Source organism: Salvelinus alpinus, chromosome 2 (genome assembly GCF_045679555.1).
Source record: "Salvelinus alpinus chromosome 2, SLU_Salpinus.1, whole genome shotgun sequence".
In the NCBI taxonomy this organism is placed as follows: Eukaryota; Metazoa; Chordata; class Actinopteri; order Salmoniformes; family Salmonidae; genus Salvelinus; species Salvelinus alpinus.
This window is the reverse complement of record NC_092087.1, coordinates 81,869,601-81,941,689: the sequence shown is the minus strand read 5'-3', so window position 1 is coordinate 81,941,689 and position 72,089 is coordinate 81,869,601. Positions and strand designations below refer to the sequence as shown.

Genomic DNA, 72,089 nt, shown 5'->3' with positions numbered 1-72,089 from the left:
TCACCTTACCCAATTCACCTAACCCAATTCACCTAACCCTATTCACCTAACCCTATTCACCTAACCCTATTCACCTAACCCTATTCACCTAACCCTATTCACCTAACCCTATTCACCTTACCCAATTCACCTAACCCAATTCACCTAACCCTATTCACCTAACCCTATTCACCTAACCCAATTCACCTAACCCAATTCACCTAACCCAATTCACCTAACCCTATTCACCTAACCCTATTCACCTAACCCTATTCACCTAACCCTATTCACCTAACCCTATTCACCTAACCCTATTCACCTTACCCAATTCACCTAACCCAATTCACCTAACCCAATTCACCTAACCCTATTCACCTAACCCTATTCACCTAACCCAATTCACCTAACCCTATTCACCTAACCCAATTCACCTAACCCAATTCACCTAACCCTATTCACCTAACCCTATTCACCTAACCCAATTCACCTAACCCAATTCACCTAACCCTATTCACCTAACCCTATTCACATAACCCAATTCATCTAACCCAATTCACCTAACCCAATTCACCTAACCCTATTCACCTAACCCTATTCACCTAACCCTATTCACCTAACCCAATTCACCTAACCCAATTCACCTAACCCTATTCACCTAACCCTATTCACCTAACCCAATTCACCTAACCCTATTCACCTAACCCAATTCACCTAACCCTATTCACCTAACCCTATTCACCTAACCCAATTCACCTAACCCAATTCACCTAACCCAATTCACCTAACCCTATTCACCTAACCCTATTCACCTAACCCAATTCACCTAACCCTATTCACCTAACCCAATTCACCTAACCCAATTCACCTAACCCTATTCACCTAACCCAATTCACCTAACCCTATTCACCTAACCCTATTCACCTAACCCTATTCACCTAACCCTATTCACCTAACCCAATTCACCTAACCCAATTCACCTAACCCTATTCACCTAACCCAATTCACCTAACCCAATTCACCTAACCCAATTCACCTAACCCAATTCACTTAACCCAATTCACCTAACCCTATTCACCTAACCCTATTCACCTAACCCTATTCACCTAACCCTATTCACCTAACCCTATTCACCTAACCCAATTCACGTAACCCTGTTCACTTAACCCTATTCACCTAACCCTATTCACCTAACCCTATTCACCTAACCCAATTCACCTAACCCTATTCACCTAACCCTATTCACCTAACCCAATTCACCTAACCCTATTCACCTAACCCTATTCACCTAACCCAATTCACCTAACCCAATTCACCTAACCCTATTCACCTAACCCTATTCACCTAACCCAATTCACCTAACCCATATTCACCTAACCCAATTCACCTAACCCAATTCACCTAACCCTTCACCTAACCCTATTCACCTAACCCTATTCACCTAACCCAATTCACCTAACCCAATTCACCTAACCCTATTCACCTAACCCTATTCACATAACCCAATTCATCTAACCCAATTCACCTAACCCAATTCACCTAACCCTATTCACCTAACCCTATTCACCTAACCCTCTTCACCTAACCCAATTCACCTAACCCAATTCACCTAACCCTATTCACCTAACCCTATTCACCTAACCCTATTCACCTAACCCAATTCACCTAACCCAATTCACCTAACCCTATTCACCTAACCCTATTCACCTAACCCAATTCACCTAACCCTATTCACCTAACCCAATTCACCTAACCCTATTCACCTAACCCTATTCACATAACCCAATTCATCTAACCCAATTCACCTAACCCTATTCACGTAACCCTATTCACCTAACCCAATTCACGTAACCCAATTCACCTAACCCAATTCACCTAACCCTATTCACCTAACCCAATTCACCTAACCTGCTAGGTAAATTCACCAAATCTTTGTCGTTTTAGTTCTCCTAACATTTGTCGTTTTAGTTCTCCTAACATTTGTCGTTAGTTCTCTTAACCGCGAACATAAATTCTCCCCATAATTCTCCTTTGTTGTTACTGTGCAACAAGCGACCTGGTCTCAGATAAAGATGTGCAATACTATACATCCTCCAAGACGTAGGATAAATTACAACATCCAATTCGTATGCTATTGTACGACTGGGTAAGACGTATGATACTATACGTCCTCTAAATCGTACGATTTGGTATGACTGCTATTCCATTCATAATGTAACCTAACATATCATACTAAATGGAGTGTCACAGATTTACCTACAGCATAATACAAATTGCCCTGAGACCCCATTGGACATGCAAGGTTGAAGATCATTAGACTGAGGATCATGGTCAAACACACCCATACACATTCACAAGCATAGACACACACACACACTCACAAACACTGGTCTGGTAGCATGCATTCTTTTAGGCACTACATGTGTATTGAATTCTATTACTCAGTCACTACAAACACTTCTAATTCATCATTCCTCCGTGAACACTTTCAGAAATGCAAACGTGAGAAAAAAAGACTGCATCCAACTGCTGCATCCAGCTACATGCTTTCCATTTCCTGTCAAGAGATATTTGTTGATGTTGTAAATAGAACAGGAGTTAACTAGGCCTATCTCAGCCTACATCTGCCGGTCTGGACACCAAAGTGCCCGTCTGAATGCTGAGGCTGGTGATCATGCTTCATTGAAGTCCTCACAAAGGAAGGTTGAGTTAAAAGTCAAAGCCGCGCAGCGACCCATCAAACAGACCCACAGTCCTCTGCTCTATACCGCCCATAAACCATCTTCCTCTGACAACACAGAGGACAAAAGAGAAGGCAGGTGAAAAAGAGAAAGACTCACGATAAACATCTATACATCCTCCTCTTCTCTTTGTCCTCCTCCATCTCCCTGACTTGAAAAGAAAGAGAAAAAGGATGGAGAAAGTAGAGATAGAATCTTAAGAGCACAACCTTGAAAGAGCAGGATCTTGTCAATGTGGATTCAAGTCCATTTCTTGCATACCTCAGATAATGTGTTGCTATTTATGACTATTTCATAGTATTGATACAGTGAATCACATACCAATGCAAAAGAGGCAGGGCCTCAGTTTAAACATACAGTTAATAGGAAAGAAGATGAATTGATATAAAGGTACTGCCCATTCATTCATCCACTTCCACATCGAGGCTCTTCTCTTAACCTCTGACCTTTAACTGGCGACACCTGACCTTTGGCTTTGTCCACCAGTCAGGTGCCAGCTTGCCCTCCGTACAGAGACGAGATTCCACCGAGGCGCTTTCACACATGGGGGGCGAGCGAGAGGGGAGAGAGGAGGGAGGAAGGGGGAAGGGGCATCATACCTCAACAAAGAGAAGGGACACCAATCACTGCCCTGTCAGCCCCCCCCCCCCCCCACACACACACAAAAGCTTGCAGGCATACAAGCTAACAGCCTCCTCTCCTCTGTGCCCTGCAGGCTCTCTCTCTCTCTCTTTCTCTCTCTTTCTTTCTCTCTCTCTCTCTCTCTCTCTTTCTTTCTTTCTTTCTCGCTTCCTCTCTCTCTCTCTCTCTGTCCACCTCTCTATGTCTCTCTCTCCTCCTCTATGTCTCTCTCTCCTCCTCTCTGTCTCTCTCTCTCTTCTCTCTCCCTCCACTCTCTCTCTCTTCTCTCTCCCTCCCTCCTCTCTCTCTCTCCGTCCCTCCCCTCTCTCTATCTCGCTCTCTCTCTCACTCACTCTCTCTCCACCTCTCTCTCTCCTCCTCTCATTCTCCCTCCTCCTCTCTCCTCTCCTCTCCCTGTCCTAAAGCCCATACAGCCCTCAGGCTTTCCTACAGTTCTGATGTCTCTGTGTCTTAATCTCCATAGGCTTATTAGGGAGACATGAAAGACACTACAGCTCCACACACACACTCACACACACACAGCTTAGAGGAGACATGAAAGAGAGACACTTTGCTCTTCACTTCACTTCTGTCCTGCTGTTTGATCCCGTATACTGAGCTCCAAAATCCTCTTCATCGACAGGAGGGGGGAGAAAGGGGGAGGAGAAGGGATGGGGGGGGGGGGTAGGAAGGAGAAAGGAGGGGAGAAAGGGGGATGGGGGGAGTAGGGAGGAGAAGGGGGAAGGAGGGGGGAGAAAGGGGGAGGAGAAAGGGGGATGAGGGGGGAGTAGGGAGGAGAAGGAGGGAGGACGGGGGAGAAAGGGGGAGAACAAAATAAAAGACGTAGGAACAAAGGGAAGAGAGTAGCTTGGCCAATATGAAAGTCTGATGCCAAAGTTGAGGTAACTTGACTTGGCTCCTGGTTTAATGTTGTTTTGAATCGGTGATGAGAGAAGAAGGGATAAATGAAAGTAGAGAGAGAATGAAAGGGAGCGAGAAATACAGAAATACCATATACAGAGAGAGAGAGAGAGAGAGAGAGAGAGAGAGAGAGAGAGAGAGAGAGAGAGAGAGAGAGAGAGAGAGAGAGAGAGAGAGAGAGAGAGAGAGAGAGAGAGAGAGAGAGAGAGAGAGAGAGAGAGAGAGAGAGAGAGAGAGAGAGAGAGAGAGAGAGAGAGAGAGCGCAAAGGACAGATAGATAGATAGATAGATAGATAGATAGATAGATAGATAGATAGATAGATAGATAGATAGATAGTGAAAGAGTTAGAGAGTTAGAGTGAGAGAGAGAAACAGGGAGAAATGTAGAGATATGCCTGATATTGAAACCATGTGGCCATGTGAAAAGGAAGAAGTCATCATTTAGGGTAAAGTTCCAGTGCAATATCCAAGAACATATAGGATCTCTGTTGTTCTACGTACAGTATACAGTATACATGTACCTACAGCACCACTGGAAGAAGGGATGAAAGAAAAACAGGACGAGAAGATGAATGAGAGGGGAGGACAGGAGCGGAAAGATATCCCATTGTTTTGATATCTCTGTCTGATGCGTGTCTGAAATTCTTTGGCAATAGCAAATCATCATCCTGCCAATACAGTAAAGGGATTTCTGATGAAAGAGGGAAGAACAGACGAACAAAGAAACCGAGAAGAGGAGGAAATGGAGGCAGCAGATATGGGGCTTCAGTTATTGGACCCCTCAGGTGTGTGCATGTGTGCCTGCATGAGTTCCTGTTTGTGTGTGTGTGTGTGTGTGTGTGTGTGTGTGTGTGTGTGTGTGTGTGTGTGTGTGTGTGTGTGTGTGTGTGTGTGTGTGTGTGTGTGTGTGTGTGTGTGTGTGTGTGTGTGTGTGTGTGTGTGTGTGTGTGTGTGTGTGTGTGTGTGTGTGTGTGTGTGTGTGTGTGTGTGTGTGTGAGAGAGAGAGAGAGAGAGAGAGAGATCAAGAGAGAAAACCGCACGAGAATGAAAAGAGAAAGGAGTCCTGTTCATATCATAAAGACAGTTCAATTTATGACTGGATTTGATGGGATTTCCAGTGGTCTGTGTGACTGGGGCTGATCGGGGGTTATGGTAAAGCTATACTATAGCTGTTGTGCAATGCCTTGATGTCCCGTCATGCACACTGTCCACTGCATGCCGTGCCTGGACCTAAGCTCTGGCCAGATGTTGTTTTGGGATCTAAGCCATCAATACTCTCCATCCTCCGTCCTCCTCCTCCGTCCTCCTCTTCCATCTTCCTCCTCCGTCCTCCTCCTCCGTCCTCCTCTTCCATCCTCCTTCTCCGTCCTCCTCTTCCATCCCCCTCCTCCGTCCTACGTCCTCCTCCTCCGTCCTCCTCTTCCATCCATCTTCATCCCTTCTTTCTCATCTTCTTCACTGAAGTTCAGGGGAGCCCAACGTGCTTTATCAGTAATCCCATATCTCTGCCATTCTATGGCATTACCAAGTAATCAAGTTGTGTATACTGTATGTTGGAAGGGGAGGAGAAGGAGGTTATGTTGTGTGTATAAATATTTACTACACATTTCAGATATGTTGTAGGCTATCTGATCAGGCATTAGGAGCAAATCAAAGTCCTGATTGGTTAAAACCACTTCCTGTACCACAGTGAGTCATCAGCATTATCAAGATGGATCCACTCTACTCAGACAGGGGTCAACGACTACCACCCTCTGTAATTTGTACACAGTCTGCGCTCCCACAGTGTATGTGCGTGTGTGTGTGTTAGTGTGTGTCTAATTTGTAAAAGCAGACCTCTTCCACAGGCCTAACCACCATGCAGTTCCCAGGAAGTTCCTTCCTATCTCTCCATCTCCTCCAGACCAAAGGCCCTGCTTGGCATCCCTCCACTCCAGACCAAAGGCCTGGGTGAAGCCTGGGGCTCATGGCACTCTGGGATCCCAGCCCCTCACCTCTCGGCCCAGCCCATCCCTTTGACCTTCCCCCTGGGGTGGTTGTTAAGCAATGTGGCCTCCAGCTACGGGTCAGGTCTTCACCTCCTCCTGCTCCTCCTCTTTTAACCTCCACCTCTCTTTTCTCTATCTCTTCTCCCATGAGACCACCAACGCTTTCAGCTCGTTTCTTTAGCCTCGGGAAGGTTTTTAAGGGCAGGTCGGCCAATGTCTTCTGTCTCTCTCTCTCTCTCGTCGAGCACTTCACATACCAAGTGTAGACATAAGCCATTAGAGATGTTTGTCTTGTCTCTCAGGTTGAGAGAGAGGTGAAAAGTGTGGAGAGGAGGGAGGGCCAGGGAGGGGGGTAGAACTGCAGAAAACACAGGCCGTGGCAGGATGTTAGGCTAGGTGAAGAGTTTTGTCAACAGGACAAGCTGTAGTAGCATAGACATGTCATTCTTCTTTTTGAGTCCACTTGTCTTGTTCCTTGTAGCTAGCCTCTCTCTGCTTGTCTCGGACAATGGTAACAGTTGTTATATGTTACAACTTGGCGTGGCGACCTCAAAGGGTTGTAGTGACAGATGGGCTATCTGTGTTTAGGCTGAGCATAGTCCATTTCCTCGGATGCTAAAGATGAAAAGTGGAAGCGAGTGACAAAGGGAGTGAAGAAGAGGAGGGATGTGGGGAAAATCTTTCAACAGTATCCCGCCATCTCCTTCCCTCTCCTTCCTTCTCCTTCCCTCCATTGCTATCCTCCTCTCCATCTCTACTATTAAGCCCCTAAAACTCTGACGTCTTGTGGCTGATCACTTAAACATGTGAGTCAGGCCTGGTCTCTTTTTAGAATCAGAGTCAAATGTTTTGTGGTTTGCCAAAGGGTTTCCACCAGGGAACATATTCACATTACAGTGATAAAAATCCACAAATCCGGAGCCTTGATAAGTAAAGTAGCTCCGCGGATATGGTTCCCCCACAGCTATTAAAATCAGCAGAGGCAGTGTGTGTGTGTGTGTGTGTGTGTGTGTGTGTGTGTGTGTGTGTGTGTGTGTGTGTGTGTGTGTGTGTGTGTGTGTGTGTGTGTGTGTGTGTGTGTGTGTGTGTGTGTGTGTGTGTGTGTGTGTGTGTGTGTGTGTGTGTGCTAAAGGGGAACCAGACAAGGACCCAGGAGAGACCCAAAGCTGACCACCCACTCACAAATAACCCAGAAATGGTGTTCTCAAGAACTGGCATTGCAAAAAAGAAAAATGTTGGCTAACATTCCCATTCATTCCCAGTCAATTGGTCTGTTCTGCTCATAATACCCGGAACACACAGTACAGACAGACAGTACCTGGGCTCAATGAGCTGACTCTGTCTGGAGCTAGTTTGGAAAACTCTCCTCGGGATATGCAACATGGTCATCCAACGTGCTGTTATGAAAAAATATAACTGATATCATCCCTCAAAGGAATGTGTGTCCTTACCTTTATCATTGTTCTGGGTCCATCTGACTCCATCTGTTCAGGCCTGGATACCTGGCTGCAATAAATAACTTTGTCACTCATTGTTTCTTTGCATCTACAGGAAGCCTCTTCTGAAGTCACATTCTGATGCTATTGTAAAGCTATTGAGAAGCTCAATGCCTTAGGGCAGGGTTAGGTCAATTTTAATTCAGTCAGTTTGGAAAGTAATTCCAATTCCAAATTGGAAGAAGAAATGACCCCAACCCTGCCCTAGGATTAATGAGCTCAACCCTGCCCTAGGATTCATGACCCCAACCCTGCCCTAGGATTAATGAGCTCAACCCTGCCCTAGGATTCATGAGCTCAACCCTGCCCTAGGATTCATGTGTGTGTGTGTGTGTGTGTGTGTGTGTGTGTGTGTGTGTGTGTGTGTGTGTGTGTGTGTGTGTGTGTGTGTGTGTGTGTGTGTGTGTGTGTGTGTGTGTGTGTGCGTGCGTGCGTGCGTGCGTGCGTGCGTGCGTGCGTGCGTGCGTGCGTGCGTGCGTGCGTGCGTGCGTGCGTGCGTGCGTGCGTGCGTGTGTGTTTAGTGTCAGTTGTTTAATCAGTGATATAGCAGCAGTGTTTAAGGTCTTGGTCAGGTCATGTTACCTGATGGAATGTGGTCGTCTTGACCACACCAGAATGACTCACAGGTGTGGAATCTTACAGCCTTGTGACCCGTAGGTGTTTTGCTAGATAATCAGTCTTTTAGACTCAATCATTTAGCAAAGCCTCTGTCCACTTTGGGTTAATGCCATACACTCACTCTTTCTCCCTCACACCGTTTCTCTCTCTCTCTCTCACACACACACACACACACACACACACACACACACACACACACACACACACACACACACACACACACACACACACACACACACACACACACACACACACACACACACACACACACACACACACACACACTCCCTCTCTCTCTCTTACTGTTCTCTCTCAAAAAACACACAGACTAACTCCCACCATTAGTGCGAAGTCCGTAGTACTTAAATAAATCTTTGAGAAAGGAGAAAGGCAGTCTTTGTGTGGCCATATTGCGTCACCTAATCTGCAGAATCAACAGCGGACGTTTCTTTCAGGCCCCTGCGGTTCTGTGGTGGCGGGCCTGTTTGGGGTGACTGCCACGGGGCTGGCCATAAATGTCTTTGTGGTCCCTCTGGTTCTACTCCCAGCCACTGTGCTGTGAGTGTGTGAGTGTGTGAGTGTGTGAGTGTGTGAGTGTGTGTGTGTGTGTTTATGAATGAGTGATGTCCTATGCACACTTTGACTCAAGCACATAGTCCTAGCAATGGAGCATCCATCTCCATCCATCAGATTCTTACCTATCCTTAGTTCTGTCCCTCACTGTCACAGAGAGAACTAACTTCAACCCACTGAAGTACACACCACTCTACCCTTTGGCCTTGGCTTTGAGTAAATAGCACCACCTATAGGGACAACAATGAAATTACATAATGATGACTGATGTGATTGACTGACGATTGAGAGGTTGATAGAGGGCTAGATTCAATCAAATTAAAGTTTATTTGCCACGTGCGCCAAGTACAACAGGTGTAGACCTTACAGTGAAATGCTTACTTACTAACCAACAGAGCAATTTCTAAGTAAAATAAAACATAAAATAAAACATTTAAAAAGGTATGAGGTGAACAATAGGTAAGTAAAGAAATAAAAACAACAGTAAAAAGACAAAATATCGGTTGTTTTGGCGGTTAGAGCTGTCAAATCCACAAGCGGCCTGTTGCATGACCTTATTGCGGACACTGCCATTGGATGCAACAGAACCACACCAGGCTTTAATCCGACGAATCACACAATCACAAACACTCGCATTACACTAATAGTCAGAACTTCCCCCATCCAAATGAACATGACAACATGCATTAGCCTAACGTCAATGGGCTGACGTTTCAGAGGGATTATTTCTAACATGGACAGAGCCTACACTTTCTACTAACGTTTTCAACTTCCTACTCACTATGGATAATAAGGAAGGGAGTGATTTGTGACACATAGGAGCAGCCGCTCACTGATATGTCAGCTCATACTGCAGTTACACCTCCAACACCGATATGTCAGCTCATACTGCAGTTACACCTTTAACACTGATATGTCAGCTCATACTGCAGTTACACCTCCAACACCGATATGTCAGCTCATACTGCAGTTACACCTCCAACACCGATATGTCAGCTCATACTGCAGTTACACCTTTAACACTGATATGTCAGCTCATACTGCAGTTACACCTCCAACACCGATATGTCAGCTCATACTGCAGTTACACCTCCAACACCGATATGTCAGCTCATACTGCAGTTACACCTTTAACACTGATATGTCAGCTCATACTGCAGTTACACCTCCAACACCGATATGTCAGCTCATACTGCAGTTACACATCCAACACCGATATGTCAGCTCATACTGCAGTTACACATCCAACACTGATATGTCAGCTCATACTGCAGTTACACCTCCAACACCGATATGTCAGCTCATACTGCAGTTACACATCCAACACCGATATGTCAGCTCATACTGCAGTTACACCTCCAACACCGATATGCCAGCTCATACTGCAGTTACACCTCCAACACCGATATGTCAGCTCATACTGCAGTTACACCTCCAACACCGATATGTCAGCTCATACTGCAGTTACACCTCCAACACCGATATGTCAGCTCATACTGCAGTTACACCTCCAACACCGATATGTCAGCTCATACTGCAGTTACACCTCCAACACCGATATGTCAGCTCATACTGCAGTTACACCTCCAACACCGATATGTCAGCACATACTGCAGTTACACCTCCAACACCGATATGTCAGCTCATACTGCAGTTACACCTCCAACACCGATATGTCAGCTCATACTGCAGTTACACCTCCAACACCGATATGTCAGCTCATACTGCAGTTACACCTCCAACACCGATATGTCAGCACATACTGCAGTTACACCTCCAACACCGATATGTCAGCTCATACTGCAGTTACACCTCCAACACCGATATGTCAGCTCATACTGTAGTTACACCTCCAACACTGATATGTCAGCTCATACTGCAGTTACACTTCCAACACCGATATGTCAGCTCATACTGCAGTTACATCTCCAACACAGATATGTCAGCTCATACTGCAGTTACACCTCCAACACCGATATGTCAGCTCATACTGCAGTTACATCTCCAACACCGATATGTCAGCTCATACTGCAGTTACACCTCCAACACCGATATGTCAGCTCATACTGCAGTTACACCTCCAACACCGATATGTCAGCTCATACTGCAGTTACACCTCCAACACTGATATGTCAGCTCATACTGCAGTTACACCTCTAACACCGATATGTCAACTCATACTGCAGTTACACCTCCAACACAGATATGTCAGCTCATACTGCAGTTACACCTCCAACACCGATATGTCAGCTCATACTGCAGTTACATCTCCAACACCGATATGTCAGCTCATACTGCAGTTACACCTCCAACACCGATATGTCAGCTCATACTGCAGTTACACCTCCAACACCGATATGTCAGCTCATACTGCAGTTACACCTCCAACACTGATATGTCAGCTCATACTGCAGTTACACCTCCAACACCGATATGTCAGCTCATACTGCAGTTACACCTCCAACACTGATATGTCAGCTCATACTGTAGTTACACCTCCAACACCGATATGTCAGCTGATACTGCAGTTACACCTCCAACACCGATAGGTCAGCTCATACTGCAGTTACACCTCCAACACCGATATGTCAGCTCATACTGCAGTTACATCTCCAACACCGATATGTCAGCTGATACTGCAGTTACACCTCCAACACCGATATGTCAGCTCATACTGCAGTTACATCTCCAACACCGATATGTCAGCTCATACTGTAGTTACACCTCCAACACCGATATGTCAGCTCATACTGCAGTCACACCTCCAACACCGATATGTCAGCTCATACTGCAGTTACACCTCCAACACCGATATGTCAGCTGATACTGCAGTTACACCTCCAACACCGATATGTCATCTCGTACTGCAGTTACACCTCCAACACCGATATGTCAGCTCGTACTGCAGTTACACCTCCAACACCGATATGTCAGCTCGTACTGCAGTTACACCTCCAACACCGATATGTCAGCTCGTACTGCAGTTACACCTCCAACACCGATATGTCAGCTCATACTGTAGTTACACCTCCAACACCGATATGTCAGCTCGTACTGCAGTTACACCTCCAACACCGATATGTCATCTCGTACTGCAGTTACACCTCCAACACCGATATGTCAGCTCGTACTGCAGTTACACCTCCAACACCGATATGTCAGCTCGTACTGCAGTTACACCTCCAACACCGATATGTCAGCTCGTACTGCAGTTACACCTCCAACACCGATATGTCAGCTCATACTGCAGTCACACCTCCAACACCGATATGTCAGCTCATACTGTAGTTACACCTCCAACACCGATATGTCAGCTCATACTGCAGTTACACCTCCAACACTGATATGTCAGCTCATACTGCAGTTACACCTCTAACACTGATATGTCAGCTCATACTGCAGTTACACCTCCAACACCGATATGTCAGCTCATACTGTAGTTACACCTCCAACACCGATATGTCAGCTCATACTGCAGTTACACCTCCAACACCGATATGTCAGCTCATACTGCAGTTACACCTCCAACACTGATATGTCAGCTCATACTGCAGTTACACCTCTAACACTGATATGTCAGCTCATACTGTAGTTACACCTCCAACACCGATATGTCAGCTCATACTGCAGTTACACCTCTAACACTGATATGTCAGCTCATACTGTAGTTACACCTCCAACACCGATATGTCAGCTCATACTGCAGTTACACCTCCAACACTGATATGTCAGCTCATACTGCAGTTACACCTCCAACACTGATATGTCAGCTCATACTGCAGTTACACCTCCAACACCGATATGTCAGCTCATACTGCAGTTACACCTCCAACACCGATATGTCAGCTCATACTGCAGTTACACCTCCAACACCGATATGTCAGCTCATACTGTAGTTACACCTCCAACACCGATATGTCAGCTCGTACTGCAGTCACACCTCCAACACCGATATGTCAGCTCGTACTGCAGTTACACCTCCAACACCGATATGTCAGCTCGTACTGCAGTTACACCTCCAACACCGATATGTCAGCTCGTACTGCAGTTACACCTCCAACACCGATATGTCAGCTCGTACTGCAGTTACACCTCCAACACCGATATGTCAGCTCATACTGTAGTTACACCTCCAACACCGATATGTCAGCTCATACTGCAGTTACACCTCCAACACCGATATGTCAGCTCATACTGTAGTTACACCTCCAACACTGATATGTCAGCTCATACTGCAGTTACACCTCCAACACCGGTATGTCAGCTCATACTGCAGTCACACCTCCAACACCTCCATAACATCTGCTACGTGGTTGTCGGCCAACGCTGGTTAGCGCTAGCTAACACTCGATCTGATTGAATCCAGGCCTGAGTTGTATCAATACACACAAGGCTTGTGTAATTAAAGGAGAATGAGAGTATGATTGAGTTGTCAAAGCATACACAAGGAGTCAGGGAGTGTCAGTGCTAGGCTAAACAAAGCCCGAAGGCTTCCAGTACCACCATTAGCCTAGCTACGGTCAACCAAGAACACACCACACCAGCCACATTCAAGTCCATTATTCAAAATGGCCAAGTTCATTGAAATGAAAACATCCCCAAACCCCTGATCGAGACCCTTTCAATGTAATGTTTATTTTCACACTCTAGAGTTCCACGATATTCTGTGTTTTTACATTACCATTCAACAGATGATGCCATTTCCTTTCTTATTGTATTTTTGAACTACAGTGGGATGAAAATAAAGGGAATGAAAAAGTCAACATAACAGAGGGATTAAGTTAACAATAGAGATTACACTACATTATTATTAGACTAATCAAACAATGTGCCACCCACATCGGTTTGAATATAATGTCTCAGTCAGTCCCAGAACTATAATATTCTAGTGAAGGAGTGAAGGAGGAGGAGAGGGAAGAGGAGGAGGAGAGAGGAGGAAGAATAAGATGAGTGAAAGATGAGGACGTAATGATGAAGATAAAGAAGAGGAAGACGAAGATGAGAAGGAGAGCTGGGTCCATAGGGTAATCTCTATATGGTAAATCTCCCATGCACGATGGTTACTAAAGTCTTTCATGAGAGACTATCTATGGGGAAGTAACTGTGTTGTGGTGACAGGGGTGGGGCTGAGGGTTCTCTCTAGTACATCAGCCACTGTGTTGTGGTGACAGTGGTGGGGCTGAGGGCTCTCTATAGTACATCAGCCACTGTGTTGTGGTGACAGTGGTGGGGCTGAGGGTTCTCTCTAGTACATCAGCCACTGTGTTGTGGTGACAGTGGTGGGGCTGAGGGTTCTCTATAGTACATCAGCCACTGTGTTGTGGTGACAGTGGTGGGGCTGAGGGTTCTCTATAGTACATCAGCCACTGTGTTGTGGTGACAGGGGTGGGGCTGAGGGTTCTCTATAGTACATCAGCCACTGTGTTGTGGTGACAGGGGTGGGGCTGAGGGTTCTCTATAGTACATCAGCCACTGTGTTGTGGTGACAGTGGTGGGGCTGAGGGTTCTCTATAGTACATCAGCCACTGTGTTGTGGTGACAGTGGTGGGGCAGAGGGTTCTCTCTAGTACATCAGCCACTGTGTTGTGGTGACAGTGGTGGGGCGGAGGGTTCTCTATAGTACATCAGCCACTGTGTTGTGGTGACAGTGGTGAGGCTGAGGGTTCTCTCTAGTACATCAGCCACTGTGTTGTGGTGACAGTGGTGGGGCTGACGGTTCTCCATAGTACCTCAGCCACGGTGTTGTGGTGACAGTGGTGGGGCGGAGGGTTCTCTATAATACATCAGCCACTGTGTTGTGGTGACAGTGGTGGGGCTGAGGGTTCTCTATAGTACATCAGTCACTGTGTTGTGGTGACAGTGGTGGGGCGGAGGGTTCTCTATAGTACATCAGCCACTGTGTTGTGGTGACAGTGGTGGGGCGGAGGGTTCTCTATAGTACATCAGCCACTGTGTTGTGGTGACAGTGGTGGGGCGGAGGGTTCTCTATAGTACATCAGCCACTGTGTTGTGGTGACAGTGGTGGGGCGGAGGGTTCTCTATAGTACATCAGCCACTGTGTTGTGGTGACAGTGGTGGGGCTGAGGGTTCTCTCTAGTACATCAGCCACTGTGTTGTGGTGACAGTGGTGGGGCGGAGGGTTCTCTATAGTACATCAGCCACTGTGTTGTGGTGACAGTGGTGGGGCGGAGGGTTCTCTCTAGTACATCAGCCACTGTGTTGTGGTGACAGTGGTGGGGCTGAGGTTTCTCTATAGTACATCAGTCACTGTGTTGTGGTGACAGTGGTGGGGCGGAGGGTTCTCTCTAGTACATCAGCCACTGTGTTGTGGTGACAGTGGTGGGGCGGAGGGTTCTCTCTAGTACATCAGCCACTGTGTTGTGGTGACAGTGGTGGGGCTGAGGGTTCTCTATAGTACATCAGCCACTGTGTTGTGGTGACAGTGGTGGGGCTGAGGGTTCTCTCTAGTACATCAGCCACTGTGTTGTGGTGACAGTGGTGGGGCTGAGGGTTCTCTATAGTACATCAGCCACGGTGTTGTGGTGACAGTGGTGGGGCGGAGGGTTCTCTATAATACATCAGCCACTGTGTTGTAGTGACAGTGGTGGGGCTGAGGGTTCTCTATAGTACATCAGCCACTGTGTTGTGGTGACAGTGGTGGGGCTGAGGGTTCTCTATAGTACATCAGCCACTGTGTTGTAGTGACAGTGGTGGGGCTGAGGGTTCTCTATAGTACATCAGCCACTGTGTTGTGGTGACAGTGGTGGGGCTGAGGGTTCTCTATAGTACATCAGCCACTGTGTTGTGGTGACAGTGGTGGGGCGGAGGGTTCTCTATAGTACATCAGCCACTGTGTTGTGGTGACAGTGGTGGGGCTGAGGGTTCTCTATAGTACATCAGCCACTGTGTTGTGGTGACAGTGGTGGGGCAGAGGGTTCTCTATAGTACATCAGCCACTGTGTTGTGGTGACAGTGGTGGGGCTGAGGGCTCTCTATAGTACATCAGCCACGGTGTTGTGGTGACAGTGGTGGGGCGGAGGGTTCTCTATAGTACATCAGCCACGGTGTTGTGGTGACAGTGGTGGGGCGGAGGGTTCTCTATAGTACATCAGCCACGGTGTTGTGGTGACAGTGGTGGGGCGGAGGGTTCTCTCTAGTACATCAGCCACTGTGTTGTGGTGACAGTGGTGGGGCTGAGGGTTCTCTATAGTACATCAGTCACTGTGTTGTGGTGACAGTGGTGGGGTTGAGCTGCTGTGAGAGAGAGGAGAGGACACTGATTCTGGAGAACAGGTATGTTTGGGTGAGTACTACAAATACAGAGGTTTCTATCATGTCCTGTAATCTCTCTCTCCTCTGTTGTTTGAGGATTACAAGACAGAATTTAAAACTCTCCCCTATTCACACACACACACCCCTCATCCCTCCCTCCTGCTGCTGTTGTTGAAGGACAGGAGGGACAACAGGAGAGATTGGAGAAGTTTCCACTCCACTTCGCCACTCTCATCCCCCCATTCTCTACTAATATCGCCCTCCTTCCTTCTCCCTCCATCGTGTTGTTTTGACGGAGTGGTGGAGGAGGTCTGTCCCCTGATATCTGAAGAGAAGTTGACTTACAGTAATTTTCAGCAACTCTCCCACTCTTCATGCTTGCACTTGTCTTTGAACATAGCGTACATACCTTACACTGTATGTTATATTCAGAAATCTACCCATATCGTGTATCAATGGCATGGAAAGGAATTCAAGCAGTCAGCTAACACACCGCAAACCATGCAACACAGTTTCTCCCATTCGATACTGTACTACTGCCACACACAGCTGTCTGGGTAGCCCGAGGGCAAAGCCTTAGTATCCAGCAGAAACTATCAGCAGTGTGAAGAAGGGGAGGCGTCACACACACATACACATGTATGGATACATACACACTTATGCGCACACACACACACACACACACACACACACACACACACACACACACACACACACACACACACACACACACACACACACACACACACACACACACACACACACACACACACACACACACACACACACACACACACACACACACACACACACTACACACTGTGTTCTGTCATGGAGATGATAGGGCTGTTGTGGAGACGAACTCTCACTGCTTCTGCCTCTCTGGCTGTCTAACAATGTTTAGTTCTGTTCACTCAGCACAAAGACTGAACAGCTGTGGGGTTGATAGAGAAATACAAGTCCATCCATTACAGACCCATTGAATTGAATGGGAATGGCTGTTCTAGTAATTGTATTTCTATGGCTGGGATTCAAGAAGGAACATGTGGCTAAAGAGGTGTTTGTATGTCTGTGGAGGTCTGTAGAGATCTGAATGTTTTGGTGAATGAAGACGTTTACTCTAAGTGTTTACCGTAAGTTAGAGAGGGAGAAAGGTAGAGGGCTGGAGAGGAGTAAATCCATTACAGATGTAGGATCTTCCTTTGAGCCAGTTTTCTACACCCAAAAAATAATCCTGCAGCAACAGGAAATATCATTATAGTTAATGGACATTTTTGTAGGTGTTGATAAAGTAGAAATTACAAACTTCCGAAGCTTTTTTAAACCTCAAATACAATACAAGTTTGACATTTCCTGCATTGCAAGAAAGTTATTCTGCAGGAGGTGATCAAATTAAGATCCTACATCTGTATACACTTGAAACTCTCTATGTAAGTGCCTCTATGATTCAATAAAGCTGCCGTTCTATTATGAAGGTCCAGCGAAGGTGTCCTCAACACAGGTCACATAAAAGCCTCAACCTTTAAGACCTAAGCCTTCTGAGGTCTGAAGCTGACCATGAGATCTGACCAGAAAAAAACTCTGAGTTACGCTTCAACCAAGGCCCAGAGTTTTTCCTTGTTAGGGGTATATTCATTAGTGCTCACCATAGCTAACCGTACCATAAGGTTCATTAACAGAAAACGTTTTGCAATGAAAACGAGAGTTTCGATTGGAAAAAATCAGATAGGTCCCTCCCTGTTTCGATCCGTTTGCTTTTGTTTGGCTCTGTTTGGTCCCTAGTGAATACACCCCAGTACACGTGCTCACACATGTTACAGTATCACCCTTCATTTAGGCTGCATAGAGTAGTCTGGGTCACCTGGGTTGTCCCATGTAGCTAAGGCCCTGAGGTTATGGATAGCTGGGCTGCCCTCTGTCACAGAGAGAATGATGTATGGCCGTTTATTGCCGTCATTCATTACCCCAAACACAGTCATTACAAGCAACAGTCAACCACAGGGTAGATGGAACATTTAGATCTGAACCCTCCCCGCCGCCGCTTTGACCTCCGCTGGCTGGCTCTTTATGACATCACAGCGGGGTGTAAGCTAATGACAGGCGGAGAGCGGAGGGACGGGGAGAATATGGATCGGAGTGAGAGGCAACCCGGCTGGCCCAGCCCCCAACTCAACTGACTCTGTCCCAATTCCCAAACCCTTGACCCCATGCATTTACCCACAGCAGTTGAACATTGTCAACAGTTTCCCAAACAGAACCAGTTATAGGCCTACATCCAGAAGTACCAGGTTTGGTGACAGAAACACCCTGATTCCAACCTAACAGATAATACACTATATCATATAGATAGCAAGACACAACATGGTGGGGATAGAGTTAAACACAGCCTAACATTCTGCTTGTTGTAGCATTAAAGACACAACATGGTGGGGACAGAGTTAAACACAGCCTAACATTCTGCTTGTTGTAGCATTACAGACACAACATGGTGGGGATAGAGTTAAACACAGCCTAACATTCTGCTTGTTGTAGCATTACAGACACAACATGGTGGGGACAGAGTTAAACACAGCCTAACATTCTGCTTGTTGTAGCATTACAGACACAACATGGTGGGGATAGAGTTAAACACAGCCTAACATTCTGCTTGTTGTAGCATTACAGACACAACATGGTGGGGACAGAGTTAAACACAGCCTAACATTCTGCTTGTTGTAGCATTACAGACACAACATGGTGGGGATAGAGTTAAACACAGCCTAACATTCTGCTTGTTGTAACATTACAGACACAACATGGTGGGGATAGAGTTAAACACAGCCTAACATTCTGCTTGTTGTAGCATTACAGACACAACATGGTGGGGATAGAGTTAAACACAGCCTAACATTCTGCTTGTTGTAGCATTACAGACACAACATGGTGGGGACAGAGTTAAACACAGCCTAACATTCTGCTTGTTGTAGCATTACAGACACAACATGGTGGGGATAGAGTTAAACACAGCCTAACATTCTGCTTGTTGTAGCATTACAGACACAACATGGTGGGGATAGAGTTAAACACAGCCTAACATTCTGCTGGTTGTAGCATTACAGACACAACATGGTGGGGATAGAGTTAAACACAGCCTAACATTCTGCTTGTTGTAGCATTAAAGACACAACATGGTGGGGATAGAGTTAAACACAGCCTAACATTCTGCTGGTTGTAGCATTACAGACACAACATGGTGGGGACAGAGTTAAACACAGCCTAACATTCTGCTGGTTGTAGCATTACAGACACAACATGGTGGGGATAGAGTTAAACACAGCCTAACATTCTGCTTGTTGTACCATTACAGACACAACATGGTGGGGACAGAGTTAAACACAGCCTAACATTCTGCTTGTTGTAGCATTACAGACACAACATGGTGGGGATAGAGTTAAACACGGCCTAACATTCTGCTTGTTGTAGCATTAAAGACACAACATGGTGGGGATAGAGTTAAACACAGCCTAACATTCTGTTTGTTGTAGCATTACAGACACAACATGGTGGGGATAGAGTTAAACACAGCCTAACATTCTGCTTGTTGTAACATTACAGACACAACATGGTGGGGATAGAGTTAAACACAGCCTAACATTCTGCTTGTTGTAGCATTACAGACACAACATGGTGGGGATAGAGTTAAACACAGCCTAACATTCTACTTGTTGTAGCATTACAGACACAACATGGTGGGGATAGAGTTAAACACAGCCTAACATTCTGCTTGTTGTAGCATTACAGACACAACATGGTGGGGATAGAGTTAAACACAGCCTAACATTCTGCTGGTTGTAGCATTACAGACACAACATGGTGGGGACAGAGTTAAACACAGCCTAACATTCTGCTTGTTGTAGCGTTAAAGACACAACATGGTGGGGATAGAGTTAAACACAGCCTGACATTCTGCTTGTTGTAGCATTACAGACACAACATGGTGGGGATAGAGTTAAACACAGCCTAACATTCTGCTTGTTGTAGCATTACAGACACAACATGGTGGGGATAGAGTTAAACACAGCCTGACATTCTGCTTGTTGTAGCATTACAGACACAACATGGTGGGGATAGAGTTAAACACAGCCTAACATTCTGCTTGTTGTAGCATTACAGACACAACATGGTGGGGATAGAGTTAAACACAGCCTGACATTCTGCTTGTTGTAGCATTACAGACACAACATGGTGGGGATAGAGTTAAACACAGCCTAACACTCTGCTTGTTGTAGCATTACAGACACAACATGGTGGGGATAGAGTTAAACACAGCCTAGCATTCTGCTTGTTGTAGCATTACAGACACAACATGGTGGGGACAGAGTTAAACACAGCCTGACATTCTGCTTGTTGTAGCATTACAGACACAACATGGTGGGGACAGAGTTAAACACAGCCTAGCATTCTGCTTGTTGTAGCATTACAGACACAACATGGTGGGGATAGAGTTAAACACAGCCTAACATTCTGCTTGTTGTAGCATTAAAGACACAACATGGTGGGGATAGAGTTAAACACAGCCTAACATTCTGCTTGTTGTAGCATTACAGACACAACATGGTGGGGATAGAGTTAAACACAGCCTAACATTCTGCTTGTTGTAGCATTACAGACACAACATGGTGGGGATAGAGTTAAACACAGCCTAACATTCTGCTTGTTGTAGCATTACAGACACAACATGGTGGGGATAGAGTTAAACACAGCCTAACATTCTGCTTGGTTGTAGCATTACAGACACAACATGGTGGGGATAGAGTTAAACACAGCCTAACATTCTGCTTGTTGTAGCATTACAGACACAACATGGTGGGGATAGAGTTAAACACAGCCTAACATTCTGCTTGTTGTAGCATTACAGACACAACATGGTGGGGATAGAGTTAAACACAGCCTAACATTCTGCTTGTTGTAGCATTACAGACACAACATGGTGGGGATAGAGTTAAACACAGCCTAACATTCTGCTTGTTGTAGCATTACAGACACAACATGGTGGGGATAGAGTTAAACACAGCCTAACATTCTGCTTGTTGTAGCATTACAGACACAACATGGTGGGGATAGAGTTAAACACAGCCTAACATTCTGCTTGTTGTAGCATTACAGACACAACATGGTGGGGATAGAGTTAAACACAGCCTAACATTCTGCTTGTTGTAGCATTACAGACACAACATGGTGGGGACAGAGTTAAACACAGCCTGACATTCTGCTTGTTGTAGCATTACAGACACAACATGGTGGGGACAGAGTTAAACACAGCCTAACATTCTGCTTGTTGTAGCATTACAGACACAACATGGTGGGGATAGAGTTAAACACAGCCTAACATTCTGCTTGTTGTAGCATTACAGACACAACATGGTGGGGATAGAGTTAAACACAGCCTAACATTCTGCTTGTTGTAGCATTACAGACACAACATGGTGGGGACAGAGTTAAACACAGCCTAACATTCTGCTTGTTGTAGCATTACAGACACAACATGGTGGGGATAGAGTTAAACACAGCCTAACATTCTGCTTGTTGTAGCATTACAGACACAACATGGTGGGGATAGAGTTAAACACAGCCTAACATTCTGCTTGTTGTAGCATTACAGACACAACATGGTGGGGATAGAGTTAAACACAGCCTAACATTCTGCTTGTTGTAGCATTACAGACACAACATGGTGGGGATAGAGTTAAACACAGCCTAACATTCTGCTTGTTGTAGCATTACAGACACAACATGGTGGGGATAGAGTTAAACACAGCCTAACATTCTGCTTGTTGTAGCATTACAGACACAACATGGTGGGGATAGAGTTAAACACAGCCTAACATTCTGCTTGTTGTAGCATTACAGACACAACATGGTGGGGATAGAGTTAAACACAGCCTAACATTCTGCTTGTTGTAGCATTACAGACACAACATGGTGGGGATAGAGTTAAACACAGCCTAACATTCTGCTTGCTGTAGCATTACAGACACAACATGGTGGGGACAGAGTTAAACACAGCCTAACATTCTGTTTGTTGTAGCATTACAGACACAACATGGTGGGGACAGAGTTAAACACAGCCTAACATTCTGCTTGTTGTAACATTAAAGACACAACATGGTGGGGATAGAGTTAAACACAGCCTAACATTCTGTTTGTTGTAGCATTACAGACAACATGGTGGGGATAGAGTTAAACACAGCCTAACATTCTGCTTGTTGTAGCATTACAGACACAACATGGTGGGGATAGAGTTAAACACAGCCTAACATTCTGCTTGTTGTAGCATTAAAGACACAACATGGTGGGGACAGAGTTAAACACAGCCTAACATTCTGCTTGTTGTAGCATTAAAGACACAACATGGTGGGGATAGAGTTAAACACAGCCTAACATTCTGTTTGTTGTAGCATTACAGACACAACATGGTGGGGATAGAGTTAAACACAGCCTAACATTCTGCTTGTTGTAGCATTACAGACACAACATGGTGGGGATAGAGTTAAACACAGCCTAACATTCTGTTTGTTGTAGCATTACAGACACAACATGGTGGGGATAGAGTTAAACACAGCCTGACATTCTGCTTGTTGTAGCATTAAAGACACAACATGGTGGGGATAGAGTTAAACACAGCCTAACATTCTGTTTGTTGTAGCATTACAGACACAACATGGTGGGGATAGAGTTAAACACAGCCTAACATTCTGCTGGTTGTAGCATTACAGACACAACATGGTGGGGATAGAGTTAAACACAGCCTAGCATTCTGCTTGTTGTAGCATTACAGACACAACATGGTGGGGATAGAGTTAAACACAGCCTAACATTCTACTTGTTGTAGCATTACAGACACAACATGGTGGGGATAGAGTTAAACACAGCCTAACATTCTGCTTGTTGTAGCATTAAAGACACAACATGGTGGGGACAGAGTTAAACACAGCCTAACATTCTGCTGGTTGTAGCATTAAAGACACAACATGGTGGGGACAGAGTTAAACACAGCCTAACATTCTGCTGGTTGTAGCATTAAAGACACAACATGGTGGGGACAGAGTTAAACACAGCCTAACATTCTGCTGGTTGTAGCATTAAAGACACAACATGGTGGGGACAGAGTTAAACACAGCCTAACATTCTGCTTGTTGTAGCATTAAAGACACAACATGGTGGGGATAGAGTTAAACACAGCCTGACATTCTGCTTGTTGTAGCATTACAGACACAACATGGTGGGGATAGAGTTAAACACAGCCTAACATTCTGCTTGTTGTAACATTACAGACACAACATGGTGGGGACAGAGTTAAACACAGCCTAACATTCTGCTTGTTGTAACATTACAGACACAACATGGTGGGGATAGAGTTAAACACAGCCTGACATTCTGCTTGTTGTAGCATTAAAGACACAACATGGTGGGGATAGAGTTAAACACAGCCTAACATTCTGCTTGTTGTAGCATTACAGACACAACATGGTGGGGATAGAGTTAAACACAGCCTAACATTCTGCTGGTTGTAGCATTACAGACACAACATGGTGGGGACAGAGTTAAACACAGCCTAACATTCTGCTTGTTGTAGCATTACAGACACAACATGGTGGGGATAGAGTTAAACACAGCCTAACATTCTGCTTGTTGTAGCATTACAGACACAACATGGTGGGGACAGAGTTAAACACAGCCTAACATTCTGCTTGTTGTAGCATTAAAGACACAACATGGTGGGGATAGAGTTAAACACAGCCTAACATTCTGCTTGTTGTAGCATTACAGACACAACATGGTGGGGATAGAGTTAAACACAGCCTAACATTCTGCTTGTTGTAGCATTAAAGACACAACATGGTGGGGATAGAGTTAAACACAGCCTAACATTCTGCTTGTTGTAGCATTACAGACACAACATGGTGGGGATAGAGTTAAACACGGCCTAACATTCTGCTTGTTGTAGCATTACAGACACAACATGGTGGGGATAGAGTTAAACACAGCCTAACATTCTGCTTGTTGTAGCATTACAGACACAACATGGTGGGGATAGAGTTAAGAGTTGCTCAATCTGTGCCTGTTGTTCAGTGTGATATTTACAGTAGTGGCCAATGTCAGACGTCTCCTGAAAAAATACATTCCACCAAGACAGGCCCAGCTGGGATGCTATTTTGCAGGTTGCCTTGGAGATGGAGGGGAATGGCAGAGGGAGAGAGAGAGAAAGGGAGGGAAGCGAGGGAGGAAAAAGAAAGAAAGGAAGTTGAACTTTCTTTCATCTCTTGTCACGTCACAAGTGACATCTACTCAACAACCTCTCTCTTTCACTGACATGATAGTGACATATATTCTTCTGAAATCTCTTTCACAGTCCTACTTGTTACTTCTCCTGCCAATGCACAGCACTTTACTGGTCGTGTTAGTGAATAGGAGAAGACAGCCCAAGCTGATTGTTCAAAATAACACAGTGTAAAAAGATCCCTATGCAATGCACACCCAACAACCTTCCACAGAATAAAGGTATTTAAATAATATAATATAAAAAATAAGAATACACACATTTGCTGCCAGTACTCAAACAGTGAGTGAATAGTCTTCTTCTCTTTTCAGGAGACAGCCCAACCCAACCCATGACCTTTCAGTCCTTATCAATATCATGTCAATATCAAACTTGACTGGTCAGTCTGCTCAGTAGTGGTCCATCTTACAACTACACAAAACACGGTCTGACCTGATCTTGACCTCTCACTGCAGATGGGACAATTTAATTATCCCCCTATTATCTGTGGTGAGTGCTATCCAGGATCCTTGAGACGTCCCTACCCTAACCCTTAACCCCTACCGTTATCCTAACCCTAACCCTTAACCCTTACCTAACCCTAACCTTAACCATTTAAATATCAATTTCAATGGGGTAGAGCCATCCCAAGGACTGCAGATATCACAGACCTATTATCTGTCTGTGTCTTCTTTTGTTGACCTTTGACCCCTCACCCCTTCACTCGCCTTATGTCCATTCCGTGCAGTCAAATCCACGGTGAGATTAGATTGGATTAAATGTGTTGGTTGCCATGGTGACGGGCCCCCATCTTGAGTTTTGATGTGAGGCTGCTTCACGTCAAGGTTGTCTGTTATTGGCAGGATCATTTTATAGGTTGTGGGAAAACGTCTGCAGCATTGTCATGTGGATCTGCGGTATTTTAGGTCGTTGTCAATAGCATTGGTTTTGACTGGGATGGATTATTTGTGGCAAAGTATCGCCATCTAGTGTTTGGAATGGGAGGTGACAGTGAGTTGAATACAAGGTAGAGCATTCAGTAAGTTCAGAGCCGTCTGTAGATCATCAGTGGTGAAAAAGTACTCAAATCACATTTTATTTGACACATGTGACGAATACAACAGGTGTAGACCTTACAGTGAAATGCTTACTTACAAGCCCTTAACCAACAACGCATTTTTAAGAAAATACCTAAAAAAGTAAGAGATAAGATTAACAAATAATTAAAGAGCAGCAGTAAATAACAATAGTGGAGCTATATACAGGGGGTACCGGTACAGAGTCAATGTGCGGGGGCACCGGTGTCGAGGTAATTGAGGTAATATGTACATGTAGGTAAAGTTATTAAAGTGACTATGCGTAGATAATAACAGAGTGCAGCAGCAGTGTAAAAGGGGGGGCAATGCAAATAGTCTGGGTAGCCATTTGATTCGATGTACAGGAGTCTTATGGCTTGGGGTAGAAGCTGTTTAGAAGCCTCTTGGGCCTAGACTTGGTGCTCCGGTACCGCTTGCCGTGCGGTAGCAGAGAGAACAGTCCATGACTAGGGTGGCTGGAGTCTTTGACACTTTTTGACAATCTGTAGTGCCTTGTGGTCGGAGGTCGAGCAGTTGCCATACCAGGCAGTGATGCAACCCGTCAGGATGCTCTCGATGGTGCAGCTGTAAAACCTTTTGAGGATCTGAGGACACATGCCAAATCTTTGAGGGCACTATGGTGTTGATCGTTGAGCTGTACTCAATGAATAGCATTCTCACATAGGTGTTCCTGTGGTCCAGGTGTGAAAGGGCAGTGTGGAGTGCAATAGAGATTGCATCATCTGTGGATCTGTTGGGGTTGTATGCAAATTGGAGTGGGTCTAGGGATTCTGGGATAATGATGTTGATGTGAGCCATGACCAGCCTTTCAAAGCATTTCATGGCTACAGACGTGAGTGCTACGGGTAGGTAGTCATTTAGGCAGGTTACTTTAGTGTTCTTGGGCACAGGGACTATGGTGGTCTGCTTGAAACATGTTGGTATTACAAACTTAGACAGGGAAAGGTTGAAAATGCCAGTGAAGACACTTGCCAGTTGGTCAGCGCATGCTTGGAGTACAGGTCCTGGTAATCCGTCTGGCCCCGCAGCCTTGTGAATGTTGACCTGTTTAAAGGTCTTACTCACATCGACTGCGGAGAGCGTGATCACACAGTCATCCGGAACAGCTGATGCTCTCATGCATGTTTCAGTGTTACTTGCCTCGAAGCAAGCATAGAAGTTATTTAGCTCGTCTGGTAGGTTCCTGTCACTGGGCAGCTCTCGGCTGTGCTTCCCTTTGTAGTCTGTAATAGTTTGTAAGCCCTGCCACATCCGACAAGCGTCGGAACCAGTGTAGTACGATTCGACCTTAGTCCTGTTTTGACGCTTTGCCTGTTTGAGTGTTCGTCGGGAGGCATAGCGGGATTTCTTATAAGCTTCCGGGTTAGAGTCCCGCTCCTTGAAAGCTGCAGCTCTACCCTTTAGCTCAGTGTGAATGTTGCCTGTAATCTGGTCATACTTGAGTAGAAGTAAAGATACCTTAATTGAAAATAAAAGTCACCCAGTAAAATACTACTTGAGTAAAAGTCTAAAAGTATTTAGTTTTAAATATGTTGCTAAAATATACTTAAGTATCAAAAGTTAAAGTATAAACCATTTCAAATTCCTTAGATTAAATAAACCAGACGGTACAATTTTCTTGTTTTTTTATTTTATTTACAGATAGCCAGGGGCACACTCCAACACTCTGACATAATTTACAAACAAACCATTTGTGTTTAGTGAGTTCACCAGATCAGAGGCAGTAGGGATGACCAGGCATGTTTTCTTGATAAGTGCAGGAATCGGACCATTTTCCTGTGCTGTTAAGCATTCAACGAGTACCTTTGCCTGTCAGGGAAAATGTATGGAGTAAAAAGTACACTATTTGTAGTGAAGTAAAAGTAATAAGTTAAATATAAATAGCTAAGTAAAGATATCCCCCCAAAATACTTAAGTAGTACTTTAAAGTACTTTTACTTAAATAATTTACACCACTGGATAACTGGTGGGAGGCTGGTGGGAGGAGCTATAGGAGGACACTCTCATTGTACTGTCCGGAATGTAAAAAATGGAACGTGGTCAAACATGTGGTTTCTGTATGCCTGATCTGTTAGATACAGTTCTATTTATTCCATTCCAGACATTACATGAGCCTGTCCTCCTATAGAGGACGTGCAGAGACTTAGGGAGGAGTTGGGGAGGATGGTGGATGAAATGGTTACCAATCAGAAACACAAGCATAGACAGATGTGTCGGGAGAAGGGAGAAGAAGAGTGGGAGCTTCAGAACTTCAGGGAACAGTTAGAAAGACTGAAAAACAACATGAAAAAGACAGAGAAGAGAGGGAACAGGAACGAGAAGGAAGGAAAGGAGTTTGTGAAGGGGACAGGAAAGGGGGATGAGGAAAAGAGATTCCAGAGGGAAGCACGGAGGGAGGGTTTGACATGGGTCAACAGTTTAAGGGAATGATGCAGAAGTTGGGGAATATGGGGAATATCAGGACAAAGAGGAGAGGAGCTTGGAGGAAAGGAAAATGTGATATAAAGGGTGCTGGAAATGATCTATAGATTCTAACTATTGGCTACATTAATTTAATACTTTATTTTTTATGGATGACATTCTATGATGCATTTTAAACAAATCAATGAATGTTGATGATATTGTGTGTGTCAGGTTGTTGCATGATTAACTGTTGATATTTGTTACTAATTCATCATAGCACTAGAGAATAAACAAATAACTTTACCACGTATCATTTATGCATTATTCATATGCTTACCATGCTGAACTTATGACAAAACAATACTGCATATCCATAATAACTTATAAATAAAGATGCAAATAATCATAGAAACAGAAATTGTAGCTACTCTCAGTGCTTGCCTTGCCCCTCTGACCTGTACATTTTTATTTGACCATTATTTAAAACTAGGCAAATCAGTAAGTAAGAACTAGGCAAGTCAGCAAGTAAGAACAAATTCTTATTTACAATGACGGCCTACACGGCCGGATGTGATGCAGCCTTGATTCGAACCAGGTACTGCAGTGACGCCTCTTGCACTGAGATGCAGTGTCCTAGACCACCGCACCACTCCAATTAAAACTTGTTGAATTATTAATGAATATGATTTGTTTGTTTAGGATTCTTGGTAATGAATAGTTTGTATGTATGCTTGTTTCCATGTGACTATTCCTCTTTTGTTTGTTGATATTTGTTAATAAAAAAATAAAAAATAAAAAGACTACCGCGCCACTCCGGATCCTACATACCGCACATGCGCAGTGCACCGCCGGCCTCTGTAGCGATGCAAAGATGGCGTCCTCCGTGGTTGTCTGCACTGCGCGTTTACTCAACTTTGTAGGAGTGTCTTCTGGCCATCGTCGGGCTTGCTCGCTGCTTGCCTCGGCGAGACATGGAGAAGCCTGTGTCACGGAGATGTTGGGGACACAACGGTGCAGGATAGGGGGCAACTTTGGCTGTTTGAGACCTGGAAATGCAGTGACATTGAGACTCACAGGTGAGAAATGAAGGACTGTCTGGAGTTGGTGTCAGTGAACCTAGGTAGTAGTTTGGTTGCTATAGAAAGATATTTGTTTTGTCAATCTTTCTGTAAATGTCGTTTTTGTGTTTTCATGTCGCGATCAGACATTAGACACTCTTGGTCGGTACAGTAGCTGGACGTGCATGATGTAACTGTGCTCAGTCAATGGTCAAGCACAATATGTACATGACACAATCTACCGTGTCTGCACTGGTAGTTAATTAACTACAAACTAGCTAGTCCGTACAGTTGGCTAGCTAGTACAGTACACTTCGAAATGCATTATTCTCATTTTTTGTCTAGCTAGTTAGCAATGTCTAACACAGACATGCTAAACACCATTACCCAGAATGCTTTGCTTCAATACAGACAGAAGTTATGGCTCTTTGACGCAGCTCATATCTCCTCCTCTCCACAGGACTGAGGCCCCCCCATGTTGTCAGCAGTAGTCACTCCTTCCACACTAGCTGCTCCTCAGCTAACAAACAGGACTTGTATGATGTTCTGGGGGTGCCTCGCACGGCCACTCAGAAAGAGATCAAGAAAGCCTACTATCAGGTGAGAGGCTTGTCTATTAGGAGAGCCTGCAGCTGTGGCTCTGTTGCTGTGTGGGTTGTTATTGCAGAAATATAGGCCTAGACTGTTGTCATTATGGAGTTCTACACGTATGGAGTTCTCGAATGTTCATAAAAATTGATTCAAACTTCAGTTGTAAACATTGAAATAGTACATGGCCTTGTCCAGTGAAATCAGCTGGGTAGGCTATATAATACCATTTGGTCGATCCTATTCCAGATGGCTAAGAAGTACCACCCAGACACCAACCAGGATGACCCTCAGGCCAAGGAGAAGTTTGCCAAGCTGGCAGAAGCCTACGAGGTAGGCATTCAATTGGTCCCTGGCCTAATTCTACAAATTCAAGTCCTGCATGTTTTCAACTGGCCAAGAATTACATTTCCAATATATCAAAACGATCTGCCAAGCCAGGCATAGGATCCGATGAGGAGCTGATCCTAGATCTGTACCTATTTCAGCAACTTCTAGTCTCTTCTATATTATCTGTAGATTGACAGTGAGACACAACCCCTTAGCAATGACTGGGATATTGTTCCTGATGTTGTTCCTGATATTGTTCCTGATGTTGTTCCCCCAAGGTGCTGAGTGACGAGGTCAAGAGGAAGCAGTATGACACGTACGGGGCGGCAGGCTTCGACCCCGGCCAGGCGGGAGGGGGGGCGGGGGGCCAGCAGTACTGGAGGGCCGGGGGGGCCAGCGTCGACCCAGAGGAAATGTTCAGGAAGATCTTCGGGGAGTTCACAGGAGCGCAGGGTTTCGGAGACTTCAACAGCATGTTTGAACAGAGGCCAGAGGTGCGGTTATAACATGTTATAACAGATCAATAACCCGGTTATAACAAGTTTCATGATTCGGCATAGAATTAGAAATGGTAGAATGTACAGGTTCTAATTAACAGCAATGTTACATGGTTTCATGTGAATGTTTAGAGCTTGCTTAGTTATTCATATTCAGCCATATGTTTTAATCTAACTCTTTCTCCCTCTCTCTCGCACCTTATTACCTCCCCCTTTTTCTCCCACTATACCTCCATCTCTTTACCCTTTTCTCTCTCTCCCTTTTCCTGTCTCTCTCTGTTCCCTCCCTCTCTCTCTCAGTTTGTGATGGAGCTGACGTTCACCCAGGCAGCTAAGGGAGTGAACAAGGAGATGACAGTGAACCTGGACGATGCGTGTCAGAGATGTGATGGTAAAGGTAGCGAGCCAGGAACCAAGGTCCAGCACTGTCACTACTGTAACGGCACCGGCATGGTGAGTGGTGTCAACCAACTGTCACCGTCAGGGACCAGGGCCTGTATTCCCAAAGCCTCACACAATGATTTATTATGATTTAAAAGGCGAAACTGCTCCTAGATCAGAACTGCTACTTTGAGTACAGGCCCTGATGTTTTACATGGTTGTCTCCACGGTGACCGTATCGCTTTTATAAAACAGAAATCTCAGGGAGGCAGTAGCCATTATAAATTCACTATCTACTCAATTTACTTCAGGGCTTAACTTCTTTGGTCCACACTCCCATAACTTATTAAGGCACCTTTATTATCATTATACTGTAGTAATGTTAAAAATGTGTGATAATCATAATGTTGGTCTCTGTGCTGCCCCCTGTAGGAGTCTATAAACACCGGTCCCTTCATGATGCGCTCTACGTGTCGACGCTGTGGTGGGCGGGGCTCCATCATGACCACGCCCTGTGTGATGTGTCGCGGATCGGGACAGACCAAACAGAGACAGACCGTCACCGTGCCTGTGCCCGCAGGTGAGAGAGAGACACTGACTGACTGTGTGTGTCTCTGGTTGGGCCATGATACAAGGAGACAATTGTTCAATGATGTGATAAAAATGCAGATTGACTTCAGACATGGACTGATGTTTTATATTGTCTTGCAGGAGTAGACAATGGACAGACTGTACGAATGCCAGTGGGGAAGAAGGAAATCCACATCACATTTAGAGTAAGTGTGGACAGCATTTAGCTCGTTGTTTACCCTACCCTTCAATGAGCTCCCAGACATCAGTTACACGACTGTATGCTGTTGCTTTCTCTTTGGGAGTTTGAGTGCGTAGATATCTGAAGTATTATTCATGTCAATCCTTGTTTGATTGATTGAGGTTCTGATGATCCAGCTTTGCTTTGGCTGACCAACCTGAAGCCTTAATGTTCTGTAGACCAATCCAATATAAAAAACATTGGGGAAACAATTGTACTTTTCTCATTTGTGAAACACTTATTATGACACTGTTATATTTGTGATGGTCCGGTATCTCCTCTTCTCTCCAGGTCCAGAGGAGTCCAGTGTTCAGACGTGATGGGATCAACATCCACTCTGATGTCCACATCTCTGTAGCCCAGGCTATTCTGGGGGGCTCTGCCCGGGCACAGGGACTCTACAACACCATAGATATACAGGTGAGAGGGATGGAGAGAGAGAGGGAGGGGGAGTTAGATCTCTGTAGGCCAGGCTATACTGGGGGGCTCTGCTAGAGCACAGGGACTCTACAACACCATAGACACACTCACCGGCCAGTTTGTTAGGTACACCACACTGTTCACCAAACTGAATCGCTCCTACAGACAGTGAGTCACGTGGCCGTGGCTTGTTGTATGAAGCAGGCAGACGAGCATCAAGGCATTGATTTTCTGTTCCATTAAACGTTAGAATGGGGCAAAACGAGTGACCTAAGGGACTTTGAGTGTGGTATGATCGTCGGTACCAGGCGCGCCGGATCCAGTATCTCAGAAACGTCCGCCCTCCTGGGCTTTTCACGCATAACAGTGCGACAAACAAAAAACATCCAGTCAGCAGCAGTCTTGTGGGCTGAAACAGCTCGTTGATGAGAGGTCGAAAGGAGAATGGCAAGAATTGTGCAAGCTATCAGGCGTGTCACAAACATACAAATAACGGCGCAGTAGAGCAGTGGTGTGCAGAACGGCATCTTGGAACGCACAACTCAACGATCCTTGTCACTGATGGGCTGTTGCAGCAGACGACCACACCGGGTTCCACTATCAACTAAAACAAGAAAAAGCAGCTCCTGTGGGCATGTGAACACTGGACCCTTGAGGAGTGTAATAACATCACCTGGAACATGACAGCGAGCTCAGTTTAGTTGAGTGGCCTGGACAGTCCCCAGACCTGGACAGTCCCCAGACCTCAACCCAATAGAGCATCTTTGGGATGAGATGGAACGAGATGTTTGCAGCATGAATGTACCGCCAGTCCAATCTGCAGTAACTGCGTAATGCCATCGCGTCAGCATGGACCAACATCCTTGTGGAACGGTTCTGACACATTGTAGAATACCTGTAAAAATTCAGGATGTTCAGGAGGCAAAGGAGGGGTCTGACCCAGTACGAGATGTGTGTACCTAATAAAAGTGTATACAGGTGAGAGGGAGGGAAAAGGGGGCAGGAGGGATGGAAGGAGAGAGAAATAAGTTGTTTTCTGCTCAGGCACAGGGACTATACAACATTATAGACATCCAGGTGAGGGAGGGGGAAAGGAACTGTATCCCTGACTATTGAATTTATCTAGTCGGAAGTTTACATACATTTTTCAACCACTCCACACATTTCTTGTTAACAAACTATAGTTTTGGCAAGTCGATTAGGACATCTACTTTGTGCATGACACAAGTCATTTTTCCAACAATTGTTTACATACAGATTATTTCACTTAAAATTCACTGTATCACAATTCCAGTGGGTCAGAAGTTTACATGCACTAAGTTGACTGCCTTTAAACAGCTTGGAAAATTCAAGAAAATTATGTCATGGCTTTAGAAGCTTCTGATAGGCTAATTTACATAATTTGAGTAAATTGGAGTTGTATCTGTGGATGTATTTCAAGGCCTACCTTCAAACTCAGTGCCTCTTTGCTAGACATCATGGGAACATTTTAAAGAATCAGCCAAGACCTCAGAAAACAATTTGTAGACCTCCACAAGTCTGGTTCATCCTTGGGAGCAATTTCCAAACACCTGAAGGTACCACGTTCATCTGTACAAACAATAGTATGCAAGTATAAACACCATGGGACCATGCAGCCGTCATACCGCTCAGGAAGGAGACGCGTTCTGTCTCCTAGAGATGAACGTACTTTGTTGCGAAAAGTGCAAGTCAATCCCAAACAACAGCAAAGGACCTTGTGAAGATGCTGGAGGAAATGGGTACAAAAGTATCTATATCCACATTAAAATGAGTCCAATATCAACATAACCTGAAAGGCCACTCAGCAAGGAAGAAGCCACTGCTCCAAAAACACCATTAAACTACGACTACGGTTTGCAACTGCACATGGGGACAAAGATTGTACTTTTTGGAGAAAATATAACTTTTTGGCCATAATGACCATTGTTATGTTTGGTAGAAAAGGGGGGAGGCTTGCAAACCAAAGAACACCATCCCAACCGTGAAGCACGGGGGTGGCAGCATCATGTTGTGGGGGTGCTTTGCTGCAGGAGGGACTGGTGCACTTCACAAAATAGATGGCATCATGAGGCAGGAAAACTATGTAGATATATTGAAGCAACGTCTCAAGACATCAGTCAGGAAGTTAAAGCTTGGTTACAAATGGGTCTTCCAAATGGACAATGACCCCAAGCATACTTCCAAAGTTGTGGCAATATGGCTTAACGACAACAAAGTCAAGGTATTGGAGTGGCCAACACCAAGCCTTGACCTCAATCCTATAGAACATTTGTGGGCAGAACTGAAAAAGCGTGTGTGAGAAAGGAGGCCTACAAACCTGACTCAGTTACACCAGCTCTGTCAGGAGGAATGGGCCAAAATTCACTCAAATTATTGTGGGAAGCTTGATGAAGGCTTCCTGAAACGTTTGACCCAACTTAAACAATTTAAAGGCAATGCTACCAAATACTAATTGAGTGTATGTAAACTTCTGACCTACTGGGAATGCGATGAAAGAAATACAATCTGAAATAAATCATTCTCTACTATTATTCTGACATTTCACATTGTTGAAATAAAGTGGTGATCCTAACTGACCTAAGACACAGGGAATTCTTACTAGGACTAAATGTCATAATTTGTGAAAAACAGAGTTTAAATGTATTTGGCTAAGATGTATGTAAACTCCTGATTTCAACTGTATATGAAGTATTTCAATGTTTGGGTGTAATTTTGTTCAGTATGTATTACATTACCACAACCATCTGGATATATGACATTAGATACATGTTACACTGACCTAGTCAATCTGACAACCATCTGGAAATATGACATTAGATACATTACACTGACCTAGTCAATCTGACAACCATCTTGAAATATGACATTAGATACATTACACTGACCTAGTCAATCTGACAACCATCTGGAAATATTACATTAGATACATTACACTGACCTAGTCAATCTGACACCCATCTGGAAATATTACATTAGATACATTACACTGACCTAGTCAATCTGACACCCATCTGGATATATGACATTAGATACATGTTACACTGACCTAGTCAATCTGACACCCATCTGGAAATATGACATTAGATAAATGTTACACTGACCTAGTCAATCTGACACCCATCTGGAAATATGACATTAGATACATGTTACACTGACCTAGTCAATCTGACAACCATCTGGAAATATGACATTAGATACATGTTACACTGACCTAGTCAATCTGACAACCATCTGGAAATATGACATTAGATACATGTTACACTGACCTAGTCAATCTGACAACCATCTGGAAATATGACATTAGATACATGTTACACTGACCTAGTCAATCTGACAACCATCTGGAAATATGACATTAGATACATGTTACACTGACCTAGTCAATCTGACAACCATCTGGAAATATGACATTAGATGCATGTTATATTAACCCTAGTCTTGCTTGTCCAAGCTGAATGGTCTACTTGGCTTGTGTCGATAGACACACTGGCAGATGTGAAAAGAGACTGGATTGACCGAACCACTGCCCTTTGTTTTGTAGATCCCTCCAGGTTGCCAGGCCGACCAGAAGATCCGCCTGCAGGGAAAGGGGATCCAGAGGATGAACAGCTACAGTTATGGAGATCACTACGTTCACATCAAGATCAGAGTACCTAAGTAAGAGAGAGAACACACACACACAGACACGTGCGGGGACACACACTCCCAGAAACACACACACATCAAATCTAGTTTTATTGGTCGCATACACAGATTTGCAGATGTTATCGAAAGGGAAGCAAAATGCTTGTGTTTCTAGCTCCAACAGTGCAGTAATACCTAACAATACAATACTAAAAACATAATACACACACAATCCCATGGGTGACTGTCTGCCGGCGCCATCTTGTGGAGAGTCTGACATTAACACAGACCCATTCACTTAACTCTGACTGTTGTCTAGCTAGCATGGTTTTGTGTGACCGCTGCTTTCACTTCATGGTTAGAATAGAGTGTTATTATCCATCCCTCTTGTCTTCTACCACTGTAGGAAGTTAACTCGTCGACAGCGCTCCCTGCTCCTGAGTTACGCAGAGGAAGAGGCTGACGTGGAGGGGACTGTCAACGGAGTCACTGCTACTACCACAGGTAGGTTGTTTATACCTGGGAATTCTACTATATAGTTCCACATCCAGATCACCTTGTCTTTCTCCTGCCGCTGCTAGCCTGTCCCCTCTCAACAGACACACACATTTTAAATACTTTACTTAATCTATTTAAGTAAATTACAGCAAATAAGGATTCAAACATTTCAAACGCACGCCAAGCACACAAGTGTATACACAAACACGCGTGTTAAAACATGATGCAAACATGGGTCGTATTTTGGCTGATGCATGTAGTACCTGTTTTTGTCCAGGTGGGGGCAGGAGTGGGCAGCGCTCTGAGTTTGGGGCAGGACAGGGCAGAACAGAGGAGAAGAAGAAAGAAGACGAAGAGGAGGAGGGCATCCTTTCCAAAATAAAGAAAATCTTTAGCTGACAGCCACACCTCAGGTAGGACCCCCCAACACCCTTTACACTAGCTGTGTAATGTGTGTTAGTCTGACTAACATGAATACTATACCTTCAGAATACACACACTAACATCTACATTTCTCCAACCTGCGGTGTGGCTGTCCTATTGTACAGTGGTTCCCAAACTGTGGGGTGGGCACCATCTAGGGGTCGTCAGGGAGGGCGCTGGTATACATCACATGAATTTACATTCGACATGGCAAAATGAATAGAATTGCAGGAAAATTAGCTTTAAATCTGCAAAATGTCAGAATATACACACACACACTAACAGATCACTCCTCCAACCTGCGGTGTGGCTGTCCTATTGTAGATAGTATGTAGGTCTAGATATACCTGCTGCTCATTCCTCTGCTTAGGCCTGTTCTATAGTAGATAGTATGTAGGTCTAGATATACCTGCTGCTCATTCCTCTGCTTAGACCTGTTCTATAGTAGATAGTATGTAGGTCTAGATATACCTGCTGCTCATTCCTCTGCTTAGGCCTGTTCTATAGTAGATAATATGTAGGTCTAGATATACCTGCTGCTCATTCCTCTGCTTAGGCCTGTTCTATAGTAGATAATATGTAGGTCTAGATATACCTGCTGCTCATTCCTCTGCTTAGGCCTGTTCTATAGTAGATAATATGTAGGTCTAGATATACCTGCTGCTCATTCCTCTGCTTAGGCCTGTTCTATAGTAGATACTATGTAGGTCTAGATATACCTGCTGCTCATTCCTCTGCTTAGGCCTGTTCTATAGTAGATAATATGTAGGTCTAGATATACCTGCTGCTCATTCCTCTGCTTAGGCCTGTTCTATAGTAGATAATATGTAGGTCTAGATATACCTGCTGCTCATTCCTCTGCTTAGGCCTGTTCTATAGTAGATAATATGTAGGTCTAGATATACCTGCTGCTCATTCCTCTGCTTAGGCCTGTTCTATAGTAGATAATATGTAGGTCTAGATATACCTGCTGCTCATTCCTCTGCTTAGGCCTGTTCTATAGTAGATAATATGTAGGTCTAGATATACCTGCTGCTCATTCCTCTGCTTAGGCCTGTTCTATAGTAGATAATATGTAGGTCTAGATATACCTGCTGCTCATTCCTCTGCTTAGGCCTGTTCTATAGTAGATAATATGTAGGTCTAGATATACCTGCTGCTCATTCCTCTGCTTAGGCCTGTTCTATAGTAGATAATATGTAGGTCTAGATATACCTGCTGCTCATTCCTCTGCTTAGGCCTGTTCTATAGTAGATAATATGTAGGTCTAGATATACCTGCTGCTCATTCCTCTGCTTAGGCCTGTTCTATAGTAGATAATATGTAGGTCTAGATATACCTGCTGCTCATTCCTCTGCTTAGGCCTGTTCTATAGTAGATAATATGTAGGTCTAGATATACCTGCTGCTCATTCCTCTGCTTAGGCCTGTTCTATAGTAGATAATATGTAGGTCTAGATATACCTGCTGCTCATTCCTCTGCTTAGGCCTGTTCTATAGTAGATAATATGTAGGTCTAGATATACCTGCTGCTCATTCCTCTGCTTAGGCCTGTTCTATAGTAGATAATATGTAGGTCTAGATATACCTGCTGCTCATTCCTCTGCTTAGGCCTGTTCTATAGTAGATAATATGTAGGTCTAGATATACCTGCTGCTCATTCCTCTGCTTAGGCCTGTTCTATAGTAGATAATATGTAGGTCTAGATATACCTGCTGCTCATTCCTCTGCATAGACCTGTTCTATAGTAGATAATATGTAGGTCTAGATATACCTGCTGCTCATTCCTCTGCTTAGGCCTGTTCTATAGTAGATAATATGTAGGTCTAGATATACCTGCTGCTCATTCCTCTGCTTAGGCCTGTTCTATAGTAGATAATATGTAGGTCTAGATATACCTGCTGCTCATTCCTCTGCTTAGGCCTGTTCTATAGTAGATAATATGTAGGTCTAGATATACCTGCTGCTCATTCCTCTGCCTAGGCCTGTTCTATAGTAGATAATATGTAGGTCTAGATATACCTGCTGCTCATTCCTCTGCTTAGACCTGTTCTATAGTAGATAATATGTAGGTCTAGATATACCTGCTGCTCATTCCTCTGCCTAGGCCTGTTCTATAGAACCAGACTCACACCTGTAGATGTCTCCCACCAACCCTGACTAATATAGTCACTTTTGGAAGCATTTGTCTGACCTCTTGTTCCCCCCCATTTCCTCCTCCCAGGTAAGAGATCAACAGGACAATAATGGGAGAAGGTAAGCGACTGGCACTCCGTCCCGCTCACTACCCTCCCTCACCTACCGCCTGGATAGAGGGAGGTAGAGAAATTGAGAGAGGGGTTTGGATTCGTTATAAGAACATCCATTTACACGGAACGGGCCACCAAGAAAGCCAAGCCCTGCCACACACTGTTTAGTCCCAAGTGACACAGGTGTTGGGTTGAGAAACTAAAAACGTGTTTTACCTGGAGGGGATTCAAAATGGACGTCAACAAGGAGTACAGGAGAAGATTTGCAAAGAGAAGCAGCGAAGACAATAATTCGAGCAAGCTTTTCACAATGAGTGCGTTTCAGATGCACAGATGATCAGGACCTGTGATCTAGGATCAGTTCCCCCTTGTCCATTCATTTTAATCTGAGTCAAAACTGATCCCAGATCAGCATTCCTACTATGAGACACTTTATGAATATGGGCCCTGATCTTACAATGGCTGGTCTGGAGAAGTGTCTTAGCACCTCAGGAACCACGTCCATAAGATATAGTGGTTGTATAATCTGTGCAGAATGTATTTAAAACACACCCATTGGCATCATGTTGTCTGATAAAGGCTGATGTATTTAGTTTTATTGTCATTATGGTGTTGTATGTGTAACGGGCAACACAGCTGTGCAAGACTTAGTTAATAAAGTATTGAAACTGAAATACAACTTCATCATACATTAAAATGCTGCATTGTGGTAAATGTAGTGATGATCATAGTTGTATCAGTATTCTCTAAACCCTTCTGGACTACAGTATAGGTGGACTGTGTTTATTTGGCAGCAAATGGAAAACCGTAGTAGATATTACATATACAGTACTATAACAATATATACAATAAAGCCACATCAATCTATATACACAAAAATAACAATTGTTGGTTTCCCATGTGATCTGTCACAATCACGCACTCTTTTCCCTCACCATTCCCATTCTCTTGTTCTCTTCCCCCCCCCCCACCACATTGTTTACCAGTCTGCCTAGCTGTTCTCTGAACCGCCATCTCCTTCCATCAAATCCAATTGGATTTGTCGCATGTAGACAAACAGTGAAAGGCTTACAGGTCCACCCCAACAGCGTAAAGATTTTAAAAATAGTAACACAGGGAATAAATACACAATAAGTAACAATAACATGGCTATATAAATAGTAGCATATGTGATGAGAGTAAGTGTGTGTCAATGTATGTATATATGTATATTATATATATATACACACGTGTTGCAGTGTGAGTAGAGTCAAAATAGTTAGTGCAAAAAGGGTCAGTGCATATAGTCTGGTAACTATTTAGTAGTCTTCTGGTTTGGGGGTAGAAGCTAATCAGGGTCCAGTTGGTTCCAGACAACCAGTGCATTGTACTGTGCATGTTTGTTTTTTCTTTGACTTTTTTCATTATTTGATCTTAGTGGGGCATGGCTCCAAATCAATACATTCTCTAACTCAGCTTCTCCTCTCCTCTCATTTTCTTAAATACATTGTTTATCCAATGTAGAACCTGGTCGACCATCACATTAAAGTTGATAATCATCGACGTTGTCAGCGTCGTCCTCCAGTGCATCACGGTGCCGAGGGGCCCCCCAGGTTGATCACTCTGACCGATCTCAGTCTGCTCCAAACTCACTGTGACAAAAGGTAGAAGCAAAATTTAGTGCAATGTACCCTACTGTGATGATGCAGCTCCTTTATTTTATGTAATAGTTAGCATTTTTGCAGTCTATAGAGGATTAGAGTGTTACAGGTGAATGAGCAATTCTGTGTGTACAGTAATTCAGTCATGATTGGCCACATGTACACCAAAGTAGTCAGCTGTGGACAAGATACACGTGTAATATAACATCATGTGTTCTTACTGTCAGGGGGATACAATTCGATACTGCGCCTCCTTTGGTTTGTCCTGTTAGTAGGAGGACCTTCTCCAGCTCCCAGAGCTAGTGAGACCATCAAGGAAGAGAAAAATAAACATGAATGTGATAAGTCAAATCCATTAGTAACAATTCTACTTTTTTTACACCAAAATTGGTGTGACAGAACTGGTGCAAAAATAGGTCAGGAAAAGTTACTTTATGGATCCTAGGAAATGTCAGGAGTAGACCTATGCACTAGTATCCATTTATCACAGTTGAGCCTATTTGCTCCACGGCCACGTTAGTAGCATCAACAAGCTCCGTCTCATGTTGAATTAGACATTCATCTATATTTAGAAGTTGTTCCAAACGTCAAATTTAAGGTAGGGGTATGAAATGTTAAATGTTTAAATTACATTGGGATCGTTAACGTTCAGAAAAAGTCGATAGCGGAAAACTGCACTGATTTTGTTATCACAAAACTACCCCTAACAACTACACCCAACAGGCCCCGATCATCATCATAAAGGGAGAGAAATAAATGTAACTTATACCTAATACAACAATGCTGTAAGTAGGAGATCTTTCTAATTATTTGCCACGGATATAAAGCGCTCCACACATCGTTGTTAACAATTGGGAAAATGACAGTGACATGCTGACCAGCCGCTGTTATTCAATTGTTGCACCCACACTGCTCGTGTGCGTCAACGAGCGCCTACATAGCCAGGCACTAAAATAGAATTTGGTTCTGTTTGTGACACGTGACGCTCTGCAAGTCCCACCTCCTCATTGGTTTTTAGGAGCATACACCCACGTGGGTGATTGAAAGATGGTCCACACTTCAGTCCAGTTGGTAGTGGTAATGCACCTTAATGCACCGTTGGTTGCCAACTGCCATATGAATTCCAAAGAAGAAGAAGCCTGAAGTAGGAGAGATGACTGGAAACTAACTCGGTTTACCCTTTTATCTGTGGATTAATTGTCATAGAGGACCTTGTGCATTTCAGGTCAAATTTGTCCCAGGACAAATTAGCTAGCGACAGCAAGCTAGCTAGCTAAATTGCCATAAATGTTTAATGCTTTTTGACCTGTCCCCAAATTAATATAGTTGGTTCAGAGTTCGTTTTGATGTTTCAACCTGCATGTCCTGATTGCATCTGGTGTGAGTGGACCAAATCAACATGCGCGCGCGGTCTGGTCAGCATGACAGGGAAGTGACAACAGCGAGGCCCTGTATGGCAATAAGCAGTGGTGTAAAGTACTTAAGTAAAAATACTTTAAAGTACTACTTAAGTAGTTTTGGGGGGTATCTGTACTTTACTATTTATATTTTTCGCAACTTTTACTTCACTACATTCCTAAAGCAAATAATGTACTTTTTAGTCCATACATTTCCCTGAGACCCAAAAGGACTCGTAGCAGGACAGGAAAATGGTCCAATTCACTCACTTGTACAAGACAACATGCCTGGTCATCCCTACTCCCTCTGATCTGGCGAACTCACTAAACACAAATGCTTAGTTTGTAAATGATGTTAGAATGTTGAAGTGATCCTGGCTATCCGTAAATTAAAAAAAACAAGAAAATGGTACCGTCTGGTTTGCTTAATGTAAGGAATTTGAAATGATTTACACTTTTGATACTTAAGTTTATTTTTTAAATTACATTTACTTTTGATACTTAAGTATCTTTAAAACCAGATACTTCTAGACTTTTACTTATTTTTCTGTGAGACTTTCACTTGAGTCATTTTCTATTAATAAGGTATCTTTACTTTTACTCAAGTATGACAATTGGGTACTTTTTCCACCACTGGCAATAAGCTACTTTGAGCAGTTAAATGAGAAGGTGATAATGCAAACTTTCTTTGGATTGGTGGATACATCTCATTATTTTAATATTGTTTGAATATTCGAGGGATTTTTTTACGTCAACCGCCTGTATTCAATGGAGAGCGATACTATGCTACTTGCCTCCTAACATGAATATGCATAGCCTTCGAGACTATTCGGATAGTGTTTTTTCTAAAATTTGCCGGGATGTCACGTGTCCTACTTATAGCAGAACACTTGTAACAATCTAAGTATTACGAAACTTCTATTAGATCAAATAAACCTCACGTAGCAAATAAGCCATTACATTTTTTGTTGACCAAATTCGACACGTATTGACCTTCATACAAGATCCTCACTTGGTGAGCGAAACACTAAACGCCACATGCTGGATAAAAAAATTGTTTTGGCAGAGTTGAGCCTCACTTCGACTCTCTCTCTGGGCAGGGTTGCCATGTCCGAAGTTTTCTAGAAGAATTGGGCTACTTTGAAAACAATGTCGCAGTTGAAAATGTATTTGTCGCGGGGTTGCCGTTTTTGGGCTACTTCTAAATCGCACTGCGGTCGCCATGACAATTTCCTACAAATATATAAACTCAGCAAAAAAAGAAACGTCCCTTTTTCAGGACCCTGTCTTTCAAAGATATTTTGTAAAAATCCAAGAACGTCACAGATCTTCATTGTAAAGGGTTTAAACACTGTTTCCCATGCTTGCTCAATAAACCATTAACAATTAATGAACATGCACCTGACACTAACAGCTTACAGACGCAATTAAGGTCACAGTTATGAAAATTTAGGACATTAAAGAGGCCTTTCTACTGACTCTGAAAAACACCAAAAGAAAGATGCCCAGGGTCCCTGCTCAACTGCGTGAACGTGCCTTAGGCATGCTGCAAGGAGGCATAAGGACTGCAGATGTGGCCAGGGCAATAAATTGCAATGTCCGTACTGTGAGACGCCTAAGACAGCACTACAGGGAGACAGGACGGACAGCTGATCGTGTAACAACACCTGCACAGGATCGGTACATCCGAACATCACACCTGCAGGACAGGTACAGAATGGGAACAACAAATGCCTGAGTTACACCAGGAACGCACAGTCCCTCCATCAGTGCTCAGACTGTCCGCAATAGGTTGAGAGAGGCTGGACTGAGGGCTTGTAGGCCTTTTGTAAGGCAGGTCCTCCCCAGACATCACAGGCAACAACGTCGTCTATGGGCACAAACCCACCGTCACTGGACCAGACAGGACTGGCAAAAAGTGCTCTTCACTGACGAGTCGCGGTTTTGTCTCACCCGTGGTGATGGTCGGATTCGCGTTTATCGTCGAAGGAATGAGCGTTACACCGAGGCCTGTACTCTGGAGCGGGATCGAGGGTCCGTCATGGTCTGTGGCGGTGTGTCACAGCATCATCGGACTGAGCTTGTTGTCATCGCAGGCAATCACAACGCTGTGCGTTACAGTGAAGACATCCTCCTCCCTCATGTGGTACCCTTCCTGCAGGCTCATCCTGACGTGACCCTCCAGCATGACAATGCCACCAACCATACTGCTCGTTCTGTGCGTGAGCACGTCTGGGACCTGTTGGATCGGAGGGTGAGGGGCTAGGGCCATTCCCCCCCAGAAATGTCCGGGAACTTGCAGGTGCCTTGGTGGAAGACTGGGGTAACATCTCATAGCAAGAACTTGCAAATCTGGTGCAGTCCACGAGGAGGAGATGCACTGCAGTACTTAATGCAGCTGGTGGCCACACCAGGTACTGACTTGATTTTGACCCACCCCCTACCCCTTTGTTCAGGGACACATTATTCAATTTCTATTAGTCACATGTCTGTGGAAAATGTTCAGTTTGTCTCAGTTGTTGAATCTTGTTATGTTCATACAAATATTTACACATGTTAAGTTTGCTGAAAATCAACGCAGTTGACAGTGAGAGGACATTTCTTTTTTGCTGAGTTTATTTCACTGTGACATGCTGCTGCTGACTACCAGGCAGTCTGTTTCTGTTTGAGTGGTGGGGTTGTGTGTGTTAAGCGCTGCAGCTGAGTCTTATGAGTGAGAGGAGACAGCGCAGTACATCCTGCAAGTTACAACAAGTTGTAGGTAGCCTATTTAGATGGCATATGACACACCTATTTCCAATGCTTTTTACACAACACATTAACGCGCTAGAACTGATGGCCCATAGTATGCCTGCTACAAGTTCGTAAAAAAATAATTGTTTACTTAATTACAGTGAAATGTAAGGAAACTCAATGTAATTTTCACATAAAAAATGGATAGTAAACATTTTCTCACGCGTGCCACTAGTAGATCACTAATCCATTTCCATTAACATTGCAAAACATAATAACATGTTACCTCGTCCTGTAGCCTGCTCAATTAACAACGAAGGCTTTGGGAAGTAAACCAGCCCAGTTCAGTAAGATAACATGTTACCTCGTCCTGTAGCCTGCTCAATTACAAAAGCTTTGGGAAGTAAATCAGCCAAGTTCAGTAAGATCAATGCTGACTGGGACGATAACTTTAATCTGGGACTAAAAGAAAGAAGCAAAATATTGTCACCTTCATCGGTCTTCATTGTCGGCTCTCAGTCAGAGCAATAAAAGAGTTATCTGGTGCAACGTGAAGCGCCACCAACTAAAAACATTTGCATACTTTTGCTAGCTCCACCCCTTTTCTAGCTCCACACCTAGCAGCACAACTGTTTCTGGTCACAGAATATTCCAGAAAATCGCGGTAAACATCGCCTCTATTATTAGCCAGGCCCATTTTTCAAAGGAAACACAATTTAATTATATCTCTATTTGAGCAAAAATAATGAATGTTGTTGTGATCACAAGAAAATTCTAATAATATAGGTAAAGAGTCCCATAGTCAGCCAGACAAATCTGAATGTTCTATCATAAAGTAAAGAACAATTAGTTTCCCTGGCTGTTATGGCTTCTTAGAAATACTATAAGAGTAAATTCAAATCAAATCAAATTTTATTTGTCGCATACACATGGTTAGCAGATGTTAATGCGAGTGTAGCGAAATGCTTGTGCTTCTAGTTCCGACAATGCAGTAATAACCAACAAGTAATCTAACCTAACAATTCCACAACTAATACCTTATACACACAAGTGTAAAGGGATAAAGAATATGTACATAAAGATATATGAATGAGTGATGGTACAGAACGGCATAGGCAAGATGCAGTAGATGGTATAGAGTACAGTATATACATATGAGATGAGTAATGTGGGGTATATAAACATAAAGTGGCATAGTTTAAAGTGGCTAGTGATACATGTAGTACATAAAGATGGCAAGATGCAGTAGATGATATAGAGTACAGTATATACATATACATATGAGATGAGTAGTGTAGGGTATGTAAACATTATATTAAGTGGCATTGTTTAAAGTGGCTAGTGATACATTTTTACATAATTTCCATCAATTCCCATTATTAAAGTGGCTGGAGTTGAGTCAGTATGTTGGCAGCGGCCACTAAATGTTACAGTCTGATGGCCTTGAGATAGAAGCTGTTTTTCAGTCTCTCGGTCCCTGATTTGATGCACCTGTACTGACCTCGCCTTCTGGATGATAGCGGGGTGAACAGGCAGTGGCTCGGGTGGTTGTTGTCCTTGATGATCTTTATGGCCTTCCTGTGACATCAGGTGGTGTAGGTGTCCTGGAGGGCAGGTAGTTTGCCCCCGGTGATGCGTTGTGCAGACCTCACTACCCTCTGGAGAGCCTTACGGTTGTGGGCGGAGCAGTTGCCGTACCAGGCGGTGATACAGCCCGACAGGATGCTCTCGATTGTGCATCTGTAGAAGTTTGTGAGTGCTTTTGGTGACAAGCCGAATTTCTTCAGCCTCCTGAGGTTGAAGAGGCGCTGCTGCGCCTTCTTCACAACGCTGTCTGTGTGGGTGGACCAATTCAGTTTGTACCTAAATTAGGTTAATAGCAGTGTTTCTAATATAATCACATCATGTGATCATGTGAAAAGGCGTCCCATGGTCTGTTTTGGCAACATTAATGTAGAAGTGTTTAGAAACATATTCTATTCTTATTTACAATAAGTGACTCCAAAATGACACAATACATTATTTACCAGTCATTTCTATTGGGCACAAAATAATCTGAAACACAACCAAAACAAACAGCAAATGAATCCAACAAGTTTGTACAGTCACAAGTTTGATGTTATCATTGCGTGCTAGGAATATGGGACCAAATACTAAACTTTTGATTACTTTAATACACAAGTGAATTTGTCCCAATACTTTTGGTCCCCTAAAATGGGACTAAGTACAAAAAGTGCTGTAATTTCTAAATGGTTCACCTGATATGGATGGAAATACCCTCAAATTAAAGCTGACAGTCTGCACACAACAAAACATTTCACTATCCCAATACTTTGAGCTCACTGTATATTTAGTTTGTATTCCAACTCTTTGCTTGTCCTGAGATAGCCGTTGATCATGACTCTCAGTTCCATTACACATAAGAGTCGTTGGACGAAGGCGTCTTCTGTAGGGGGGAGTTTTGTTAGGAGCCCCGGCGCCCGGTCTGAACAATAACACGCATCGCTTGTGGTGCTGTTTTGGAATCACAAGGACCTTATCTTTCATATCAATATAATGTTCAACAAACAAAAGGTTAAAATGATAAACTCCTTTAAAGGGTTAGTGTGCCCACATGGCCATATCTCCATGTTACAGCGCGTGTTTACAGAAAACAGACGGAAGACAGAGTCGACTACCTGTGCTAAAAAGCTATCTGCATCTCCTAACACCTATGTATAAACAGAAGACGGACGCCACACATTGTCACAAAAAAAATACGGTTGACTGCAACTGTGTTAAAACAGTGTACAGTAAGTGTGTATTTTGCATTTGAAAATGTTTTGATGTGATATGAAAGTAGAGGGATTTATGTTTCTAGAACCGTACCGCAATTGAGAATTGATTCCTGTTTAGAGTATTTGGCTGTTTTGGCTTCCAGAGCCAATTCGCACTTTAAAAAGAGCATTTAAGGTCCTTGCACTAAGGAGTAACTTTAGGCTCATTTAGCATAGCAAAACAATTACAGGACAAGACGGGACAGGAATTAATTTTCACTCCTGTGCAAGTCTCTTGATATGCCACACCCGTCAGTTGGCAAAGGAGAAATGCTCACTAACGGGTGAAAATAAAACATTTGAGAGAAATAAGCTTTTTGTGCATATGGAACATTTCTGGGATCTTTTATTCCAGCTCATGAAACATGGGACCAACACTTTACATGTTGCATTTATATTTTTGTTCAGCATAAATAATAACGAGCACATTGCGAACATTTTGTTCAGTTTCTGACCTAAACTATACAAGTAACTCCAAAATACTACTCCCAGTTTGCTGCACACACAAAAAAAATATTAGCCAGCCAGGCTCTTGATGGCAGGAGGGGATTCTCTGCTGTTACCAAGCCGTGAATGCTTGATATTGGAAGAAGCTAAGTGTAAATCACTCACTGTTGTGCAGGGTGCGCCTGGTGATCTAATTACAGTAATTCACAACTAAATGTTTGCCAACTAGATATCTTAGAACTATTAAGTTAACTGTCTAAAATGTGCTAAATGATCTGCAGTTGGATTTCTAATTTAGTAGCTAGTTAGCTATCTCGTTAAGTGGTTAATCTAATCAACTATTATGTTATCTAGTTTATATTTATGTCAGGTTACTGGCAGGGTTGTGGTTAATGTGCATTCAGCAACGTGTACATGCCACCTGAAATTAAATAAATAATGACAGTGCCTTTGGGAAGTTTTTACATGATCCATTGAAGTTATTTCATTATGCATCAACAAGTTGTTAGTCACTTGATAACATTATAACCGCTGGACAATGTAACAACTTACTACATTAATAGACAAACTGGTCAAGGGCTTGATGATTAGTTGACAAGTAGAATGTGACGGGTATTCTTACGAAGCAGGTTTGAGGAGTTAGCGAGGTAACTTTGGTCAACTCTGAGTTCAACTCGGGATAACTGGTCATACCAAAGTGGCTCACTTTTGAGCCAGGTGCATTTCTATGGCAACGAATCCTTCAGAACTAACCGGCTCCGGGTCAGGCTAACTCCATTCATTTCCCCCATAGGGTTAGGTTTTCCAGTTTAGCCTTCTGGCCTACTCTACGTGACAAGGTGAAAGACTAAAATAAAGCATTGTATTGTGTTCCTCCCTAATGAACAGTGAGGAGAGATGTGTTCCGGTTGGTTAACTGTGAGGAGTTTAGCCCAGTGATTGTAGTCCTTGGCAATGGATGCAGTAGCACCTGACCTTTATGCCTCAGAGCCTGTCAATGTGTGTGTGTAAGTGTGTAATTGTGTAACTGTACAGAACATTTACGGTTTTTAGGACTAGAAGAGGGTGAACTCTATGACTGCGCCACAAGTTGTGCAACAATGAAATCAGATTCAGATCCCCTTCATTTGACGTAGACGACTGTTTGTCAGTTTGCTTGAACGTTTGCCACATTGCTGAACAGTTTTTACTGAACGACACGTTTCCCCAAAACATTATTGTACGTTCTTGAACAGACTTTGAGGTACGTTTGCTCCTGTTTGGTGTTGTGTAATTTTTAAAACATATTAAAATATATCACATTACACGTTTAGTAATGACAGAATGCAATGTAAACTTCACGGACAGAAACACTCTTGTATGTTTTATCGATAGGAGTGGGGAAAAGCTTGTGGTTGTGAATTGATAAGCTTACCAAAGCACACCATAGTAGGCATTAACGATAAGTAATAAAATAAAGATGTTTTTCACACCATAGCCTGCAGGATTTGCACTAACTTTTCTTTCATTTTGATTTAGTCACAAATGAAAATGTGGCACCTGCTAACTCTGTTTTCCAGCTCGTCAGTCAATATTGTCAGGTAGGTTTTACAGTCAGTGTTAGGAGAAGAGGGCTGTGGTTCCTATCAGGGGGGTTGCTGGGTATTTGATTGGTAATATGGGTAGATGTTTAGGGTGAAGATCTGACTATAGATCATTCACACTGGGAGAGAATGTTTTCTTTCTTCACTATATGTGTGGACGTCAATGAACAGTTCCCATTCTCCTATACAGCCTCTCAATTACAGCCTGGTCTGACCCTAGTCAACCTGGATCCGTAACTTTGTTTCTGTCATAAACCCGGGAGTGTGGAATGAACTTGAAGGTGGAGTGGAATTCCTCAAATTGTTGCTTTTAAACTGCAGTTTGTTGGTACAGGCAGGCATGCGCTAACCCAACAACACTAGTAACAAACTGTTGCTCTACTCAAGTAGGCTAACTAGTGTAACCACAGCACCATCAAGTGGCTCAACTGGTAACTGCAGTATTTCACATCACTACAGTTACGTTCCTACTAAAGCCATTCCTATCCCTGCCTCAGCCCTGTACTTCCTACTACTTTCTCCTGCTGTAGCTGTGGTTTCTAGTAAATTGCTCCTAGTCTATTAGAGAGAGAGAGAGGTGTTTATCTTAGAAAGGGGGGATGTTATGAATGTTGCCCACAGGTGCACACAAACATGATGCAGGACTGGAGTACCTGTTTTTGTCCAGGAGGAGGCAGGAGTGGTCAAGACGGCATAGAGGAGGGCCAGGAGAACAAGAAAGATGAAGAAGAGGAGGGCTTCCTTTCCAAAATCAAGAACATCTTGAGCTGATAGTCACGTCTCAGTTAGGACCCCCTAACCCCACCCCCTTTACATTAGCTCTGTTATGTATTTGTCTGATTTTAACATGAGCAATCACATACATTCATAACACACACACACACACTCTATCATATCATTCCTCCAACCTGCGTTGTGGCTGTTCTATTGTAGATAACTAAATATACTGTACCTGTCCCTAATTCTTCTCCTTAGGCCTATTCCATAGAACCAGCCTCACACCTTTCTCCCACCCCACCCATTAACCCTGACCAAAATAGTTACTTCATGAAGAGTTTGTCTGTCCCCTATTTTTCATTTCCTCTCCCCAGATAAGAGATCAACAGGACAATAATGGGAGAAGGTAAGCTATTGGTGCTCTGTCCCTCTCACTACCCTCCTACACCAAACGCCTGGATAGAGAGAAAGAAAGGGAGGAGGAGAAATTGAGAGAGAGAGGGGTTGGATGTGAGGAGAGGACATCTATATTCAGGGAATGGTCCATCAAGGAGTCAAGCCTCACACTGACACTGTTCAGTCCCCAAAGAGACAGGTGTTGGGGTGGGACACTAAGAACTTGTATTAACTGGAGGGGAATCAAAATGGACGCCAGCCAGTGCATGCATGCTTGGCAAGGAAGGGAAGGGGAGAAGATTAGCGGCGAGGAGAAGAGAGAACTTGAGCGAGCACTTCACAATGAGTGTGTTCCAGATACTTCATTTTGATACTATTTTCACATGGTGTGTAGTTACATTGTATAACATCTTGATTCTCATCTTAATTGCCATGAAAGTGAAAATAAGTGACTAAGAGACAAATATGTCAGTCTAGAATAAGTCAATACATCTGTCATAAGACAAGAAGTCTAGAATAAGACAATACATCTAGAATAAGGCAAGAAGTCTAGAATAAGACAAGAAGTCTAGAATAAGACAAGAAGTCTAGAATAAGACAAGAAGTCTAGAATAAGACAAAAAGTCTAGAATAAGACAATACGTCTGCAGTAAGACAAGAAGTCTAGAATAAGACAATAAGTCTGTAATAAGACAATACGTCTAGAGTAAGACAACAAGTCTGTAAAAAGAAAATAAGTCTAAAATAAGACAAGAATACTAGAATAAGACTAAGTCTGCAGTAAGACAATACGTCTGCAGTAAGACAAGAAGTCTAGAATAAAACAATACGTCTGCAGTAAGAGAAGAAGTCTAGAATAAGACAATAAGTCTGCAGTAAGACAAGAAGTCTAGAATAAGACAATAAGTCTGCAGTAAGACAAGAAGTTTAGAAAAGGGCCTCCTGAGTGGCGCAGCGGTCTAAGGCACTGCATCCCAGTGCTTGAGGCGTCACTACAGACCCGGGTTCGTTCCCAAACTGTGTCACAACCGGCTATGACCGGGAGTCCCATAGGGTGGCGCACAATTGGCCCAGCGTCATCTGGGTTTGGTCGGGGGGGCTTTACTTGGCCCATCGTGCTCTAACGACTCCATGTTGCGGGCCGGGCGCTTGCAGGCTGACTTCAGTCTTCAGTTGAAAGGTGTTTCCTCCGACACATTGATGCAGCTGGCTTGGCGGGTCATGTTTTGACTCATGACTCGACATTCGCCTCTCCAGAGCCCGTTGGGGAGTTGCAGAGATGAGACAAGACCGTAACTGTATTGCAATTAGATATCATAAAATTGGGGAGAAAAAAAGAGGGTAAAATACATAAAAACAACAACAATGAAGTCGACAATAAATCTGGGGCGACAGACGTTAGGCCAGTAACCGAAAGGTTGCTAGATCGAATCCCGAGCTGACAAGGTTAAAATCTGTCGTTCTGCCCCTGAACAAGGCAGTTAACCCACTGTTCCTAGGCCGTCCTTGTAAATAAGAATTTGTTCTTAACTGACTTGCATAGTTAAATAAAACATAAAATAATCTGTAGTAAGACAATATGTCTAGAATAAGACATTCCCCCTCATTCTCTCTCTGTGCTTCCCCCTGGAGTTTAGCCTTCTTCCCCATTCCCCATTTGTATCTCCTGTCACCAGAAAAGTTTCTTAAAGTGCAGTCGCAAAACCATCAAGCGCCATGATGAAACTGGCTCTCACGAGGACCGCCACAGGAAAGGAAGACCCAGAGTTGCGTCTGCTGCAGAGGATAAGTTCATTAGAGTTACCCCCCCCCCAAAAAATAGGACATAAATGTGAAAAAAATGACATTACAGTCAATGGGTTCAGTAGGTGAAAAACATAGTTGTGGTATCCGGGTGTCCACTACAGAGGACATTTCTTATTTAGCTCTTATTTAATGTGAAAACATTATTACACAGTCCTGACAACTCACTTAAATATTCCTGAGATATTCACTTACAAGAAACTATTTTAATATCAATTAATAGTTACACACACTTCTTTTCAAATTTCCATAAAATGTGCTCATTTTGATGGCATACTTTTTTTTTAAGAACCAGGAAGATCTAACTGTCAAGGTCACACCCCCACAAGTGCTATCATTGCAATGCCCAGAAGGTCATCTTAAAGGGACAGCAGGACTTAACACAGTCGCTTGTATGGCCTCAGAGATACAGACCAAGAACTGATGTCCACTAGAGAGGACAACATTGAATTGCTGTGTCTCGGGAGGATATGTCTATTAAAGTAGTCAAAAGTTCAGTATTTGGTCCCATATTCGTAGCACGCAATGACTACATCAAGCTTGTTCCTCTGGGAACTTGTTGGATGCATTTGCAGTTTGTTTTGGTTGTGTTGTGGGCTTTGTTTTACCCAATAGATGCTTCTGGACACTTCTAAATGAATCCTGATAATGCCATGAAGAAACAAAATAGAATAATGTTTAGTGAGAAGGTTACAGAGGCTACAATAAAACATGCTAACCTCTCACCATTACCAATAACAGGGGAGGTTAGCATTTGGGGGGGTAGGTTGATATTTGTGCTTCTTTAACTTTCTCACTCATCATTATTCACAATTCATTCATGATTATTCATATTCATATTAGCATCAACATGAATAGAAGTGTTCAGAAACATCTTCTCATTCTTACTTACAATAGAAGTGACTCCAAATGACCCAATACATTATTCACCATTCAGTTCCTTTTGGGCAAAACACAACCAAAACAAACAGCAAATGTATCCAACAAGTTTGTCAAGTTTGTCAAAAGCTTGATTACTACAGAGCTCCAGTATCTAACATTGTACCATGTACATAGGCCTACTACTTCCTTGTAGATTTGACTGTCGCTTAGACCTCTCCCAAGTATAGTCTACTACTCTGATCTGTTCTAGGTAAGACCGTTCTAAGTGTAGAAGAAAAGGACAGACTGAAAAGGAAAGCATGCCTGTAGCAGAAGGGGTCTCCATGGTGATTGAGACAATTGCTGTGTGACCTCGTTACATTTTTTAAATGTCTTTCTGTGCCGACACCTGATCCAGTGCTGTAGAGATTCTGGTCCAGAGGTTTCCAATAGACTGTGGACTTTAGTACCATTGGTCTTCATGAGACAGACCACATGTCTTATGCCATATCATAAACACCAACAGGGTGAAAGTGAAAACAGCGTTGAGTGAGCTTGCAGAAAATAGACATGCTTATAAACCCACTGCTTTTACATTAGGGTGTCGTGTCCCAAAACACATTTAAAAGTATACAACCTTTATTAAAACACATATTTGGTCTTTGTAACAATTATTTGATTGAATTGACCCTTACTAAAAGTCAGTGCTGTCGGTGGGTCTACACCTAAAAGTCAATGCTGTCGGTGGGTCTACACCTAAAAGTCAGTGCTGTCGGTAGGTCTACACCTAAAAGTCAGTGCTGTCGGTAGGTCTACACCTAAAAGGCAGTGCTGTCGGTAGGTCTACACCTAAAAGTCAATGCTGTCGGTGGGTCTACACCTAAAAGTCAATGCTGTCGGTGGGTCTACACCTAAAAGTCAATGCTGTCGGTAGGTCTACACCTAAAAGTCAATGCTGTCGGTGGGTCTACACCTAAAAGTCAGTGCTGTCGGTAGGTCTACACCTAAAAGTCAGTGCTGTCGGTAGGTCTACACCTAAAAGTCAATGCTGTCGGTAGGTCTACACCTAAAAGTCAATGCTGTCGGTGGGTCTACACCTAAAAGTCAATGCTGTCGGTGGGTCTACACCTAAAAGTCAGTGCTGTCGGTGGGTCTACACCTAAAAGTCAATGCTGTTGGTAGGTCTACAACTGATATATACAGTAGATGGCGCTGCTAAACTGTGAATAATCCAACCAAGTCACTGGCAGCTGACTTATCACTAGCGCCCGCACGCACACACGCACACACGCACACACACACATACGCCCTCCACACACACTTCCCTCATAATGGTCAGTGATTACTAGATCAGCAGTGAAGTTCATTTAACAGGCCTGTTTCTTGGTTCTCTGTGATTATGGCTTTGGGTGCTTCTGTAGCATAGTCTCTCTGACTGTTAACCAGCCTGGCCTTGATGCTGCTTATGATTCATTACTCCTCCATTCATCTCATCCATCAGTCCATCTCCTTCTCTCCCAGGCCTCATCTCCAACCTCAGCCCAGGGATGAAGAGGCTTTAGCCCAGGGTCCCCCTCCACCACCATGGTACCCACCAGCTATTGTGGCTGCAGAGAAAACAGTCATAAACCAGGCATAAACCACCTAGACACAAACAGGGCTAAAATCCCTGCCTTAACTCTGCCCCACTCTAACCAACCACAGGCCTGAGACTACATACCCACAGCACAGAGAGATCCCGGTGAAGAACCGTTAAGACTGGCCTCAAGTCATAGTGATGCTGAGACTACATACCTACAGCACAGAGAGATCCCTGTGAAGAACCGTTAAGACTGGCCTCAAGTCATAGTGATGCTGAGACTACATACCTACAGCACAGAGAGATCCCGGTGAAGAACCGTTAAGACTGGCCTCAAGTCATAGTGATGCTGAGACTACATACCGAAAGCACAGAGAGATCCCGGTGAAGAACCGTTAAGACTGGCCTCAAGTCATAGTGATGCTGAGACTACATACCTACAGCACAGAGAGATCCCTGTGAAGAACCGTTAAGACTGGCCTCAAGTCATAGTGATGCTGAGACTACATACCTACAGCACAGAGAGATCCCTGTGAAGAACCGTTAAGACTGGCCTCAAGTCATAGTGATGCTGAGACTACATACCTACAGCACAGAGAGATCCCTGTGAAGAACCGTTAAGACTGGCCTCAAGTCATAGTGATGCTGAGACTACATACCTACAGCACAGAGAGATCCCTGTGAAGAACCGTTAAGACTGGCCTCAAGTCATAGTGATGCTGAGACTACATACCTACAGCACAGAGAGATCCCTGTGAAGAACCGTTAAGACTGGCCTCAAGTCATAGTGATGCTGAATCTAATACTTAGTCACGTATCTTGGTCAAATGTATGAGTCACGTAAACACACACACACACACACACACACACACACACACACACACACACACACACACACACACACACACACACACACACACACACACACACACACACACACACACACACACACACACACACAACCCAGTTGAGTAAATGGAGTGTGGTTTCCAAATATTGTTTGTTTGATACAATTACATATATTCCATTCTAGACATTACAATGAGCTGTCCTCCTAAAGCTCCCCCCACCAGCCTCCTCTGACCAACACACACAAGTTACCCCCCCCCCCCCCCCCCCCCACTCACTCTTTTAGTTAAGGAAGCAGCAGCTGTCCAAACATAAAGACAGACAGCAGACAGCACAGTTAATTGTCAGGTTGAGTTCATAATGAATCTTGGCCTCTTGCTTTAATGAAAGGTCGTCCACTACTCTCCTCTCCCAGCTCTCCTCTCAGCTCCCTTTGTGTTGCACTGAGAGGGACTGTGCGGTTATTGGGTGGTCACTCTCTGAGTTGTGTACTGTACAAGCAATAAGAAGGCCCCCTATTAAAGGACTCAGGACCCCCAAGCTGCCTACATCCTTTTCCCAGTCGTCCCCGACAACCAGCTGTCAATTAGACATGATTGGCAGCCAGGAAGCTCTTGTGTTTGTGTAGTCTGTTTCTATACACCTTTCTGGACGTATAAAGGGTTCCAGAATGACTCTGAGTTTACTAGTTCGTCAGTAATTGCCCTGCACTCAGTTTGTTTTACATTTCTGTTAAACGTTTTGATTTGATGTTTTGTAAAGCTGAATCCCTGTCTGTCTTGGCATGGTCTATATTGGTCTATATTGCCTGACCTCACTCTCTAAATATGCTAGGATGTGTGTGTGTGTGTGTGTGCGTGCGTGCGTGCGTGCGTGCTGCGTGCGTGTGTGTGTGTGGTGAATCTAAAATTGTCTGAATTGAACACACATGTCATCCGCCGTGCTTATTTACCTTAATAAGGCGGATCTGTGCGATGAAGAGATTGGAGGTTATTACCTCAAATTACACAGGAGGGAAGGAGAGGGGGAAGGAGAGAGGGAAGGAGAGAGGGGGGAGAGGGATGGATAAAGGGAAAGAGAGAGGGGGAGAGGGATGGATAGCTGGAAAGAGAGAGGAGGAGAGAGGGATGATAGACGGAAAGAGAGAGGGAAGGAGAGAGGGAAAGAGAGAGGGGGAGAGAGGGGGGAGAGGGATGGATAAAGGGAAAGAGTGAGGGGGAGAGGGATGGATAGCTGGAAAGAGAGAGGAGGAAAGAGATAATAGACTGAAAGAGAGAGGGGAGGCCTGGTGGGATCAAGTCTATTATTAAATATTATCTCTGTATTTCTTTCTCCCTCTCCTCAAACCCAGGGAGTATTAATGTCTCCTTATAATCCTGAGGATTTTACAGACTGACCCACATGCACACCCACTCCCACAGGTGTATAGAATATGGAAAAATCGGCTGTTAAACCCTTTGTTTAGTGGCACACTGCTGATGTCAGCAACACTCATAATATCTCCCTTTCTCACATAAAACATCTCTCCATCCATCTCTAGCTCCCTCCCTCTCTGCATTTCTCAACCACACTGGGTAGAGAGGGAACGGAGGAAGGAGGAGAGGAGAAGGACAGAGCCCTGGTTCTGACCGCCTTGACAAACGATGGTGGTTTTGACCTCACCACCGAGAGCTTAATGTCAGGGCTGGGCACACGGAACACGGAACCATGGAACCCAACTCATGATGACATCATAATGAAGGGACTAGCAGTGATTTAACACTAGGAACCACAGCTACAGTAGGAGGGGAAGGGAGGGAGGACAGGGCTGAGACTGGGATAGGAAGGGGAAAACAATTACTGACCCAGGTTGAATATAGGATCAAACCAGGGTAGAGAAATCAGTGAGCTATAGACTATATTGAGAATTAGCTGTGTTGGTCTGAAGTATGAGAAGTCTGTAATATAAAACAGTTCTCTTTCTGTCTCTATTGTTCACAAACATGAACACACTCATAAACTCTAAGACAAAGTAGCCTGACGTCTGCTCTCTCCCAGTGAGCCTTCACTATAGTCACTTCTCCACATTACTCAGAATAAAATCCCCAGCAACTGTGTATGCGTGTGTGTGCGTTCTTGCATGCATCCTTCCATTTGTGTGTGTGTGTGTAGCCCTGTCCCCCTGTTTCCCATTTCCCCATAATCACAGTTACCCCCCAATTTACCCCTCACCCCTACCCTCCTCACCCCCATCCCTGTTGATTAGGGCTCTAGATCACTGCCAGATGCAGAGGGATGTGTCTGTGTTAGCATGTGGTCCGCACGGTGTGTGTGTGTGTGTGTGTGTGTGTGTGTGTGTGTGTGTGTGTGTGTGTGTGTGTGTGTGTGTGTGTGTGTGTGTGTGTGTGTGTGTGTGTGTGTGTGTGTGTGTGTGTGTGTGTGTGTGTGTGTGTGTGTGTGTGTGTGTGTGTGCGTGTGTGTGTTTTAGCACACTATTTACATAGCAGAGATCACAGAGATGTGCCTAGACCTTTTCTACAGTAGTATTCAATTATTAATCCCGAATTCAGAATCAGATTACTAGATTACAAAATGGATACCATGTGTTTTTTTTATATACTGAACAAAAATATAAACGCAACATTTAAAGTGTTGGTGACATTTTTCATCAGCTGAAATAAAAGATCCCAGAAATGTTCCATACGCACAAAAAGCATATTATCTCAAGATAATCCATCCACCTGACAGGTGTGGCATATCAAGAAAATGATTAAACAGCATGATCATTACACAGGTGCACCTTGTGCTGGGAACAGTAAAAGGCCACTCTAAAATGTGCAGTTTTGACACACAACACAATGCCACGGATGTCTCAAGTTTTGAGGGAGCGTGCAATTGGCATGCTGACTGCAGGAATGCCCAACAGAGAGGTTGCCAGAGAATTTAATGTTCACTTCTTGACCATAAGCCGCCTCCAATGTTATTTTAGAGAATTTGGCAGTACATCCAACCGCCCTCACAACCGCAGACCACGTGTAACCACGCCAGCCCAGGACCTCTACGTCCAGCTTCTTCACCTGTGGGAATGTTTGAGGGGTGCGGGGGTGCTGAGGAGTATTTCTGTCTGTAATAATGCCCTTTTGTGGGGAAAAATTCGTTCTGATTGGCAGGGCCTGGCTCCTCAGTGGGTGGACCTGGCTCCCCAGTGAGTGGGCGTATGCCCTCCCAGGCCCACCCATGGCTGCACCCCTCCCCAGTCATGTGAAATACATAGATTATGGCCTATTTTATTTATTTCAATTGACTGATTTCCTTATATCAACTGTAACTCAGTAAAATCTTTGAAATTGTTGCATGTTGCATTTATATTTTTGCTCAGTATTGATGTAATAACACTTAATGGATATTCAGGGCCCAGTTCTCATCCCTCCAATCCTCCATACATCCAACTGCAGTTAAACAGCGAAATACGATGACATAGTGCACACAAACTGATGACCTCATGCCTGGTAATGTTTTTGGGGTAATTTCAGTGACATGTGTAATACTGAGGATTCAGAAGGCCAGAAGTAAAGTTCCTTTCTCCAAACGATCAATTTACTGCCTTGGAGATTATGAAAGGTTCTGTAGATTTATCGTAGTGATTCCGTAACAGAGGGCAGATGTGGAATATCCATTATCTGGGTTAGAGTGAGCTCATGGTGTGTGTGTGTGTGTGTGTGTGTGTGTGTGTGTGTGTGTGTGTGTGTGTGTGTGTGTGTGTGTGTGTGTGTGTGTGTGTGTGTGTGTGTGTGTGTGTGTGTGTGTGTGTGTGTGTGTGTGTGTGTGTGTGTGTGTGTGTGTGTGTGTGTGTGAGCTCATGGTCCTGTGGCTCCTCCATATGATTGAATTAACACAGTGATGGTCGAGCAACACAACAGAGACGACAGAACCGTTTGGGTCAGTCCATTAAGACAGACCAAAAACAAGGTCCTTTGAAACGGTTTGACCCGTGTCGCAACAGCTGTGTTTGTGAATGGGATTGAGGGCCCATACGTTTCTGAGAGTATGTGTGCAGATGTGACTGTGTGTGCTTGGATGTGTGTATGCATAGTTTGTTTTGTGTGTGTGTGTTTTCTACTATGGGTCCTCTGGTGTCTAACACTAACTACACCAGAGGAGACTGGTGACTTGGTGTGTGGGAGACGATACTTAGTCAAGGATTTTCTCGAAATCAAAGATTACACTGCAAGCTGCGCTGTGGTCAGTCGTCCTCATCTCTCTACTCTCTCCTGTCTCCTCTCTCCTCTCTCCTGTCTCCTGTCTCCTCTCTCCTCTCTCCTGTCTCCTCTCTCAGTTAGAAGAGATGGAGAGGGGGAGTGAGGGAGGAAGTGGAGAAGAGGGATGGATGGAGGGGGGGTGGAGAGTTGTCTTTCCCCCTTGGTGCTTTTGTACTTTTTAATGAAATGAGAGACAGAGTGGGATAAAGAAAAATTAAAGAGAGAGAGAACTGAACGATGACAATGAACAATAAATTGGAAAAGATGGAGATTGAGATGAAAAGAAAGACAAAGAAATGAGAAGAGGAAAAAGAAAGAAAGACAAAAACTGAAGTCTACATACAGATAACAGTGTTACCAGAGAAACATACAGATAACAGTGTTGTCAGAGAAACATACAGATAACAGTGTTACCAGAGAAACATACAGATAACAGTGTTACCAGAGAAACATACAGATAACAGTGTTGTCAGAGAAACATAGATAACAGTGTTGTCAGAGAAACATACAGATAACAGTGTTGTCAGAGAAACATACAGATAACAGTGTTGTCAGAGAAACATACAGATAACAGTGTTGTCAGAGAAACATACAGATAACAGTGTTACCAGAGGAACATACAGATAACAGTGTTGTCAGAGAAACATACAGATAACAGTGTTGTCAGAGAAACATACAGATAACAGTGTTACCAGAGGAACATACAGATAACAGTGTTACCAGAGAAACATACAGATAACAGTGTTACCAGAGAAACATACAGATAACAGTGTTGTCAGAGAAACATAGATAACAGTGTTGTCAGAGAAACATACAGATAACAGTGTTGCCAGAGCAACATACAGATAACAGTGTTGTCAGAGAAACATACAGATAACAGTGTTGTCAGAGAAACATACAGATAACAGTGTTGTCAGAGAAACATACAGATAACAGTGTTGCCAGAGAAACATACAGATAACAGTGTTGTCAGAGAAACATACAGATAACAGTGTTGTCAGAGAAACATACAGATAACAGTGTTGCCAGAGAAACATAGATAACCGTGTTACCAGAGAAACATACAGATAACAGTGTTACCAGAGAAACATACAGATAACAGTGTTGTCAGAGAAACATACAGATAACAGTGTTGTCAGAGAAACATACAGATAACAGTGTTGTCAGAGAAACATACAGATAACAGTGTTACCAGAGAAACATACAGATAACAGTGTTGTCAGAAAAACATACAGATAACAGTGTTGTCAGAGAAACATACAGATAACAGTGTTGTCAGAGAAACATACAGATAACAGTGTTGCCAGGGAAACATAGATAACCGTGTTACCAGAGAAACATACAGATAACAGTGTTACCAGAGAAACATACAGATAACAGTGTTGTCAGAGAAACATACAGATAACAGTGTTGTCAGAGAAACATACAGATAACAGTGTTGTCAGAGAAACATACAGATAACAGTGTTACCAGAGGAACATACAGATAACAGTGTTACCAGAGAAACATACAGATAACAGTGTTACCAGAGAAACATACAGATAACAGTGTTGTCAGAGAAACATACAGATAACAGTGTTGTCAGAGAAACATACAGATAACAGTGTTGTCAGAGAAACATACAGATAACAGTGTTGCCAGAGAAACATACAGATAACAGTGTTGTCAGAGAAACATACAGATAACAGTGTTGCCAGAGAAACATACAGATAACAGTGTTGTCAGAGAAACATACAGATAACAGTGTTACCAGAGGAACATACAGATAACAGTGTTACCAGAGGAACATACAGATAACAGTGTTACCAGAGAAACATACAGATAACAGTGTTACCAGAGAAACATACAGATAACAGTGTTGTCAGAGAAACATACAGATAACAGTGTTGTCAGAGAAACATACAGATAACAGTGTTACCAGAGAAACATACAGATAACAGTGTTGTCAGAGAAACATACAGATAACAGTGTTGTCAGAGAAACATACAGATAACAGTGTTGCCAGAGAAACATACAGATAACAGTGTTGTCAGAGAAACATACAGATAACAGTGTTGCCAGAGAAACATACAGATAACAGTGTTGCCAGAGATACATACAGAGAACAGAGTGATGCCACCATTTCAAAGTAATTTCGTCAAATTTCTGCCTTTGCTAGATCTTCCCCGGGTCAACTGTAAGTGCTGTTATTGGGAAGTGGAAATGTCTAGGAGCAACAACGGCTCAGCCGCGAATTGGTAGGCCACACAAGCTCACAGAACGGGACCGCTGAAGCACGTAGCTTGTAAAAATCGTATGTCCTTGGTTGCTCACTACCGATTTTCAAACTACCTCTGGAAGCAACGTCAGCACAATAACTGTTTGTCGGGAGCTTCATGAAATGGGTTTCCATGGCCGAGCAGCCGCACACAAGCCTAAGATCACCATGCTCAATGCCAAGCGTCGGCTGGAGAGGTGTAATGCTCGCAACCATTGGAGCAGTGGAAACGTGTTCTCTGGAGTGATGAATAATTCTTCACCATCTGGCAGTCCGATGGACGAATCTAAATTTGGTAAATGCCAGGAGAACGCTACCTGCCCCAATGCACAGTGCCAACTGTAAAGTTTGGAGGAGGAGGAATAATGGTCTGGGGCTGTTTTTCATGGTTCGGGCTAGGTCGCTTAGTTCCAGTGAAGAGGTCTTAACCCTACAGCATACAGTGACATTCTAGATGATTCTGTGCTTCCAACTTTGTGGCAACAGTTTGGGGACGGCCCTTTTCTGTTTCAGCATAACTATGCCCCCGTGCACAAAGCGAGGTCCATACAGAAATGGTTTGTCGAGATTGGTGTGGAAGAACTTGAGTGTCCTGCACAGAGCCCTGACCTCAACCACATCGAACACCTTTGGGATGAATTGGAACGGCGACTGCGAGCCAGGCCTAATCGCCCAGCATCAGTGCTCGACCTCACTAATGCTCTTGTGCCTGAATGGAAGCAAGTCCCCGCGGCAATGTTCCAACATCTAGAGGAAAACCTTCCCAGAAGAGTGGAGGCTGTTATAGCAGCAAAGGGGCGACCAACTCAATTAATGCCCATGATTTTGGAATGAGATGTTCGACGAGCAGCTGCCCACATACTTTTGGCCAGGTAGTGTATGTTGTTGATTACATCTTCTCTTCTCTCTTTTACATTTCTGTCTCCCGGTTTCCTAGCAACGATTCCCACTGTTTATCTTGGTGGGATGATTGGGATGTTCACATCTGGAAGATAAGTCCACTCAGAGATGTGATTCACTGCTTTATCTAAATCAGCATAAGACAGTATGGGAATCTATATGTTTTCTCTTTAATTAAACACACACAAGGGCAATGGGATACACACACATGCACACACGCACACACACATGCACACACACACAACCGCAAAGGGACAAATAGAATTCAGTACTGTAATTACTCAAGACAAAAATACATGGGAAATACGTTTTCTTTTCTGAATTGAAGCCTTTGGCTAAAGTAAGGTGTCAGAACAGCTATAATACATCATATGGCGTTACGCTAAACCTCTGCTCCTTTCTCATTCGCTTATATCTAAACTAAGCATTTGGGTATATCTGAACTCTGTCATTTGGTGGTTCGTCAAGAATAAATGGTTTAGTTGGTGACAGGCTCAAACAATTGAATTGTCACCGGAATTTATGGCACTGTCACTTTACTCTATGTTCCAATAGTAAGTGGGTATACTTATTAAGATGATATACAGTAGCTGAAATGTAGTTTTGATCTCTCTCTCTCTCTCTCTCTCTCGCTCTCTCTCTCTCTCTCTCTCTGTAGTTTTTTCTCTCTCTCTGTCTCTCACTATCTGTGTAGTGTTTTTCTCTCTCTGTCTCTCTCTCTCTCTCTCTCTATCTCTCTCTCTCTCTCTCTCTCCCTCTCTCTCTCTGTAGTTTTCTCTCTCTCTCTCCCTCTTTCTCACATTTCTCTCACTACTTTGTTGTGTTCTCACCCAGTTTTCCACCATGGAGCCTGACTCTACTGGAGGGGCCAGGGAGCCTCTGCTGAGAACCAGCCCAGGGTAAGTCACTTTTCCCTAGGTACGTGTTGGTCTGTGGGTGGGTAGGCAGGGTGGTGGGTGGTTGTACTAGAACTAGCACATAGTGGCCCAGGGGAAAACAAGGAGAGGAAAAGGTTGTCCTGACCCAACTGGAAAAGGTTGTTCTGACCCAACTAGTTGCAGTAGTGTTCTGAACATTTGCTTTCTCGTGAGTGGCCGATTTCTACATTCCATGTCCTCATCCTGTACTATGGGCATGGGAACCATGAAACAGACCAGTACGACCATGATCCCTTTCTTGACCCCTCATGACCTCTCACCTTTGACCTATTGTTTGTGTTCTATCCAGCAGTACATCACCAATAGTTAATGTCCTAGCAATGCCACAAAACGAAAACTAAATCAACACAAATCAATCACAACCTAGAAGGTCATATTTCTGGAGACTGTGTGGCACATCCAGTAATCTACATTTAAGATAAAAACAACAGTTGCAGGCTGAGGTCATTTACTGACATCATGATCTCATCACTCCCAGCTGACTATAACAACATCCTATTTGAGGTAACTGAATTGATTTCACCCAACATGGCAACCCAACCTAGTGTCTAATAGAACCAATATGACCACTAGAACATTTGGCCTTTGGGAGAGATGGTATATCCTGAATGGCACCCTATTCCCTATATAGTGCACTCCTTTTGACCAGAGCCCTATGGACCCTGATCAAAAGTAGTAGACTTTACAGGGAGTAGGTTGCCATAACATTTTGGGATGCATTCATGGTGTGGGTTTGGTTGGCTGGATGAAGATCGTCATCTTACTCTTCTGTTCTTGTTGTCATGGTCGACTATACAGTAATTTCCTCCTCACTAAATTAAAAACAACTGTTAAATCTGTTAAACCATCGAAGCATATCCTCCACTTTTCTTCTCCTCTCCTTTTCTCTCCTCTCCTCTCCTCTCCTCTCCTCTCCTCTCCTCTCCTCTCCTCTCCTCTCCTCTCCTCTCCTCTCCTCTCCTCTCCTCTCCTCTCCTCTCCTCTCCTTTCCTCTCCTCTCCTCTCTTTCTTCCCTCTTTCTCTATTCTTGTGCCCATGGTCAACTACAGTCATGGTCACTAAATAAAAAACCTTCTCCTCCTCTCCTCCTCTCCTCCATGTCCAATGTGTTGAGTCTGTGGTGTGAATATTACATCTGTCTCTATGACCCATTACAGATGATATGGACAAACACTTTGGTTTGGTTGTTTCCCACACTAGTGTGCATTTGTATGCCTGTGTGTGTGACTAAATGTCATTGGCTCAAATGGAGGGTCATGTGAGTGCTACATATATACAGTCTTCCCACCATAAACACAAACAAAGAAGGAGAGAGTGTGTGCATATGCATTCATGTATGTACAGTGGGGAGAACAAGTATTTGATACACTGCTGATTTTGCAGGTTTTCCTACTTACAAAGCATGTAGAGGTCTGTAATTTTTACCATAGGTACACTTCAACTGTGAGAGACAGAATCTAAAACAAAAATCCAGAAAATCACATTGTATGATTTTTAAGTAATTAATATGCATTTTATTGCATGACATAAGTATTTGATACATCAGAAAAGCAGAACTTAATATTTGGTACAGAAACCTTTGTTTGCAATTACAGAGATCGTACGTTTCCTGTAGTTCTTGACCAGGTTTGCACACACTGCAGCAGGGATTTTGGCCCACTCCTCCATACAGACCTTCTCCAGATCCTTCAGGTTTCGGGGCTGTCGCTGGGCTTTCAGCTCCCTCCAAAGATTTTCTATTGGGTTCAGGTCTGGAGACTGGCTAGGCCACTCCAGGACCTTGAGATGCTTCTTACGGAGCCACTCCTTAGTTGCCCTGGCTGTGTGTTTTGGGTTGTTGTCATGCTGGAAGACCCAGCCACGACCCATCTTCAATGCTCTTACTGAGGGAAGGAGGTTGTTGGCCAAGATCTCGCGATACATGGCCCCATCCATCCTCCCCTCAATACGGTGCAGTCGTCCTGTCCCCTTTGCAGAAAAGCATCCCCAAAGAATGATGTTTCCACCTCCATGCTTCACGGTTGGGATGGTGTTCTTGGGGTTGTACTCATCCTTCTTCTTCCTCCAAACACGGCGAGTGGAGTTTAGACCAAAAAGCTATATTTTTGTCTCATCAGACCACATGACCTTCTCCCATTCCTCCTCTGGATCATCCAGATGGTCATTGGCAAACTTCAGACGGGCCTGGACATGCGCTGGCTTGAGCAGGGGGACCTTGCGTGCGCTGCAGGATTTTAATCCATGACGGCGTAGTGTGTTACTAATGGTTTTCTTTGAGGCTGTGGTCCCAGCTCTCTTCAGGTCATTGACCAGGTCCTGCCGTGTAGTTCTTGGCTGATCCCTCACCTTCCTCATTTTCATTGATGCCCCACGAGGTAAGATCTTGCATGGAGCCCCAGACCGAGGGTGATTGACCGTCATCTTGAACTTCTTCCATTTTCTAATAATTGCGCCAACAGTTGTTGCCTTCTCACCAAGCTGCTTGCCTATTGTCCTGTAGCCCATCCCAGCCTTGTGCAGGTCTACAATCTTATCCCTGATGTCCTTACACAGCTCTCTGGTCTTGGCCATTGTGGAGAGGTTGGAGTCTGTTTGATTGAGTGTGTGGACAGGTGTCTTTTATACAGGTAACGAGTTCAAACAGGTGCAGTTAATACAGGTAATGAGTGGAGAACAGGAGGGCTTCTTAAAGAAAAACTAACAGGTCTGTGAGAGCCGGAATTCTTACTGGTTGGTAGGTGATCAAATACTTATGTCATGCAATAAAATGCAAATTAATTACTTAAAAATCATACAATGTGATTTTCTGGATTTTTGTTTTAGATTCCGTCTCTCACAGTTGAAGTGTACCTATGATAAAAATGACAGACGTCTACATGCTTTGTAAGTAGGAAAACCTGCAAAATCGGCAGTGTATCAAATACTTGTTCTCCCCACTGTATGTGTGTGCGTATAAAACGGGGGTCTGTGGTAACGGGCTGCATGGGGGTTAAGGGGGTCTCTTTATCTCCTTATGCCCTGGCAGTTTTACAATGAATATCCCCCTTCATCTCTGGGTTAGTGGAGAGGTCTGTGTGCTGTTTCTTTATGTCTAATGTACACAGACTGTCGGGTCCACAGAGTGAACAGAAGTGACTGGCTGTGAGGCTGGGTCTACAGGCAGGTCCATGTGAGAGAGAACAGTGGCCGTCTATAGGACAGGCTTGGTAGTCATATTCAGTTTCACAAGTAGAGTGAAATGCCTTTCTCGCTTGCTCTTTCCCAACAATGCAGTAATCAATATCAGTAGTACTATCACAAAATGCATGAAAAAGTCATGTAGAAACCACATGACAAATATAAATAGGAAGAACAGGAGAAAGTAAGTAAGCTGTGTACAGGGTGAGGGTCAGAGTCAGAGTCAGAGTCAGAGTCAGAGTCAGGGTCAGGGTCAGAGTCAGGGTCAGAGTCAGAGTCAGGGTCAGAATCAGAGTCAGAGTCAGGGTCGGGGTCAGAATCAGGGTCAGAGTCAGGGTCAGAATCAAAGTCAGGGTCAGAATCAAAGTCGGGTCAGAGTCAGAGTCAGGGTCAGAATCAGAGTCAGAGTCAGGGTCAGAATCAGAGTCAGGGTCAGAGTCAGGGTCAGAATCAGAGTCAGGGCCGGGGTCAGAATCAGAGTCAGGGTCAGAGTCAGGGTCAGGGTCAGAATCAGAGTCAGGGTCAGAGTCAGGGTCAGAATCAGAGTCTGTCAGAGTCAATCAGAGTCAGTCAGGGTCAGAGTCAGGGTCAGAATCAGAGTCAGGGTCAGAGTCAGGGTCAGAGTCAGGGTCAGAATCAGAGTCAGTCAGAGTCAGTCAGGGTCAGTCAGGGTCAGTCAGAGTCAGTCAGGGTTAGAGTCAGTCAGGGTCAGAGTCAGTCAGGGTAAGTCAGAGTCAGGGTCAGTCAGGGTCAGAGTCAGTGAGGGTAAGTCAGAGTCAGGGTCAGTCAGGGTCAGAGTCAGTCAAGGTCAGGGTCAGTCAGAGTCGGTCAGGGTCAGAGTCAGAGTCAGGGTCAGGGTCAGGGTCAGAGTCAGTCAGAGTCAGTCAGGGTTAGAGTCAGTCAGGGTCAGAGTCAGGGTCAGAGTCAGGGTCAGAGTCAGGGTCAGAGTCAGGGTCAGAGTCAGGGTCAGTCAGGGTCAGAGTCAGGGTCAGTCAGGGTCAGTCAGGGTCAGAGTCAGGGTCAGTCAGGGTCAGTCAGGGTCAGGGTCAGTCAGGGTCAGAGTCAGCTATACAGACACTATAGAACTATAGGTTACTTGTTCGGAACTGACAACTAACACCTAATGATTAGTAAGTGGTTTATAAGGACCTATATTAAACATCTTATGAATGGAGTAATGATTAATAAATGATGAATAAAGTATTCACTAACCCATTATAAATGCTTTATTACATGGAGTTATTATACAGTGCTAACGGGTTAAGATCCCTCTTCACCTCTATGAATCAGGTTGAGCTTTGTCTGTCCGTCTGTCCGTCTATGTCTCTCTCACTCTCTCTCCCTGACCAGACCCCTGACCCGCTGGACACCCACTCTCCCTGCTCTCCCTTCCCAGGCCGTAGTCACTCATCCTGGGCCTCGTGGCTATTTTAGCGGGGGAAGAAGGTGAGCTCAGAGCGCTGCTATTTTAGCGGGGGAAGAAGAGAAGGAGAGTCTTGTCAATGTCCGTCTGTCTGTCTATGTTTCTTTCTCTAAGAATGCGTCCTTAGAATGAGAATGCCTTAAATTCACTAAGACAGAATGTGTCTTTATTTAAACTAACAATCTCTCAGAGTGTGTGTCCATGTATGTGTTTTAGATTAAAGGGCTGTGCATTCTGCTCATAGTTTTGGGCCGGTGTTGGCAGGAGAGACGGGGATCTGGTAAGAGGCAGGGGAAGAAGGGAGGGAAAGAGGGAATAGATTTTGAATCCTGGCCCAGTATTTCAACATTTCTCCATCCTCTGCTGCTTTTGTGCTTATTTAATCGAGAGAGAGAGAGGAATGGGGCAGAGAGAGAGAGAGAGAGGGAGAGAGAGAGAGAGAGAGAGAGAGAGAGAGAGAGAGAGAGAGGGAAAATGGGATAGAGAGAGAGAGAGAGAGAGGGGTGGGGGGTGAAGAGAAAGAGAGACAAAACAAAGAGAGTTAGGAGAGAGAGAATAGAGAAAGAGGAGAATGATAGAGAGCTAGAGAACAAGAGGGAGAGAGAGAGAGGGCAAAGAGAAAGGGAGAGAGAGAGAGAGAGAGAGAGAGAGAGGGCAAAGAGAAAGGGAGAGAGAGAGAGAGAGGGCAGAGAAAGGGAGAGAGAGAGAGAGAGGGCAAAGAGAAAGGGAGAGAGAGAGAGGGCAAAGAGAAAGGGAGAGAGAGAGAGAGAGGGCAAAGAGAAAGGGAGAGAGAGAGAGAGAGAGGGGGGGAGAGAGAGGGCAAAGAGAAAGGGAGAGAGAGAGCGAGAGAGAGAGAGAGAGAGAGAGAGAGAGAGAGAGAGAGAGAGAGAGAGAGAGAGAGAGAGAAAGTGCAAAGAGAAAGGGAGAGAGAGAGAGAGAGGGCAAAGAGAAAGGGAGAGAGAGAGAATACAGGAGAAATGAGAAGGAGTAAGAGGAGAAAGATTGAGAGAGACAGAGACCGAAAGGAGGCGAGCAGAACCACAGGCTGAGTACAGCATGGTGTTGTGGGTGGGTGCCGGTGATTACAACATAAGTCTCCATTTCCTGAACTGGAAAACTGAAAAATCACTGTTGTAAGCGGCGAGGAGAGTTCAGACCGCACGTTGCAAGTATGTGCATGCGTGCGTGTGTTTGTGTGTCTTCTCTCTCTCTCCTTATAAGCATAATCATCTCCAATTGGACCAGTATGTATTTTAGAAAGCCCCACCCACTGGGCACAGACGTCAATTCAACGTCTATTCCATGTTGGTTCAACCGTGTGTGTCCAGTGGGCAGTCAGCAGTATGTTAATACAGAGTAATGTTTCCTTCTACATTGATAACCATACACATAGAGTGAACAATATCCCTTATCCTCCAGCTGGTAACACACAGAGTGAACAATATCCCTTATCATCCAGCTGGTAACACACAGAGTGAACAATATCCCTTATCCTCCAGCTGGTAACACACAGAGTGAACAATATCCCTTATCATCCAGTTGGTAACACACAGTGTGAACAATATCCCTTGTCCTCCAGCTGGTAACACACAGAGTGAACAATATCCCTTATCCTCCAGCTGGTAACACACAGAGTGAACAATATCCCTTATCCTCCAGCTGGTAACACACAGAGTGAACAATATCCCTTATCCTCCAGCTGGTAACACACAGAGTGAACAATATCCCTTATCATCCAGTTGGTAACACACAGTGTGAACAATATCCCTTGTCCTCCAGCTGGTAACACACAGAGTGAACAATATCCCTTATCCTCCAGCTGGTAACAAATAGATTGAACAATATCCCTTGTCCTCCAGCTGGTAACACACAGAGTGAACAATATCTCTTATCCTCCAGCTGGTAACACACAGAGTGAACAATATCCCTTATCCCCCAGCTGGTAACACACATAGTGAATAATATCCTTTATCCCCCAGCTGGTAACACACATAGTGAATAATATCCCTTATCCTCTAGCTGGTAACACACAGAGTGAACAATATCCCTTATCCTCCAGCTGGTAACACACAGAGTGAACAATATCCCTTATCCTCCAGCTGGTAACACACAGAGTGAACAATATCCCTTATCTTCCTGTGTCTGCTATGCATTTCTCAATTTTTCAGTTTTTTAATTCTCTCATCTGTATTCGTTCGTATTCTTCTACAGCTAACTCTAAAATGCATACACACACGCATGCTCGCACGCGCCCGCCCACGCACGCACGCACGCACACGCACGCACGCACGCACGCACGCATGCACACACACACACACACACACACACACACACACACACACACACACACACACACACACACACACACACACACACACACACACACACACACACACACACACACACACACACACACACACACACACACTATTCTAACTCATTGACCTAAGGCCTACTCAACAGAGCAGCATATTTCAGTGAAGCTCAGTCTAGGTTCAGATTGAGATGGATAGATAGGGGATGGCTTGGATCAACTTTAGGAGGAATCATTAGGATATTTGGCCATGAAGCACAGTATGTCTTACTATTCCTATACATTTATAGCATAGGAAGTCATAGACAGTACTTCCATATATCCAGCTCTATCATTTATTTTTACATTAAGATGAAATATCTAACATTTTCAGTTGTAGACAGTGCAGCCATGTATCCACTACATTCAGTACCTCTAGTATGGCTGATCTATATATCATATTTCTGCATCACCCCACCCATTCTATTCCATCTCAGAATAATAAGAACCACTTGTGCTCTCCAATCATCTGTTTCGTTTGACATAAAACAGAATTTTGCATATTTCGTCCCCTTAACACTTCAAAAATGCAAGGCTTCAAACACAACATCCATAATTTTGCCAAGAAAAGGGGGGCTGTAGTCAGAAGCACATACTGTAATGCTAATGAGAATTACCCAGAGTGCACTTTAACAAGGACGTCTGGAAAAGGGCTTTGTCTCTCTCTCTGTCTCTCTCTCTCTGTCTCTCTCTCTCTGTCTGTCTGTCTCTCTCTCTCGCATTCTCTCTCTCTCTCTCTCTGTCACTCTCTCTTCTCTCGCTCGCTCTCTCTCTCTCTCTCTCTCTCTCTCTGTCTCTCTGTCTGTTTCTCTCTCTCTCTCTGTCGCTCTCTCTCTCTCTCGCTCTCGCTCTCTCTCTGTCGCTCTCTCTCTCTCTCCCTGTCTCTCTCTCTCTCTCTCTCCCCTCTCTCTCTCTCTCTCTCTCTCTCTCTCTCTCTCTCTCTTTCTCTCTGTCTCTCTGTCTGTTTCTCTCTCTGTCGCTCTCTCTCTCTCTCTCTGTCGCTCTGTCTCTCTCTCTCTGTCGCTCTCGCTCTCTCTCTCTCTCTCTCCTCTCTCATTTTTAATGGTCGCTTTTAATG

General features: G+C 44.1%; 1 protein-coding gene and 1 long non-coding RNA gene across 3 annotated transcripts; one reads left to right on the top strand and one right to left on the bottom strand.

Annotated features, from left to right (window-relative positions):
• Nucleotides 1-28,840: 28,840 nt before the first annotated feature.
• Nucleotides 28,841-39,673, top strand: dnaja3b (DnaJ heat shock protein family (Hsp40) member A3b). 2 transcript variants are annotated; one of them, XM_071389561.1, is made up of 12 exons: nucleotides 28,841-29,081; nucleotides 29,524-29,663; nucleotides 29,901-29,984; nucleotides 30,260-30,475; nucleotides 30,779-30,931; nucleotides 31,292-31,439; nucleotides 31,571-31,635; nucleotides 31,962-32,090; nucleotides 35,653-35,768; nucleotides 36,142-36,239; nucleotides 36,511-36,646; nucleotides 38,880-39,673. In XM_071389561.1, the coding sequence occupies exons 1-11, from the start codon at nucleotides 28,877-28,879 to the stop codon at nucleotides 36,630-36,632; spliced, it is 1,476 nt and encodes a 491-aa protein (XP_071245662.1). In that variant the 5' UTR covers nucleotides 28,841-28,876; the 3' UTR covers nucleotides 36,633-36,646; nucleotides 38,880-39,673. The 2 variants fall into 2 exon arrangements, with proteins under 2 accessions (XP_071245662.1, XP_071245661.1); XM_071389560.1 differs by lacking the exon at nucleotides 36,511-36,646 and having other exon boundaries at nucleotides 28,844-29,081; nucleotides 38,880-39,039.
• Nucleotides 39,674-40,193: 520 nt separating this feature from the next.
• On the bottom strand, nucleotides 40,194-45,268 carry LOC139567939 (uncharacterized). The gene is made up of 3 exons (XR_011673479.1): nucleotides 45,165-45,268; nucleotides 40,766-40,843; nucleotides 40,194-40,535 (listed from the first exon to the last, which is right to left on the bottom strand). It is a non-coding gene; the product is annotated as an uncharacterized lncRNA (long non-coding RNA).
• Between the last annotated feature and the right edge of the window lie 26,821 nt (nucleotides 45,269-72,089).

Coding starts and splice junctions, on each gene's coding strand:
- dnaja3b (XM_071389561.1), top strand. CDS start 28,877: ATGGCGTCCTCCGTGGTTGTCTGCACTGCGCGTTTACTCAACTTTGTA. Junction 29,082..29,523: donor AGTGACATTGAGACTCACAG/GTGAGAAATGAA, acceptor TCCTCTCCACAG/GACTGAGGCCCCCCCATGTT. Junction 35,769..36,141: donor ATCAAGATCAGAGTACCTAA/GTAAGAGAGAGA, acceptor CTACCACTGTAG/GAAGTTAACTCGTCGACAGC.